The 68,330-nt window shown below is 38.3% G+C and overlaps 3 protein-coding genes and 1 long non-coding RNA gene across 5 annotated transcripts; 1 reads left to right on the forward strand and 3 right to left on the reverse strand.

The window, feature by feature from the left end:
• Positions 1-2,618: 2,618 nt before the first annotated feature.
• Positions 2,619-3,488, reverse strand: LOC126803309 (dof zinc finger protein DOF5.3-like). The gene has a single exon (XM_050531094.1). It carries the CDS (start codon positions 3,486-3,488, stop codon positions 2,619-2,621), a length of 870 nt encoding a protein of 289 aa, XP_050387051.1.
• Positions 3,489-8,619: 5,131 nt separating this feature from the next.
• LOC126786027 (uncharacterized) lies at positions 8,620-17,332 on the forward strand. 2 transcript variants are annotated; one of them, XR_007671160.1, is made up of 3 exons: positions 8,620-8,918; positions 9,419-9,482; positions 17,220-17,332. It is a non-coding gene; the product is annotated as an uncharacterized LOC126786027 (long non-coding RNA). The 2 variants fall into 2 exon arrangements; XR_007671159.1 differs by lacking the exon at positions 17,220-17,332 and adding an exon at positions 10,799-10,911.
• A 36,092-nt stretch (positions 17,333-53,424) lies between these two features.
• Positions 53,425-55,094, reverse strand: LOC126803317 (exopolygalacturonase-like). Its single transcript, XM_050531104.1, has 4 exons — positions 54,945-55,094; positions 54,554-54,865; positions 53,887-54,405; positions 53,425-53,661 (listed from the first exon to the last, which is right to left on the reverse strand). The coding sequence occupies exons 1-4, from the start codon at positions 55,092-55,094 to the stop codon at positions 53,425-53,427; spliced, it is 1,218 nt and encodes a 405-aa protein (XP_050387061.1).
• Positions 55,095-55,885: 791 nt separating this feature from the next.
• On the reverse strand, positions 55,886-59,809 carry LOC126785882 (uncharacterized). Its single transcript, XM_050511555.1, has 6 exons — positions 59,732-59,809; positions 59,112-59,445; positions 57,851-58,289; positions 57,171-57,469; positions 56,615-56,982; positions 55,886-56,362 (listed from the first exon to the last, which is right to left on the reverse strand). Exons 2-5 carry the CDS (start codon positions 59,421-59,423, stop codon positions 56,638-56,640), a joined length of 1,395 nt encoding a protein of 464 aa, XP_050367512.1. The 5' UTR covers positions 59,424-59,445; positions 59,732-59,809; the 3' UTR covers positions 55,886-56,362; positions 56,615-56,637.
• Positions 59,810-68,330: the final 8,521 nt, after the last annotated feature.

Genomic DNA, 68,330 nt, shown 5'->3' on the forward strand with positions numbered 1-68,330 from the left:
AAAAGGGTAATTTCGCCACTGTAAAAATCAAGGAAATTACCCTTCTTTTCCGGTAGTGTTTTCCTGCGATTCTCTCCATCCAAAATCAACCCAATTCAACATGCAATTACACTACGAGCATCAGAACAGGATTTCCAACAGAACCATACCAAAAACAAGAAGATTCGAGTTTAAATGATACCTCAACCAAGATCCGAAGTCGATCCCGTCGCCTCCGAGCTCCAACACCGCCGGTTCAAGCTGCTGCGACCTCCTCCTCACATCCCAGACCTTTCTGACGCTGCTGCAAGCTCCGAAGTAAACCTAGAAAACGAACTTTGTCTCTGGAATCGACGATTGGTGCGGCCAGAGTTCGATGGACATGCCGGAAGCAAAACGCAGAAACGGTAAGTCCAAGGTTCTATTTTTGTTGTCAATAGATCGAATAGCACAAGAAGAATGGGGAAGGTTTTTTTTTACCAAGAGAACTCCCCGAGGTCGTTAGAGCTCGAGGTATCACCGCCGGAGATCCGTAGCTTCAAAACTCGGACTCGCCGGAAGCGGCGTGCATGTCGATTATGTGGGTACCGTCGGGGAGAGGAGCGAGGGGTGGTCACGATGGTGGTTGTCTCGCCGTCTGGGTTGGCCGGACGGCGTCGCTAAGCGGCGGCGAAGCTCCGCATCTGTCCTCTGTTTCGGAGGGAGAGAGAACTATGAGGGAGATGAGAGAGATGTGGTGTGTGTGAGTGTATAGTTGTTAGGCATTTAAAGGTTGATCCGATGGTCCAGATCAATTCGCTCAAATGGACGGTCATAAAAACAAAAAACAAGAATTTCTTAAAATACGTTTTAAAAGAGTTAATTTCGTAAACTTGTAGGAAATTAACCGAGCGTTAGAAAAATATTCCGCGAATATTCTCACGCTCGTGACGATGCGTAGTTTAATACAAAAATATTAAACTACATTTTTTTAACATCTCGGAAAAATATCGGTTACAGTGACAATTATGCCGAAAGATGAAGAAATTTTATAGGGGTTCACATTGGCGGTGGTGCGCACGTTAACCAAGTTCAGCAAATCTACGGTATGGGTGCCCCTTCCTCAGTGTGTCCTTAGCATGTGGATATGGGCATGGGTTTGGTGCATAGCGCTTAATTGGGCTTTGTTAGCTGCTATGTAGGAGATTAAGGAGACAGGTCCTCTGGTAATTGAATCAGTCAATTGGATAAAGCGTGAAGGTTCCCCCAACGTTGCTGCTGTTGCGATCCCTGTTGAGGGGACCCCCTAGATGACGGGTAGTTTCTTTAGATCTTACTAGGTTACCTCCTCTTAGTATGATGACTCTAGCGGGATAATAAGTGAGTAGTTTCACATTTGGTTGATTTGGACATTTGGTTACTGATTCTAGTGCCTTCTCATTGATGGTTTGTAGCATTGAGTTAGATAGGTTTTCTTTATTTGGCTCGCATGATTCAATTGTTTCGAAGCCCTAGAGAGTGTTCCATTTTCATGTTACTTCCTACCTTATATATGACAAAATCGTTAATTCTTTAAAAAAGAAAAAAAAAGCTCTGGTTTGAAATTGCACAGCGGAGTTGCCAATTCAACTCACTTTTTGACCAAATTTTTCCATATATCATATCAAACTTGACCTATTTAATAAATATGTTGTGCAAGTTCATATCACGTTGGCTAGCCGTTTTATCAGATGGGTCATGGTCTCATGGATCAACCCTTTAAGCCGCCATTGACCTTTTTTTTTACTGTGCGGTACTTCATCTAGGTTTTGGGGTTGTGTTACCTGATCGTACTGCAAATGACAATCTTGTCGATCCCAACAACAAGAGTTGGGAGTTGTTTGAGTGGGTTTAAATGTAAACCCGAGATCCAGAACAACTATTACCGGCCGGAGCTCAAAATGTTTTAGTCAGTGCTTTAAGAGAGCCCTAACATGTGATAATTATGGCCGATATAATATTTTTTCAATTATAATCATGATACCCACACGACCAACTTCACTATAGTCCATACTAAATTGGACCCTTAGAGCATCACCGATGTATCATGCATTTTGGATAAAAATGAGAATTTGGTGAAAAAAATGTCTATTTTTCACTCAAACAGTTTTTTTATCGCATTCTCCAAAATAGAAAAATGGATGAAAGATAAGAGTTGATTCGAAGATTTGGCAAAAATTTGCATAACTAAATATTAAATGTTTGCATTTTCTTCAACAACTCAAACTTGGATTACAACTAATAAAAAATCTTCAATAAATATTTCAAGTCAATAATATGAAATTATGAAATATTTTGTGGTTATAATAAATAAGAAAATAGAATATTTGATTGTTGTAATAAATGCAAAAATTTGCAAAATAAAAAAGTTTTAGAGATTTTGAAATTTGTTTCTCTATTTGGAGAAAATATGGAGAAGGTATTGTAGCTTCTCTTACAAGTACATAATTATAACAACCTAATAAAACCACTTTAGTTACACGAACCCTTATGAAACTAAATTGAGTTTGCTCTCTAGTACGCTAATTAACGCCAAAAAAAAAAGGATGACTAGTTGATTTGCGATCGAATTTCTCTATATATATGAGTAATATGACGGAGCCAATACATGCCCGAAAGTTTCATTGAGGAGGGCCGGCAACAAACGAACCGGTAAGATCATCAGACCATTGAGCCGAGTTCAAAGAATTCGAAGGGCCTGCACCGCTGGTGGTACTGGTAATGTTTCCCATGGTGGGGCTCCATAGCGTTGTTTGACTAGCTGAGGCAGTAGCAACAGAAGCAGAAGCTGGAGTATGAGATTTGCTAAAAAAGCTCTTAGGCCAATCAGTCATAACACCACTTGACCTGGTTGATTGTAGCAACTGGCCGCGATGATCTTCTGATTTGTATAAAGGTGGAGGCTCCATGTTGCTCTTAAAAAGCTGGTTTTGCATTTGACGTTGGCCATAGGTTGAGATAGCATTAAAGCCATGAAGCAGTCCCAAATTGGAAGCACCATCACATCCTAATTGGCTTGAACCCCCGAGATGGCCAAAGTTTTGAGTAAATGGCATAGATGTCAAATAATCAGCGCCACCGGGATAGTCTTGAGAGCCATGCAAAGAGTTAAGGGCAGTTGATGGACCCGAATCACCCGATAACATCATCAATGACCTCTGATGGTGGTCTTGTGATTGCGGCTGAATGAGCACTGAGCGAGAGGCGGATGAGGACATGGTCTTGCCACGCTTACCTTTCCGGCAACCCCCACCAACGGGGACGTTCCGGAGGGTCCCTCCCTGGGTCCAATACCTTCTACATGCTTTACAAAAATAGCGAGGCTGGGACAAACTGTAGTTGTTGTAGTAGCAGAATTTGGAGTTAAGGGACTCGCACCTTGGACACTTCTGAGGCTCATGGTGTTGTTGTTGCCCTTGTTGTTGTTGTTGGTGGTTCACCTTCGGGTCTTGATTGTTGTGTTGTTGCGCCTGTCCTCGCTCTCCTTGCATATTTGTTTAATCTCTCCCCAAGCTCGCTCTTATCATAATTCTGACTACACAACAAGTGACCTAAGGAAATATGATGATGGTTGTGGGGTTCATGCCTTAGCAAGCAGCAGGTTATAAGGATGAGGAAATGGGAGCATTTTAGCTTATGCTTTACTCAATAGGCTCAACGTGTCTGTTACTGGCCCTTGAGAATCTGTACTACTAAAACAACCAAACCCAGTGTTTTAAAACAAAGTGTGATTGAGATATGGAACTTGTTTCTAGACACTAAATCTTGTTCATATATGAACACTAGCGCCATCTTCTCTTTCGCTTCCACCTACTCCACAACACCATAAACAAATCCAGGGGTCGTACGATCTAGTACTCATTAAGTCTGCAAATAAGGAGAGTATCCCCCTTACATACTAAGAATCCAGTTGGAGATATTTTCCAATCTATATATCCCGGTCTTGTCTTCAGAGCAATAAAGTGTCAAGAGAGTGAGAGAATTCAGAATCTAATTGATCTTGCTTTTTGATAGAGAAAAATGAGTTGTGCTTACATATAACCTAGTAAGCAGAGAGATGATCAAAAGTGACAATTATGTTAATATGTGGGAGATAATATATATAATTATGGCGATCAGATATCACTACGTTTAATTAGGGTTACTCCCATCTGTCAAAATTCCAGCTTACTAATGCATGACCATCCATTAGGAAAATTATCAGCCTCAAGACAACAATAATCATATCAGAACATCAATATGTTGATTTCTTTCTATACTTTTATTAGTATTTGCATAGATTTTGCAATAGTTTTATTATTAATTAGGTAGATTTGATATTCTTTTTTTTTGGTTTGCCATTTATGTTTTTCCATAGCTTTACTCCATTGGTATGCAAGCAAAAGCTTGTCACCTTTGTAATGGAGCTTTGACATTATAATGAAAATATAGCCGCTTTTCAGCATGCTGTATTCCCTGGCTTGAAATAGGCTAGCTTGGTCAGGGAAGTTCTTGACGTATTGAAAGTAAATAGGAAAAGAAAGCAGAGAGAAAAGAAAGAGACAGAAGAAGGGACTGGTAGAGTTGAGAGTCCTATCTTTTCTGTTTTGAAGAGAACATAGATTATATATCTTAGAGTTTGAATCTTATTCCTGTAACCTCTATGCTTTAACAAATGTCTGTTTTGATTTTAATTTTCCTTATTTTAGAAAGATGAAGGCTGAGCTGTATAATTGCGCGCATAGGTTGCTTGTTTTGGTTTTGTTTAGTCGGCCTCGATTTTTAGGTTGGCGAAAGTGAGTAAGTTTCTGGGATTCGAAAGAAACCAACAAGTTATATTAGTAAGTGTTGCTTCTGACTCTTTATGTGAGTTTGATTTGCATATCATATTGTAGCTAATCAACAGAGTGAGGCTCAGTAAAACACAAGGTCTTTCTATAGTTTCAAAATTGAGTTTCTCGTAAGTGGCAAGTTGGTGGCTGTACTTCTTTGGCAAGTTGGTGTCTGTACTTCTTTGGCAAATGTGGGCGGAAATAGAGGTCATTCAAAGTGCGGACCAGATGACTTGATTGATGTTTTGAGATGCGGTCTGGTTCTGCCCCAGCATGACAACCACGTTAATTTTCTTACAAGGGCAACAACTCGATTCATGTAGGCAGGGTGGTGAGTCGAAGGGGCGATATGTTATATATGAATTAGGCGTACATGTAAACAGTTCATCAAGTGTGTAAAAGAAAAAAAAAACAAAACGAGTTTTGTTTAACATAGTTGGTTTGGTTCATGTGTTAAATAGTGAATGAACTATGGCAAGGTCTGTGTTCATAAAAAAAAAAAAACCATGAGCTCTCCTAGGGTTTGTGAAGCGGCCGTCCTTCCTCCACGGCAACCCCCTACTCCATCTCCAATGGAGCAAAATCCTAGCACTTTCAATGGGATTTCCAAATCAGAGCATGGAGCATGCATGGCTCGAGCCCTCTCTCACTCGTTTTCTCCATATCTAGCGATGACGAGATCTGGAATTCTTACAAATTCAACTTGCAACCATGCGACTCTTTTTAAGTCCGGGTGTTTGGATCTAAGGAGTTCTTCTATGGCGAATATTGTGGAGCAATGGGACCTTGACCAGCTTGTTGGAGGTGAAGGCGGAGGCAGGTTCTAGAAGTGCTAAGAATGGCCAGTTTCCTTTGCCCTTATCGGAAGTTCGTGGGGTTCTCTTTCTTCTCCAGCGGAACCAGCGATAGGAGCAACCTATTGGCCGAGATATCTCTTCTTTTGGTGGATGACAACACATCTGTCGTTAGGATGGGTGGGAGTGGCTTTGATGGTGGTGGTTATGCGTTTGGCGTTGGAGGCTGCCATAAATGGATGATGGTTGGCGCTGCTACTGAGATTGGTGAGGTGCCCAAAGCAAATTCTTATTAGGCCGTCTGGGCTCCATTTTGGGCTTTTGACAGATCACCCAATGCTTGGGTTCCTTGGACATCTTGGGCCTTGACCCAACTTGCTATGGTTTTAGCTTTTTGGGCTATGGTTTGGGGTGGGCCTTACTGGCAACTCCTACTTTAGCTGAAAGATTGAATCCCTAATTTTCTAGAATGGGTGGAGCATATGTCTCCACCGATTAAAATGGCTTGAATGCGTTGGTGCAGTCTTAGTGATATTCTTGGTTGTTCTTTTTAATGTGCACTTTTAATTTTCATAGCATTATATGGCTCTGGTACTTCATTGCTTAGAAGGTGGGTGTAATATAAATTTGTAAGTCTAGTTTGTATTAGATTGGATGGGAATCTTATGGGGTTTCTCCAATTGTCGGCTTTTATGTACTGCTTGTTGAAATTTTATATATTATGACCAACAACTCAAAAAATAAATAACGAATGAATTGTTTAAGAACCGAACCAATTGGAAACAAGAACCGAATTTTTAACACAAACAGTTTGGCTTGGCAACAAACAAACTCCAATAGGCACTCTCAAGCCTCCATTATTGCACCCATTGCAAGCTTCAATAGAAATTAAAGTAGCCATCATGTACTGAATTAAATGCAACAAGTTTACTATTGCATAGCAAGACAACATTATCTTTTTTCTATACATATATAAAACATTGAAGTTTAATAATGTTCAAGAGCAATATTAAGTGACTTATCACTTATTTACTTGCACATCAACATTATAAATGAACTTTAATACTTAACATTTTAATAACTAAAAAGTACTATTCGGTTCATCTCGTTTTTTTAATGAACCAAAGTCGCATTGCTTTATTTCTTGTGGTGAGACATGTTTATATTAAAGAGCTATAAACTGACTGAGAAGGTGAATATATTTTTAATTGTTGAGTACGTAGGTGTGGCTATGTGTTTAGTAGATGGGGAGTAATTCTTTATGTCGGCCTTTAGGAGTGTTTTATTCTTGTATTGTTTGTTGAGCAAGCAATATATTCTAACTTCTTGATTCAAAACAAAAATGCAGTGTAACAAAAAGTTCCATGACACTATGTATCTTGTCTGTTAAATTAGCTTTTGTTCAAGTATATTTAGGCCCACGCACAGTTGATATGAGCACTTTGTGCGACGTTCTTAACATATTTTTACCTCCATTTGTACTTTGTTTTGCCCTTATTGTTGTAATATTGAGTCATTGACTTGAGTTAGGAGTCTTTGGTGGCGTTGGTTGCATTTTGGTGCTAAAAGAGGTTTAAAATGCAATAATTTTTTAGAGTCGTATTTAGAGTATGATCCCTTGTAGGACAAGGAAACTTAGTTGGATTAGAAGTCTTCATTATTCGACATTTCTGTAATATTTGTGATAAGTTGAGAATCTTATTTGCATTAGGAGTTCTTTTTGGACTAGAAAACGTACATTTTGGAAAGTCCTAATTGAAATGAAATTCTTATTCCTAATCAAACTTTCATATTCTAGTAACTTACTTGATCGAGCCAGTTCCTTGTTGTGAAATGGAAACTTTTCTAATTTAAATGCTTATCTATTACATGTATGTCCTTTTAAGACAACATTTGTCTAGATTAGGACAACTTTATTATGTTGATTATCTTGTCTTTATTATTTCCAGAATTAATGAAGAGATAATTCAACAGAGAAAAGAGAAGGAAGAGAGAAAGAAGGAGTTGGTTGAGAGATAAAAGCTTATTTGAAGAAGATATAATGCAACACAAATGGAGAGGATAATATGGAAGGATTAATGCAATTGAATTACTATGAGATAAATGAGAAGATAAAGAAGGAAATTCGTACAAAACAAATCATAATAAAGGAGGAAGAACATATGCAATTAAAGTCTAAACCTTATCAGAATCAGAAATCTGCCAGTGCACTTCATCCACCTTTGATGGACACCCCAGAAGAGCTCACAATGTGTCAGATAGTGTGTAATATATGGATAGAAAGTTACCGAAGTCTAGTTTCCAATCTAATTAGAATCACCTCAATAGCTATTTTCTATCGAGAGTTATGGCAAACATAATTCACAGAAGTCAGTCTTACCGATTTTCAAAGAAAATAAAGGAAAATATTTTGAGTGAAGGAAAATATCCTTGAGATATTCTTGGGGATATACCTTCAAATTTTCCTCTATATATAGCACATCCTAGCTACATAAAATATATCAATTCTCATTTGTAAATATAAGCCAAAACTCTGTCAAATTCTCTCCATACACACCTACAAAAATCAGCAGTCTCTCCACCACTTCATTCACCTTTCCTACCACCACCTCACGGCCCTAGCACTGAGCAGCTGTAATAACCCGAATTTTTTAGAAACTAAATGTCGAGTATTTTCAAAGTGTTAAACTTGTGAAATTAATTCAAGACGACAATTGGAGGTTTGCGACATTTCGAAACGAAAACGAAAACGTTCTCGGATCGTTTAATTAGAAAACGTAACGTTACCGCAACGTATAGATCGACTTTTATTCCGTCGCTCGGTTGCGAAAACTTCCTTCACGAAAGTCGTAGAGCTCATCGATACGAATTCGTGGACACATCATGCGTTCGAATCGGACGTCGGACGCGAAAGTTATTAACGTCGGAAGTTCGTTTCCGATTTTGGAAATAGTATAAAAGGAAGAAGAGGAGATTAAAAATCAGAAAATCAGATTTTCCTAAAAATCAGCTCGGGTACTGTTCACCCGAGCTCGGGCACTGTTCACCCGACCCAAAAACCTTCTCCGGCCGATTTCTCCACCATCCGACGTCGCCTCGTGTCGTGCCACCTATCAAACTGACGGGCTCGACGAGCTCCATCTTTTGGGCTACGCCTTGCACTCGGGCGACAACCACACACGGTGTAGCAACCGCCGGAAGTTACTGTTGTGGCGGCGCCGCCTCCTCCGGCTACCATGGCTCGAGATTCTTAGGGGGTTTTGCTTGTCTCAGTCCCAGCAACATTCCCACAAAAGGAATCGAGCCAAATCGAAGTGTAAGTACCCGAATCAAAATTTCAATTTCTAGGGTTTGTGAATAGTGCCGATTTTATGTACTTCGTTGTTTGGACTGTTTAGGCTCGGATTTAGACCTTGGTGTCAACTAGGAAGTTGTTGGAAATGTTGTTTAGGTTGTAGCGGTGAAATTTGGTGATGATTGGTGGCGGTCGGTGAACAGTAACGCCGAATGAATAGTAACTATGAATAGTAACTCCGCATGAATAGTGATCTGTAATAGTAACTGTGCATAGTGATCTGTAACAGTAACTGTGAATAGTGAACGGTAACAGTATTTTTGAACAGTGGCATGGTAAAACAGTAACTGTGAACAGTGTTTTGGTAAAACAGTAACTGTGAACAGTGGTTTGTAGGAAACAGTGATTAGTAAACATGTACAGTGTTCCGTGAACAATGTTTTATGAACAACATTTAGCTGTGCTGAACTCGTCACCTGATATTTTAAGTATCATTTTCTAAGCATTTATCGTGCTATTAGGTGACTGACGAAACGAGTGAGGAAATTACTTTCAGGGTCGTGGAAGTTGCACGCAGGAAAGAAGGTGAGTAAAATCTCACTTATTTACGAATCTACCCTTGCGGTGATTCAAGATTTTGCAAGAGTTTTTAAGATTGAATTACGACACGTATACAATATAGTGGATTACATATATATTGTATAAATGGTAATAAGTACATATATATATAGTTTGCTATATTATATACTGTTATGAATTCATTGGAATTGGTCATTTCGAATGACGAGAATTAAATATTGAGCATGTGATTTGATTTTTGTACAATATGAGGTGTGATTATTGTACGTGATTTTAACATGAGTTTGTTACAATGTTTTGTCTTCGGACGAGTTTTGTCTTCGGACGTGTTTATGAAATATGACATGTATATGATATAATAGATTATATATATATTGTATAAATGGTAAATATGTACATATATATATAGTTTGCTATATAATATACTGTTATGATTTTATCGTGATTTATGTCATTTCGATGACGAGATTTAAATATCGAGCATGTGATTTTGATTTGTACAATATGATGTGAGATTATTGTACGTGATTTTAACATTGAGATTGTTAAAATGTTGATTTTCTTCGGACATGATTTTTGGTACAATATGATGTGAGATTATCGTACGTGATTTTAACATTGAGATTGTTAAAATGTTGATTTGTTTTCGGACATGATTTTTGGTACAATATGATGTGAGATTATTGTACGTGATTTTAACATTGAGATTGTTAAAATGTTGATTTGTCTTCGAACGTGATTTGGTACAATATGATGTGAGATTATTGTACGTGTTTGGCAAGTCGGAACCTAGCCTTTGGCCGGGCGAAAGTTACGATACAGTTAGAGCTCTAGTCTGTCCGCCACAGTACTACATGGGAGGTAACGGGTGGTTATCTGCTTATGAGTACTCAGATTGTTTTGGATGTTGGGTAGCGGGTGGTTACCCAATATCACCGTAGTACTGCATGTGAGGTAACGGGTGGTTATCTGCTCATGGGTACTCAGATTGTTTTGGATGTTGGGTAGCGGGTGGCTATCCAATATCGGCGGTGTATTACGAGAAGGGTAACAGATGTGTACCAGCGTTCTTGGTACTTGTATTATAAATGCATTTGGGTAACCAGAAGGGTTACTTAATTTCTCATGAGCGCTTCTTTTCATATTTCTTTGGGACAACCAGATGGATCGTCCATTGACTCATGAGTGCATTTATATTTGTTTGATTTGTGGATGTTCGTATATATATTAATATGCGAGTTATATTTTCATTTTACTCATACGAGCTGTAAAGCTTACCGGGTTTGTGTTTACAATCCCGGTGCACCAATTCGATGGTGTAGTGGATAACTCCGCAGGTGTGGATTAGCGGGAATTGACGGACCGCTCAGAGGACTTGAAGTTATTTATCTCCAGCTTGTGTGAGGATTTTGTGCGACTATCTTGTGAGGTTGTTGTGAGGATTATACATTTCCATTGTTATAATGTTGAATTATAAATTGGTTTGTAATAATCGGTTTGACTGAGTTGTATTTTGAACTCAGAGATGATCCGCTGTGGCACTTTAAATGATTTCGATTTCATCGAGCTTGTTTGGTGTTTAACGACTTTGAAATTTTGAGTTTTTATGCTCGAAATTTTGGGGTCGTTACAGTTGGTATCAGAGCCTAAGTGTGTATTTGGCGATTATCAATATCATCCGGGAGCGATGATCCGACTGCAGGCGGGCACCCATCACATGCTCCTCGGTATTGATATGTCGTCGGGTACGCGAGAGTGTTAGGAGCCATACCTTATGGTTTGGTCTTGTGGAGAGTATTGTGACGATACTCCGATGATTCACCTTCTTCTGAAATTTCATGATTGATACTGGTTGGATCTATTTTGTCGAATTCGAGACTTCACATGTATGACTGAGTGTTAATTGTTGAATGGTGATGAATTTGGAAAATGGCCGTGGACAGGGTCGAGGACGGACGAGAGGTCGAGGCCGAGGTAGGGCTGCAGGCCGAGTCCGCAATGTGGAGAACCTTCATGAGGAGGCTGCTCCACTGGAAGGACAAGTTGATCTTGTTGCTATCGTTAGAGACGATAGTCGTGTGTTGAGGTTGATCAAGGACATGAGTGAGCTGCTAGTGCTGTCATTTCATGACGCTTGGATCATATGGTAGCGGACCATTGGATCGGAGTATTGGGACTTACTTGGTGATGATTGAGTACTCTGAGTTAGAGAAGAGGATGATAGCCACATTCATTTATTGATAGTTGGCAGTGGAGGGGTTAGGATTGATTCCTACGCCTATGGGAAACTCTTTATGTGTCACTTCGCTTTTGGAGTGTTCCTCGAGATTGGAGACAATGAAAGGCTTGTCCTATTGTGATTTGAAGTAGAGAGTTCTCTGTTTATTTGATAGTGATTCCGGACCACACTATGATGTGATCTGAGGAATAGATTGGTTGAGGCCGCAGTACGCGATGATTGATTGTTTTGACATGGTGGGTTCATTTGTAGACCCAGGAAACCCGAGTTTCGTATCTTTGACTCGAGGTGGATAATGCCATGAGAGCTTGAGTCATGGCATATGTTGAGTATGTAGATCTGAAGTAGCTATCACAGACATCATTGTGATATCAGAGTAAAGCGAGACGTTTCAGGAGATACTGTGTTATAGCCCCTATAACGAAGACGCCGTATGGATGGGACAAATGAATTCAAAGACTTAATGACTAGTGCGATCAGCTTAGAGAGGCTACAATACTCTCTGAGTTTGACATGCGATCCAGATACTGGAATGCTAACAGGTTGAGTATATAGTTTCTTATCAGGGCAGAAAACTATCAAAGAGTCTTGATAGAGAGCGTTGACCCTATATTGAGGGACGTTCAGTGTTTAAATGTTGAGGACTAGATTTTGTTATGCAACTAATCTAGAGATGTGTAGACCATATGTTGGAGGTGGTTAACGAAAATTTTCGTGACTAGCATCTCTAACGTTATTGGTAATAGAGTAGTAGGGCGTGTGATACGTACTTAGGGTGTTAATACAATTATTAAAATTGAGATTCACATTTTGTCGACGTGACATTCCAAACTTGTTTTGGTTCGGCTATAGACAATTGATGTTACGCATTGATCTTGGCTGAGTAAGAAATATAAGGTGATGGAGAAATCTCAATGTGGCGATATGAATTAATTATTTGCTAGTTGAGCATTTAAATGAGAACGCTGATCTTTCAGGATTAAATTATTTTGGTGTTGGGGATTGGAACTTCACAATGCCACAGGTCCAAATGAGACGCAATGGCGGTGAAGTAACTCTATTGAAGGTAAGGTATGAGATGACCTTAACTTAGTGGTGTTTTGACGAATTTTTCGTGACAAGCACCTTCAAACCGGTAAAGAAATGGTTGAGAATCAGATTTTCTTTTCAAGTGCAAGTGGTGTTAGTATTCGAGACTTAGATGCTCTTTTTCCCTCTATGCATCAAATTATTATTGTTGGATAAGGAGATGTTGACTCAAGTGTTCAACAAGGGATAAATTTTACGATAAGAGAGTGATCAATTATATTGCTGTTTGCATAGGAGTTATTTTGGCCGAATGCGTTGGCCATGAGAGTCATGATAAAAGTAAAGAAACAACTGTTAGAGTGGTAGTGCGGCAACAATCTTGGGTTAGTCTGGAGGAGATGGTGGACCCAATATCAGGATTCAGTTGTTGAATTGTTTACTGAATTTCTTGTATTACGACTGTGGGAAAAATCAATACTATAGATGATGCCACTGGGGCGTTGTGTGGGACCATGTGTCATACATTTGAGGTATGCATGAACCAAGGGGTATGGTATATCTCAGTTGTGGTTGTGTTTATTTTGCACTGTAATTCCACCTAATTTTCATGTTCCACTATCGGGAGATAAATATTTTCTTTACCTGTCCTGCGACTTGAAGCAGGTAGCTGTAACTTCTTTTCCGACAGTGAGCTTTGGTGAAGGTGGTAGGATGCGTGATGCATCTCTCTTGTGGTGGTGGTAGAATTTTCTACAGCCTTTTGCGTATATTAGTCGATTCTCTGGTGAACTGTTTGAGAGTAATTCTTAATCCAAGGTGGTGTTCTGTGGTGGTTGTGAACTCAATGAGTTAAGATTTCTTTATCGTGTTGCCGATACAAATATGGTACTTGAGTGGGTATCATGCACGACAACTTTTTATGGTTATAATAAGATGATCATGAAAGGGGATTATTTGTTGATTGGAAGGAATGGTAGGTTCGTTATTCTAACGATGATTTGTGGTGAAGTCATGAAGGTATTGTCGTGATAAAGCACGTTTATTTGAAAACCACTATGTGTGATGTAAGTAATAGGCATGTGTTAATCATTGATTTGACTCATGTTAGATGTTGAGAGTTTTGACCATGCTTAGTGGTAGGAGCTAACTCATGACGTGAGGATAGTCTGTCAAATCGCAAGAGAGTGGTGAACTAGACAAAAGAGGGCGTTGACGCCTCCATGCTGAAAACATCATTATGTTTCGGGAGAATGATTATATTTTGAGTAGCTCACATGCGACTATTATTGTTAGGACATGTGACAGATTGTCTGATGGAGGCAGTTTGAGGTAACGGAAGATAGGTTGAGAGCTTGTATGCTGGATTTTAAGGTAACTGTGAAATCATTTGAGATTGATTAAGTTCGCCTACAACGACAGTTACCATTCCAGCATCGGCATGGTACCCTATGAGGCACTTAAGGTAGACCATGTCGATCACCTATCTGTTGGGCCAAAGTTGGGTGTAGTGAGATTTGACAAGAAAGAAAAGTTGGCGGAGGTATGTTGGGCCTTTGAGATTCTCGAGAAGGTGGGAAAACTAGCCTTGCCTACTAGCATGTCGGACGTTCACAATGTCTTCTACATTTCCATGTAGAGGAAGTATGATCCTGATGTGTCGCATATGTGATCGATCATAACACCATTGAGGTGAAGGAAAATACCACTTTTGTTTTGAGCCGGTTTGTATTTTGAATAGATCCACAAAGAAGCTTTGGAGGAAGGAAGTGGAGCTAGTCAAGGTATTGTAGAGCCATCATAATGAAGGTGATGCATCATGGAAGCTAGGGTCGGATATGAAGACGAGATACCCACAGTTGTTTATTGAGTGAACTTGAATTTCGGGACGAAATTCCTTTTAAGGGGGATAGAATGTAATAACCCGAATTTTTTAGAAACTAAATGTCGAGTATTTTCAAAGTGTTAAACTTGTGAAATTAATTCAAGACGACAATTGGAGGTTTGCGACATTTCGAAACGAAAACGGAAACGTTCTCGGATCGTTTAATTAGAAAACGTAACGTTACCGCAACGTATAGATCGACCTTTATTCCGTCGCTCGATTGCGAAAACTTCCTTCACGAAAGTCGTAGAGCTCATCGATACGAATTCGTGGACACATCATGCGTTCGAATCGGACGTCGGACGCGAAAGTTATTAACGTCGGAAGTTCGTTTCCGATTTTGGAAATAGTATAAAAGGAAGAAGAGGAGATTAAAAATCAGAAAATCAGATTTTTCTAAAAATCAGCTCGGGTGCTGTTCACCCGAACTCGGGCACTGTTCACCCGACCCAAAAACCTTCTCCGGCCGATTTCTCCACCATCCGACGTCGCCTCGTGTCGTGCCACCTATCAAACTGACGGGCTCGACGAGCTCCATCTTTTGGGCTACGCCTTGCACTCAGGCGACAACCAGACACGGTATAGCAACCGCCGGAAGTTACTGTTGTGGCGGCGCCGCCTCCTCCGGCCACCATGGCTCGAGATTCTTGGGGGGTTTTGCTTGGTTCAGTCCCAGCAACATTCCCACAAAAGGAATCGAGCCAAATCGAAGTGTAAGTACCCGAATCAAAATTTCAATTTCTAGGGTTTGTGAATAGTGCCGATTTTATGTACTTCATTATTTGGACTGTTTAGGCTCGGATTTAGACCTTGGTGTCAACTAGGAAGTTGTTGGAAATGTTGTTTAGGTTGTGGCGGTGAAATTTGGTGATGATTGGTGGCGGTCGGTGAACAGTAACGACGAATGAATAGTAACTGTGAATAGTAACTCCGCATGAATAGTGATCTGTAACCGTAACTATGAATAGTGATCTGTAACAGTACTGTGAATAGTGAACGGTAACAGTATTTTGAACAGTGGCATGGTAAAACAGTAACTGTGAACATTGTTTTGGTAAAACAGTAACTATGAACAGTGGTTTGTAGGAAATAGTGATTAGTAAACATGAACAGTGTTCCGTGAACAATATTTTATGAACAACATTTAGCTGTGCTGAACTCGTTACCTGATATTTTAAGTATCATTTTCTAAGCATTTATCGTGATATTAGGTGACTGACGAGACGAGTGAGAAAATTACTTTCAGTGTCGTGGAAGTTGCACGCTGGAAAGAAGGTGAGTAAAATCTCACTTATTTACGAATCTACCCTTGCGGTGATTCAAGATTTTACAAGAGTTTTTAAGATTGAATTACGAGACGTATACAATATAGTGGATTACATATATATCGTATAAATGGTAATAAGTACATATATATATATAGTTTGCTATATTATATACTGTTATGAATTCATTGGAATTGGTCATTTCGAATGACGAGAATTAAATATTGAGCATGTGATTTGATTTTTGTACAATATGAGGTGTGATTATTGTACGTGATTTTAACATGAGTTTGTTACAATGTTTTGTCTTCGGACGAGTTTTGTCTTCGGACGTGTTTATGAAATATGACATGTATATGATATAATAGATTATATATATATTGTATAAATGGTAAATATGTACATATATATATAGTTTGCTATATAATATACTGTTATGATTTTATCGTGATTTATGTCATTTCGATGACGAGATTTAAATATCGAGCATGTGATTTTGATTTGTACAATATGATGTGAGATTATTGTACGTGATTTTAACATTGAGATTGTTAAAATGTTGATTTTCTTCGGACATGATTTTTGGTACAATATGATGTGAGATTATTGTACGTGATTTTAACATTGAGATTGTTAAAATGTTGATTTGTCTTCGGACATGTTTTTTGGTACAATATGATGTGAGATTATTGTACGTGATTTTAACATTGAGATTGTTAAAATGTTGATTTGTCTTCGGACGTGATTTGGTACAATATGATGTGAGATTATTGTACGTGTTTGGCAAGTCGGAACCTAGCCTTTGGCCGGGCGAAAGTTACGATACAGTTAGAGCTCTAGTCTGTCCGCCACAGTACTACATGGGAGGTAACGGGTGGTTATCTCCTCATTAGTACTCAGATTGTTTTGGATGTTGGGTAGCGGGTGGTTACCCAATATCACCGTAGTACTGCATGTGAGGTAACGGGTGGTTATCTGCTCATGGGTACTCAGATTGTTTTGGATGTTGGGTAGCGGGTGGCTATCCAATATCGGCGGTGTATTACGAGAGGGGTAACAGATGTGTACCAGCGTTCTTGGTACCCGTATTATAAATGCATTTGGGTAACCAGAAGGGTTACTTAATTTCACATGAGCGCTTATTTTCATATTTCTTTGGGACAACCAGATGGGTCGTCCATTGACTCATGAGTGCATTTATATTTGTTTGATTTGTGGATGTTCGTATATATATTAATATGCGAGTTATATTTTCATTTTACTCATACGAGCTGTAAAGCTTACCGGGTTTGTGTTTACAATCCCGGTGCACCAATTCGATGGTGTAGTGGATAACTCCGCAGGTGTGGATTAGCGGGAATTGACGGACCGCTCAGAGGACTTGAAGTTATTTATCTCCAGCTTGTGTGAGGATTTTGTGCGACTATCTTGTGAGGTTGTTGTGAGGATTATACATTTCCATTGTTATAATGTTGAATTATAAATTGGTTTGTAATAATCGGTTTGACTGAGTTGTATTTTGAACTCAGAGATGATCCGCTGTGGCACTTTAAATGATTTCGATTTCATCGAGCTTGTTTGGTGTTTAACGACTTTGAAATTTTGAGTTTTTATGCTCGAAATTTTGGGGTCGTTACAGCAGCACCGTGTGACACTCCACCATCCACGCCGAGCAGTCCTCTTTGGAGCAGAGCCAACCAAAACCACTCCAAATGTGATTCTCGCAACCTTCATCATGGTTTTGTTGATCTTTATAGTTTCATATTCGTTTGTCTATGAACGATGTGAGTTTGTGTTTATGTTTAGACTTTAGTATTGTATATTGTTAATAAATTGTCATATTTTATTTGATAATTAGAAGACAATTTACAGTCATTATGTTATAACAATTTCTTTATTTGTTATTCGATTCATGTGTTCTTCAATGCATTTATATATTTTTAGATAATTTTCAGATATGTGCAACCAAATTTAGTTTTAAATGCAGTCTTTGTGATAGTGTTTGGATGCTATTTTCATCTATCAATTTGGCACACATCGAATTATACGGTGAGAAGGTTCGGTTTATATCAATTTAAAAGATTTAAAATTCTGAAAATTTGCATGTATCTCATGGTGAGTGACGCCGCCATGTTAACATGTCTCCGATAAAGACTTTTGTGCTTATATGTTTCCTTGTTTAATTTCTACGCTGAGTGTCTTTAAACATGTTAATATAAAGTTTAGGATTTGGCACTGAGTTGGTTCTAAACACTTAAGAAGACTATAACGATTAGATAACCGCTGAGGCTCTAATTAGATCGGAACTAAAATTATGTAATTGATTGCGATTGAATAAATAATTGAAACTGAATGTGTAATTGTTATGTGTTAGGATTGTTTTAGAGAAACTTTGCAAAAGAGAAATCGATTATGTAAATAGTAGTTTAGGTTTTATTTTTACGTAATAGTTAAATAAATATTCTTTAAATCCCCCTTTATTTATTAACACTTTTAAGTCTAGAGTACCCTATCAATTACTCGGATCGAATGATCCCTGCTTATTATATACTAATGATGACATTTTATAGGATTTATTATGAGACACTTATGCATCGCATCAACAGTTGTATGTAATTAGTAGCATAGTGTCCTTCATGAAATAAATACAATGCTTTCCCTCAATTCATCATGTCCTTCATGCCAAACTTTTAGATACTTCTGGGAGAATCTATTTAGTAGCATAGTTATTTATACTCTTATAAAGAGAACTCAATCACTTTATTAACTAAAATAGGTGTAAAATCACATAAATGATCTTAGACATTATGTTAGTTTACAATTTTTAATATATGCAAAAATATTAATTTGCACCCTAAACTTGGCTATAATTGTCAGTTTGCACTCTAAACTTGCATTTGAGTCAATTAACTCCAAAACTTGGTAAAAATTACCGATTTGCACCACATCCGTTAAATTTAATGTTTTACATCTAATTTTAAGTCGCATGTCTTGTATTTGAGGGGTAATATTGTCATTATATATTTACTCATATTTAATAATGAAATAAATTAATAAAATTACTTAAGAGGAACACTTGCTACTATGTTTTTTTGTTTTTTTCGAAACATGTTATTGATTTATATATTTATTATTTTACTTGATATGGTATGTTAAAAGATATTAGAAAAATATAAATAAATACATAGAAAATTAAAAATAAATGTGTATATTTATAAATATATATATACACAACACACTATATTTGATTGGGTGGGTATGTCAAACATATAATTCGAAGTAGGGTTAAGTATGTAGAAAAAAGATGTAAATAAATAATTTGATTAAAAAAATAATCCTCCTTTTAAAGAATATTTTTATTTGTTTTTAAGAAAAATATAAATAGAAAATGACAACATTAGCCCTCATGTGACGCAAAATTGGATAGAAACAATTAAATTTAATGGATGGAAATTGACTAAAATGCAAGTTCGGGGTGCAAATTGACAATTTTAGCCACGTTTGGAATGTATTTTAGCAATTTTACCTTTAATATATAAATAATAATATAGTAAATAATAAAATATAAAATAAAATTAAAATCTGAAGATAAAGAGGGATAATCTCTCTTTCGACACATACATTATTCTTGAGCCTTTCCATAATTCCACTACAAATTTCAGGAAAAAAAATGCTTTTAGAGGAAAATTAAATAAAGTAAATGTCTCACACATACATGACATGTATTATAATTTAAGGCCCCGACAGACTACCAACTACCACGGCCTCAGTGATGTGTTAGAGTAATAAATCAATATTAATTAAGTGTACAAACTAGAAATTAATACCGCTCTACAATCTCATATGGCTGGTCTTTTCTCTTAACCTGTCGCGGATTAGTGAAATTATATGACATTTACGTGTAATCTGTTCTCCCAGGCTTGATTGAGAATTTGAGGATATGTCCACGCTTTGCAAACTCGTCTGCTTGAACTCGATCTGTAGATCGACATTTATGCATATGTAGTATTGAAAGATACAATTATCGAGCAATACTGATTAATCACCTAGATGGCCGGCTTCATGTTCTATAATGATCGATGTAGTGTGCATGGTCTTAATATACTCAAATATACGTTGGTCATGACTCATAACAGTTAATATATGTATGTATGTGTATATGTATATATATATATACATACTAACTTATATATAGTCTCATTCTAGAGTGAAATCCTGCTTTGAAATTAAATAGAGGAGTTTCTTATTTGACTATTTTTTGGGTCATTTTTTCACATCTCTACCATTCAATAGTTAATTATGTATGTGTAGATCATCCATACAAAGATTCATTTAGTTTGGTGACCATTTGAGTTTTCACAATTGTGATTTACAAGAACGGTTCTGATTAGATATATTCAGTTAGTTCATAGATTTAATAGTGTTTTGATACCTTAACGATCACTAAATTGTGTGACCTTTTATAAGGATAATTTAAACAAACAAAACTAACTATTGAATGGTAAACATGTGAAAAAGTAACCGAAAAAATTAATCAAATAAGAAATTCCGCCTTTTAATTTCAAAATGAAACTCGGCTTTGGAAATAATATATATATATATATATATATGTGTGTGTGTGTGTGTGTCATTTGTAGGATAGTCATAGAGAGAGCGGAGATGGAGATGCATCTCAAGTGGTAGCAGTCAGGAGATGCATCTCTAAGTGCCATGTTGACTGGTGCCATGTTGACTGCTGTCAATCGATCATTATCTCTCATATCCTGAGCACTTAATTTGCTGACTTTTGCATGGATGGTTCAATCTGGTTGTTGGGGGATTATCGATGCATGTTTATCTTGCCTCCCATGAATAGAAGAAACGAAAGATATACGACCATTTAGCTTCACACGCTCAATCTGATCTTGTTCTTATATTTGCTAAGTTGCTTGCAATTCAATCAGCAATATATACATATGGAGATCGATTAATTCAAATAATTCATCAGGTGCATATATTCGATCAACCTTTCTCTGTGTTATTTGATCCTTATAAGGTTGAAATGATCTCAATTCATGAATTGTATCATCAAATGACAAATATATATATAGACTTGTACAAGTAAGGACGGACCGAGGAGAGAGGAAAACAGGGGGTGGTCCGATCCAACCTGATTCAAAAGACTTCACTGATCGACCTCGATCTTCTTCAACGCAACTGAAGAAAGTTTTGATTGCAGTCTCATACTCGGACAAGGATCGGAACGCGTAAAAGGAAGGCGTATAAAACGTGCACGTTGCGATTTAAAACTGAACACTAAGGGACCAGATCGACAGGATTCATTATGTGATGTTAGGTTTTGTTTCATTTCGGGGTGTATTATATATGAAATTAGCGAGAGTTTTAAAAAAATTTATAGAATTTAAAAGTCTATGTGTATTCAATATAGACTTTTGTTTATCAACATAAGTCTAGTGTATTCAGTTGGGATTTTTAAAAGTTATTATAGAATCCATGAAAGTCTGAGAGTATTCAATCCTGAATTTTAAAAATGAATAGAATTCTGTAGGTATTCAAAATATCATTCATACTTTATAGTGTTAATTATACACACCACAATCTAAAAATTGTCTATTCTCTAGACCAAAGATTTTCATGGACTTTCTCATGAACTTTCTCATAGATTTTGTGATTGTATTTAAAGACGTTCATTCTCCACTATTTTTCTTTATTTTTTTTTTGTCTTTTCTTTAGCGATTGTTTTCCTACACCTAACATGTTTATGCCCATGTTTATTCCTATGATTCCATGATTATTTTTTCTTCGTCTTTATGTTATGTTCTTACCTTGTATCTTTACACTTATTAAAATCTCATTCTCATATGTGAACACATGTTCAATGCTAACAATAAAAACAATGACGATAAAAGAAGTACGTAAGAAGAAAGAGAAAAATAATCATATCAATATGTCATGAACACCGACTTCTTTAGTTTGAAATTTTCTGAACAATTTATTTACTTCCATTTCATAGTACCTATTTGTTGATAGATTAATTTGAAAAGTTTCTTATAAATTTTCTTAAATAATTTAGATTATCTAACGACTTTGTATTTTTGTAATAGACACAACCAATAAATTTGCTTAGAAAAAAATTATTCTGTATAAAAATTTCTAAAATGCATTAATTTACATCCAATAACACCTACGAGGAGTCAGAGAACTCATATGGTCAACCTAAATACTTAGAACGCATCCGGGAATGAAGCAAATTATCATGGAACCGTGAACTTATAGTTTAGAGACATTGTATGCATATTATTCAGTTACTATGCATTATTTTCATAACTAACAAAAAAACATAATTTCAATTTTTTATGAGTACTGAGAAATCTATGAGAGTTAATCAATATCAATTATCTAAATTTCACGAATCAATACAAATCTGTAGATATCAACTTAAAGTCTGTGGTTGAAATCAGTGATTTTAATAATTTTATAAAAATATGTGTATTTTTTAAAGAGTCCGTGAAGTTTATAAAAAGTGTCAATTAAAATAAGTCCACACAAATCTATATACAATACACCATGTTCAATTGCATTAGTTTAAATTTAACAATACGAAATTCTTGTCAAGGCATGTATGTAACAATTTAGTTATATAAACCCTAAATACGAAAGCTAGCTACTTCTTCACCATCTACATAAGTTCTTCGTGCCGGCATCTGCAACATGCGGTTCATTCCTACGAGTGACTAGCTCCTAATACACATATAAATACTCAATATATCATTGTAAATTACCAAATTTCAGGTATAAATGGTTTCAGCAAGATCGACTTTGTATAAGTGTGTTCTTTACGTACCATTATATTTGTTCACCGGTAGGCACTAAAACAAACTGATCGATATGAAATATACAGAACTAAGTGATTTTAGAAAGCATGTTGCAAAACTCATGCATGTAAATTCGAAGACAAGCTTGTAACCAGAAAAAAAATTAGAAGAAAGCTAGCTAGAATGCTATAATTAGGGCCCTAGCTAGAAACATATAAGGTACGTAACATATTGTAATCACTAATCCTTTGCATGATTTTAGAATAATTAATGTACAGTTGTACACACAAAGCTCGACGTAGCACGTGTATTGTAGGGAAAGGTACACAATATGTAGAGGAACTATCAGCTGCTTATTAAGTAGGGAACAAAGTGTAAAATATATAGGACCTACAAGCTTGACCGTTAAATCTATGTGTTTGTTTGTACTGCATTCTATCTCATCGTATCACATTTTGTTCTGTTGAGAATCACCGTCAATACCTCCGAGGAACACATTTTTGCTATGCTACTAATATAATACTTGTACTTGCTCTGCTATTCTAACCCAGTCTGGCTGAGAAAGAATTACGGGGCCTAAAACATATGTTGTTTCACGCTGGGCATACTATACTTAATTAAACCACATTACCGATAAATAAATAAATAAAAGTAAGGCCATTTCATTTTAAAATTCGATAGTTTTGGGTCCGTTATCCCGATCATGATTTTTCTACCTCCAAAGGGAAAGCGATTTGGTATGTATGCTGATTACGTGCATATTTATACATGTAATTACTACTTAATTTTTATATAATTAATCCATCCTATTTATTTTGTAAGAAATAAGCGGAATATGAAAATGGAGAGAAAATTGGGAAAAATAGGAAGACAATTCGAAGCCCCAAAAAAAGATGAGATGAAGGAATAATTGAAGAAAAGTGGAAAAATGAAAAATGTTAATGACATAATGCTGATGTCATCATGACGTCAATGACGTTTAATGGAACTTGATTAGAGAAGTAAATTTGCTCTCCACCTTTATTTTCTCACTTTCACTCCCACCCATCTACATGTATGACATGTGTCCCTTCACCATAACCACTCTAACCATAGTTAACTTAATAAAAAAAATAGTTAACTTAATAATCATTAGTTATATTATTTTCTAATTACTGTTATTATTTTCTTTTCTTTTAAATAAATTATCAAATCCTAATAACTTAACTCTTATTCTAACGAGCATGTGCTCTAGTATTATAGGTCGTTAACAAGGTACGAATCTCCGTCAATATTCATTACTTGAATATTTAACAAGCTAGCTTGACTTGAATATTTGTTGGTGAAGCCAACTTGGCATACTGTTGGACGGTTATTCTCACAATATTCGTCGATCACCTTTTACTTGTTAATAAGAGGTACGTTTTTTTATTTTCCTTTTTCTTTTTGATACCTTGGATTTTCTTTGTTGACATGTGGCAATTCCCTCTTCTCTCCCTTCAGTTCACACTCGAGTAGGGGTGGACTCGGTTCCATCGGTTCAGTTTAAGAGCATTAACTGAAAACTGAAAATCGGTTTTGTATTTCTCAAAACGGAAACCGAAAAAAATATATATTAACCACGATTTCGGTTAACCTACAATTCGGTTCGGTTCGGTTTCGGTTATATAACCTATCATTTGTAATAATTTTTCACACTTGACTTAATACAAAAGTTAAAATCAAAGTAAATTAGTAAGCTACAAGTTTAGTACTTCAAATTAGTAAATAAGTAAACTAGATTGCAATAAGTTAGAAACAACAAATAAAATCAACAAAGTTACGATAGAGTATTAACCAAAACGTAATATTTAATGAGTTAAAGACTGTGAGCAATTAAGTTAGACATTTCAAGACCATAATCATGTAAAATCATGTATATGGTATGTAACTCTTAATCAATAAAAACATGACATACACCTATTACTATATTAAATATAATAATTAAATACATATATGTCGATTCAGTTCGGTTCGGTTTGATCGGTTTTTTACACAGACAAACCGCAAACCGAAATCGAACTATTCAATTTGATATTAAAACCGTAACTGATAGATTGATTTTGTCGGTTTCAGTTTTTCAGTGTCGGTTCGGTACGATTTTGGTCGGTTTTCGGTTTTTCGGTGTCTAAAAGTCCACCCCTACACTCAGCCTTTCTGCCCTTTTAAGTTTTAATTGAAAGAAACCCTTAACTCTCTTTGACATCTCACAACCGCCGCACAACAAATTAGGAGCAGCCCAAGGGGCTACTCTCTCTCCCATCTCTCACCACCAACCTCGTCATCTTCTCATTTTCATAGTTTACATAATTTAGTTTTTTGGGAATTGAATTACTCACTTAAAGCTTCAAGGGATTCATCAACAAGAGCATTACATCTTCAGTTGGGTAGTTGGGTGAAGAGTGTATTTAGCTCATACTAGCCTCATAGCTAGAAGTGTCCAAATTAACTCCCTCCTCTCTTCCTTATATACCTATCTAATGCTATTGGTGATGTATATGTTTATGGGTAGTGAGTAGTTACTTTTGGGAGCTAGCCACGGTTCTAACTCTAGCTCGGTTTTGATGTAATGAACTTAATTCTGAGCAATATATATCATATTTTCAAATAAGTGCACTCTAATTACTATGCTTATTGATTCTTGATGCATGAATTTAGGGAATTGACGACTCTCTTTGTCGTGTGTTAAGATTTATGATGTGTGAAGCAATTATTGGTTCTTTTGTACACTAGCTGGAATACCTGAAATTTCTAATCTCGATTATCGACACATTAGAAATAATTAATCGACATTTAGCTTAAATGTCCAGTATGTAGTTTAATACGTCATTATGAAACTACATGTCGCCACGAGCTCAGAAGTGTTTCCGAAATATTTTCCTGACGCTCGGTTTTGTTTATACGAATTTCTAAAGTTGTGTTTTATTTTAAAAATAAATTTCTATTTTTGGGTTTGGTTTACAGGCTTTGTAAAAAGCCTCATTTATTTTTTTGACCCGAGCCCAAGCCCTGGGCCCAAATTCTCTCTTCTTCCTCTGCCTACATCACTTTCTCCTTCTTCTTTTTGCGACAACACAGTCGCTCTTTCTCTCTCTTTGTTCTGCGTCTTCCATTAAACAACACCATCTTCTCCTCCTTCCAGTGCCGCCATTCGGCAAGAGCTTTGACATGCAACCTCACCATTGAACTCGGCTCTCCTTCCTCTTTTTTTTCATACCTTTCGATCATACAAGCACCTTTGTTTTCAAATAGATCGAATCAGAGGCAGTGAGATACCTTCATTGACTTTCCGGCGAGCTCATCACCTCCGGCGGGTTCTTCGGTCTTCTCTTGGTAATCTATGCCATTATCTTGTAAACCCAATCCATTTCTATCTTTGGTTTCATTAAGTTGAAGCTAATACAATCTCTCCTTTTTCTGCATCCAATACCGCTGCTGTGCCCCGCCTTCGAACTTCTTTTTTCTGGCGATTCCAAGAGCATCGGTGTGCCGTAAACATCTAATTGGTAAGTCCAATCTTCCGTCATCATCTGCAATTCAATTTTCCACCTTTGAGTATTTGAAATTGGGACATGACCCTCTCTTTTCTCTCTGTCTCATTCTGCCACAACCCTAATACCTCCATCGGTTCTTATTCCTCATCTTTCATTGATGAGATGACCTTGGTGAAGACATTTGAGACAATAACAACGAATATGGGTGAAGGCAGTAGCTCATACACTTGATCAAAAACCTTGCAGACCTCCGGTTTAGTTGCCTGGAGATGCAGAGGTAGAAACCCAACATCTATCACTTCATTGTGTGTTTCGGTACTTGTTGAGTACTTGTGAAGTTGTGAAATTGTTGTTGTTGTTTTGGAATTGATCGGAGAAGGAAATTGCTGCTAGATTGTTGATCGGAGTAGATTAGGATAAATTTGGGGGGTTTTACTATTTTATTTTTATCCCTTTTACTGTTTTACTGTCCATATGGAATTTCAAAAATACCCCTGGCAGAAATTATTGTTTTACTATTAACAATTTTACTATTTGTTAAATGACTTTAACGGTTTAACTTTTACCTACGATAACTTAGTGAAAACCAAATTTTAACTAAAAATGCGACAAATGAACGTAACTTTTAGTTATGACTAATGTTAGTTTCGATTCTCGCCCAGTTCAAGAATTGAGAACTATTTCACTTAGAAATGTGTCGGTAAAATAAGTAAGTCGTCGATATGATTCTAAGTAACTTTTATATCTATAAAGTATGCTTAGTATAAATCAACTATTGAAGTTGGATTATTTTCAGATTTTCTGAGAATTGGTCAATATGGTCAAACCAGGAAAGACTTGGTCAACGGAAAGTCAAATATTGACTTTCCTAGTCAAACTAGGAAAAGGATTGAGTCAACTTATCTTCGATAGTTGAATTGAAATTGACTCTTTATATGATTCATAAATTCAAAGTTGATGCTACGAGATCGAGCAGTGGAGCAGCAGCAGCAGCTACTTCTATTGATGTGGATAACGGCTGGGATTCTGCACGTCATTCCAGCTAGGGGAACTAACCCTCCTATGTTGTATTTGGCCAAATATAAATGCATAGTCTAGTCTTCGGTTGAATGATTTTATAATGCATTAAATATTGTGAAAATCGGAGACTAGACACGATTTTTGAGGTATGGTAAATAGTGAATCCCTCGCTTGTATTGATTTGAGAGTGATGGGATCCTAGCATTTTAGGTGATCCTACTGTGTCGTTGACTGTAAGATTCTGGAGGGGCAATGCCCTAATTATTGGATCCACGATTATATTTATTGTTACTAAGTGCATTCTAATAAATGGACACTCTCACTACTCTGTTGTTATAACAGACATGTAGTTGGCATTGACTATTTAGTCGCTAGGATCGGTCAAGCATTGCTTGTAGTTGAAGTTTTCTTACCCTACCCTTGGTGCGCCGAAAATGTTTTAGCATGATTATTTCCTAAACTTGCATTGTTTTTAATTAAATGGTTTTCTTTGCGCTAATTTACCCTCAAATGTTTTATAAAACATATCCTTACCCAATTTTGATTTTCAACCCTCATAGGCGGGCTGGCCCCTATTGGGCAAGTGAGGACAACGCTCACCCCTACTTTAGTTCCCTTGCATGTCTAATTGTTACTTTTGGAGCTAGGAGCCTCATTCGAGAGTTAACAAGCATATTCTCTTTCATGCATTTCATTTTTTATGTTTATTAACAATGTTTTCGAGTAAAGTTTTCCGAGGTTGATTCTTTGTTTTGTAGCCACTTTCATTTTGTGTTAAAATTGGGTTGTCTACTGTTTAGCATTTGGGCTGGTGGCTTCAACGCTACCTTCCGTATTTTTATTTTGTAAACTTTGAAAATGTGTAGGATTCGCAGAAATGTTTAGAGTTGTCTTTGTGTTGTTATAAACTTGTTGGAAAAATTCTTTTGCAGGTTTGGTATGGTGAATGTATAAATGGTACCATGTCGTTTGTTCGTTCACCATTTACCATATTTTAAGTCTGTTTAGTTCCAAAATCCCTCAATATATTATTCATATTCCTTTCCGGGATGTGACACTAGCATTATGTAATTAGTGTGGTGTGTCAAGTAGTTATATGATCAAGAATTAGTGATTACTTAAGTTTATATTTCTTGTATTCTTCGCCTTTAATCTTATTATCGTGGCCCTAACATGACATGATAGTTAGAGTTAGAGAGTTCATTCTTGCGTTAATCGGAAGAGTGGATACCAGATAGGAGAAATTACCTTAGTGGCTTTGACTGGCATTGGCTATGAAACTAAGTAGCCATGACATTCTAGGCGGTAAACTATTGCATGCTTAAATCCCTAATGTCTAGAACTCTTCACATTTTGTAACGACCCTAAAATTTCGAGCATAAAAACTCAAAATTTCATGTCGTTAAACACCAAAACAATCTCAACGAATCGAAATCATTTTAAATGCACAGCGGATCATCACTGAGTTCTTAATACAACTCAGAAAACCAATTATTACAAACCAAATTTATAATTCAGCAATTACATAAAATGGGAATGTAATAATCCTCACAATCTCTCACAAAACTCATACCAAATCCTCACACAAGTTGGGGATAAATAACTTCAAGTCCTCTGAGCGGTCCATCAATTCCCGCTAATCCACACCTGCGGAGTTATCCACTACACCATCGAATTGGTGCACCGAGATTGTACACACAAACCCGGTAAGCTTTACAGCTCGTATGAGTAAAATGAAAATATAACTCGCATAACAATATATACGAAAATCCACAAATCAAACAAATATAAATGCACTCATGAGTCAATGGACGGCCCATCTGGTTGTCCCAAAAATATGAAATGAAGCGCTCATGAGAAATTAAGCAACCCTTCTGGTTACCCAAATGCATTTATAATACGGGTACTAAAGAACGCTGGTACACATCTGTTACCCCTCTCGTAGTACACCGCCAATATTGGGCAACCACCCGCTACCCAACATCCAAAAATATGAGTACTCATGAGCAGATAACCACCCGTTACCTCACATGCAGTACTCCGACAGACAGACTAGAGCTCTAACTGTATCGTAACTTTCGCCCGGCCAAAGACTAGGTTCCGACTTGCCAAACACGTACAATAATCTCACATCATATTGTACAAAAATCAAGTCTGAAGACAAATCAACATTTTAACAATCTCCATGTTAAAATTCACGTACAATAATCTCACATCATATTGTACAAAAATCAAGTCCGAAGACAAATCAACATTTTAACAATCTCCATGTTAAAATTCACGTACAATAATCTCACATCATATTGTACAAAAATCAAGTCCGAAGACAAATCAACATTTTAACAATCTCCATGTTAAAATTCACGTACAATAATCTCACATCATATTGTACAAATCAAAATCACATGCTCGATAATATCTTGTCATCGAAATGACATCATCACAATAAAATCATAACAGTACATTATATAGCAAACTATATATATATGTACTTATTTACCATTTATACAATATATATATAATCAATTATATCATATTCATGTCATAATTCATAAACACGTCCGAAGACAAAACGTTTAACAAAACACATATTAAAATCACGTACAATAATCACCTCATATTGTACAAATTAATTCACATGCTCGTCATATAATTCTCGTCATCGAAATGACCAATTCCAATGAATTCATAACAGTATATAATATAGCAAACTATATATATAAGTACTTATTTACCATTTATACAAATATATATATTCCACTATATCATATACATGTCGTATTTCAACATTTAAAACTCTTGCAAAAATCTTGAATTCACCGCAAGGGTAGATTCGTAAATATGTGAGATTTTACTCACCTTATCGACTCGAGCGTAATTCCGCAATTTCCGAAGATAATTCATTTCCTTGATTTATCGTTCTCCTTGAAAAGAATTTAGAAACGTTTCGTAAACCTTTAAATGCCGAAACAGTAATAATCGGTTACTGTTAAGCAATTTTCAGTTTTACGAATTTACTGTTCACTGAGTACTATTCACTGTGTACTATTCACGTATTTAATATTCATGTATTACTGTACAAAACACATCCAATACGTATCTCTGTACGAGTGCATACTGTTTACCTATTTCTATACATATAAATACTATTCAAATATACGTACTGTCTCAGTAAATAATAATTACTGAATTACCCTTCCAAAATTACTTTTTACCTTTACCAAAAGTAATTTACATTTACCGTACGTAATTAAAATTTATATTTACCGTACGTAAATAAAATTTACATTTACCGTACGTAAAATCACCTTTTTACATTTACCGTACGTAAAAATAAATTACAAAATTACCCTTCGGAAACACTGTTCACGCGCTCCCTCCGGCAGGCCGCGGGTGGCCGAGCCTAAGGCCGGTGCGTAGCACGCCAGCGCCGCCCCAAAACCATCCTCCTTTCTTCCCCTCTCCTCCCTATGGCCTCACACCGCCTCCTACTCCCTCCACGCACTCCCACGCGCCACCTAGAGCGGCGGTAACCCTTCTCCTTCATTCCACCTCCGATCTCCCACATCTCCACTCCAAATCATCCAAAAATTCACACAAACATCGCAACAATCAAGCTATACTAATTCCTCACCTCAATTGAAGCTTGAGCAGTCGAATTCGTCGCCGATCGTGTCGATTCCTTGCGGAGGTGTGTCGCCGCGTCCCCCCCTTTGTTCGTAGATGGTGCAGGGCTTGAGGGTTGATGGAGGTGCACCTGCGTTGTGATGCAGAGAACGGAGGAGGGCGTGAATGGCGGCGGGTGTGGTGCAGAGAACGAAGGAGCTCGATGTCGATCCACGGCGATGAAGGGAGGCGCGTCTTGCCCCGGAGAGGATGCAGTCGAGCTTGTGATGGAGTGGCGACCGGCGGTGAGAAGCACGGAGCCGGAGCTCGTCCGATCGTGGAGGGGAAGTTTTTGAAGGAGGGAGTGAGGGTTTCGGAGAGAGAGAAGAGAGGGAGGCGGAGAGAGTGAGGAGAGAGAGGGATTTCCACAAATGGAAACCCTAATCAGAAAAAGTTCGTTATATACTCGTTCCCAAAATCGGAAACTAACTTCTGACGTTAATAACTTCCCCGTCCGACGTCCGATTAGAACGTGTCACATGCTCACGAACTCGTATCGACGAGCTCTACAACTTTCGTGATGGAAGTTTTCGCAACCGAGCGACGGAATAAAAGTCGATATATACGTTGCGGAAACGTAACGTTTTTCTAATTAAACGTTCCGAGAACGTTTCCGTTTCTTGTTTCATAACGTCGCAACCAATCACATTCATTCTAATTAAAATTTAATAGATTTCCAATCAAACCAAATATTGTTTGAAAATTAGGGTTATTACACCTTTAATTCATGTTTTAGTAGCCTTAATAAGATACTAGTCCATGAATTAAAGAGCCCACATTTGCCTTAGTCGGAAATGTGAATACCCTTAAGGAAATTCAGCTTAGTGGCCTTGATCGACATTAAGTACGAGATTTGGTACTAACATATATATATATATATATATATATATACATGGCCATTTTAGTGAGGGATCCCTTTTTTTGGTTTAAAAAATGGATAGGTCACTTGACCAATTTCTCAATTATATTTTCACATCTCCACTATTCAACTTTTAGAGTCTAATGTGGATCACCTCTGTAAAATTTTAGCAAAAATTGAGATGTTTAAGACATTCAAAACTAGAAATTAAACTTATAAACATGAACTGTTCAGGTTTGACAGATTTGGTGCGTCAATTGCTTTAACCAAGTTTAATATCTTAACAATTACAATTTTGGCTGAAATTATACAGAGATGATCTATACATTAGACTCTAAAATTTGAATAGTGGAGATGTAAAAATGTAATCGAGAAGTTGGTCAAGTGACATATCCCTTTAAAATACAAAAAAAAATGATCCCTTAGTGGAAGGACCCATTTGTACTTAATTAGAATTTAGGCGAAATGAAATAATGAAATATATATCGTTCTAAAAAATAACAATATTAAAAACAATAATCGGCCCAGATGATGATGATAAGGGTAAGAGAACGAAAGATATACACATCAGGGCATTGTTGCCTAAATGATAAAATGAGACGTTTGGTGCTTGGTTTTAAGTCTACTAGGTGTTGTCAATTGAGGTTTTTGTCTGCTAGTTTTCTCACCAAAAGAAATTAGGTATTAGCTAGCATTTCGTTTTGGTATTTGAGGCTTTAGTCAATTTTCTATTAACTTGTGCCTAGTTGTAGGCAGTGTTCTAAATATCGGATATATCGGCCGATATATCGGCGATATATCGGCGATATTTAGAAAACGATACGATATCGCCATATCGGTTGACTATATCGGTCAATGGTCAAATATCGGTCAAACCCCGATATATCGGTCAAATATCGGTCAAACTCCGATATATCGGTCAAACTTTGATTTTTTTAATTATTTTCTCAATTTTTGTTTAATTTTTTAATATTTATTTCCTCTTTTTTTTTTGAAAAACTTATTTTTTTTTTCATTTTTTCATATATATTTTTACTTTATATATTTTAAATATATATGATGAATTTTAAGTCTAAATAATCATTCTTAAATGCCTATTTTTATTATTAGATGTCGTTCGTGTACTTTAATTGTCATTAAATCAAGTATTTATTTTTTTTAGTTTACTTAGTACCGTTTTTTTAGTTTATTTGATACATATTAAAGTATAATTTTATAAATTTTATTGAAAATAAGCAAATATGATAAAACCGATATATCCCCGATAAAACCGATATATCCTCCGATATATCGTTTTACCTCTCGACCGATACGATACCAAAAACGATATTTAGAACATTGGTTGTAGGGCATTCGTCTAGATAACTTTCTGTCATCATATTTTGGCAGTTGTTCTCTATATTGATTTACTTTTTACCCACCACTGTTAATGTTATATACCGTCAAATACACTGTTAATATTATATACCGTCAAATACACTGTTAATATTATATAATTATATTTTGGTACTCCTCCTCTTCTCATTCTAATCACCTCTTTGAGTTAAACTTGTATCCTACTCTCTCTCTCTTTCTCTTCTTTTCAATATTTTCTAAAGCCATAATCAGTTTCTTTTATTTCTCTCTTACTCTCTTTCACCTACAACCCAGTAATCATAGACCCAATAATTTAAGGCTTCTTACTTCCTCTTTTTCCTCCGCTGTCGCCGAGAGTGCTTCACTTTGATACCGGGCTCCATCCCCAGTTCGATGAATCAATGACAACCATGTAAGTCTTGAACTCTAGACTTCTTGATTGTTGAGAGTTGCAACTCATTTGACACTACCCGATCGGAAAATTTAGAAAGTAATCAATTTGCCCTAAATTTCACTCTTGCTTTGAAGTTTCAACTCGAATATGTGATCGGGGGCATGCCGGCATGGTAGACGTCCTAGAGGAGATGGGTTTGTGATTGGACTAATAGTGGAGAGTGGAGACGATCACTAGGTGTAGTCTGAGCCAACATATCACTTTTTCAAAACATATCCTTTGTCAGACCAATTTTCCCTTCGATGTATGACGACAAGAATAAAATCTAACGGTGCAACTGACAGTGTGTATATGACTTGGGTTGGAATCTTAATTTCAGACACATTATGATATTTTGAATAGTAAACACACTTTGATTATGAGTGACCTATATCTCATGTACTCTTATCAAAATTTTCACTTTGATTTAAGGTGTCTTCTGTATTGTTGTCTTTGCAATATATATACTCCTGATTCAGAAAACAATATTGAAAGCAATTATTGTATCCATGATCAATCTTTACATGTCAAATTTACACGCGTAAGCCTTGATCGAGCTAAACGGGATTAATTTCCTTTGATTATCTTCATGCAGTTTCAGAAGCAGCTTTGCCTTCATTTCCTGCCAAAATCAAGTACTTGTCTATCCTTGTAAGATTTGTACATTCAAACCGCAAAACAGTACCAAGCTCCCTTTGGACGTGGTTCGCTACATCGAACCTTGACGTCGATTTATCACCACACGAGGTCGACACTTCCGATGATGACAGCTTCACCAGCAACTGAATGGTCACTATGCCAGAAAATGCATTATACCATAGTACTTAAACAACATTTGAGAAATTTATTGTTATTTCAATTTTCTAAACAACACATAGAAAATTACATGTTGTTTTATAGGGATTATAAAAATTGATATTTCATACTTTTCATCCATACAACACTTACTGTTGTAAGTGAAAATAAGATAATTCACTCAGCTGAAGACCAAGAAAGGATTTTGACTTCAGACAATACTAAAGTTCAATTAAAGTTGCAATAAATTAGGTTTGACCATTGCATCAATATTTTGATTTCCCTCTCTTGAAATAGCCAACATCGTAATTTTCCCTCTTAAACGTATTATGAACGTTAAACTACACACATATGTTGTCCAGTTAAGGGAGGCAAAATTTCACTTAAAATTTTACATATTAGACAACATATCAATGTTGTTTATGCATGATACTAAATATTTTTTCATTTTCACTTGGAGATTTGAATTTCAATTTTGGCTCCAACAATTCTCTCTTATATTTTAGAGGAGTGTAGGGGTTTACTAATCTAATCTAAACATGATACTACAAATTTATGTTGTGTGATGTATTAAAAACGATTTTTATTTTTAATTAAAAGAAAACGGATTTTTAATTCACTAATACCCTGCGTTGTTCAGCCTCCCATCTCTTTCCTTACTTTTTAGTTTCAGCAAACTCAAAAAACACTAGACAATGAGAAAGAGAGAAAATCCAGAACCCATTCCTCAATATCCCCGTCGCTTCGAAACCCGCCTGCACCGTCGTCTACCCTAGCTTTTGCAAGATCAAGCTCCACAACCTCCTCCTCCAAACCGCCGTCGTCCCCTGCCACCACCTGCCGCAGACCCAAACCATCGACACCAACACCGGCCACGGAGTACTCGCTGCTACTTTCCACTTCAATAAGTCCGATCTGGACCGGGTCGCATCCAAGTCCATCTTCTTCGGCTCCATTTGTGGAGTAAGCTCTAGGAGGCAGCCTGTCTTCACCTACAAATTCAGCTTCCAAACCACCGGCGGTGATCGAACCCAGAGATCCAGGTAGCTAGCCAACAAAGTTTCAGATACGAACAAGTTTGTATCTCCCAATTCACTAAAAATCTATTTCGAGATTGTAAGTTCTCCTTTGGCTGTCACTGTTTTGACTCTCACAATACTAACCCAATTTTCTATTATTGTCGGGTTTGTTTAATTATTTTTGGAATTAGATTTCCACGAGTTGACTGCTACCTTCGATCAGGTCTTTTCAATTATTTTTGGAATTAGATTTCCACGAGTTGGCTGCTACCTTCGATCAGGTCTTTTTTTTTTTTCAAATTTCAATTCTTCTGCTTGCCTTACTTGATTATTCATTCAGCTTGGGCTGGGCTTCGAAACCAATCCTGCTATTTCTTTGTGAATGTGCTCTATCACTTAATTTGGGGAGGAATGAGCAATTTGAGATCCAAGTTCTTGGAGGTTTATTTTGTTTTGAAATCTGAGCTCATCAATGACCCTGCTTTCGAATTCACCGATGTTTCTCGTCAATGATTCGAGCGAGTATGGCTACCTCTCCCTCTCTTTCTCTCTGAATAAAATGTGTTATTTTTTTCGTTTTTCTACTGCTACTGATGCATAGAGTTTGGTTTCATTAAGTTCTATGTTTTTTGTGGAAGTTTATGTGATTCAGTTTCAGGCTGTTTGCTTTTGGATTAATGTTTCAATATGCATGGCTAGTATGAAAGATCGAGTCTTTGCTTTTGTGATATTGTTACACATAGTTTTGGTTTCTGAGTTGTTTTGTTATGTGGAATTGAGGATATAATTTGATTATGTACAAACGTGTTATAGTAATTTTGGTTACTGGAATAAAAGTTCTTATGAGCTCACTTTGTTTTAGATTCAACTGGCAATGTGCATGGATCGAAAGATAGATCCAATGTATTCATGTTACTGTTACATCGAGTTTGGGCTTTTGATTTTGTTATGTTAAAGTTCATCTGAATCTGACCAAATCTTAAATTTCTTGATATTTCTGGGTTGAAAGAAATTTAATGGGGTTATCACATTCATTTAGATTGGTTAGTGTCATATGAATTTTTATAAGAATGTTTGAATCAGAGAAAATTGTTGTAATTCTTATTTGGGCTGTTCATACTTGATGAACTGAATTAACATTAATTAGTTTGGATTGTATGCAAGGATTCTTCTAAATCTATGCAATATTGGGAATCTGAAGGTATGTGTTCATACTATTGCTGTAAGTTTTCTTTACCTATATTGAAGTTATCATCATAATTATGGTATGTGTTTCTATGTGTCTTCTGTGGATAGGGTTGCTATTCATAAGAGTATGCTGATTGCATGGAAATTCCTGTATGTCAATTCAAGTTTTTGTTATGTTCATACTTCTCTTTTAGACACAATCTTTATCATACTTCACAATTATGCATCAAGTATATTGAGCTATTACTGGTCAACTGGGCAATGACAGTATACTTTGGAGTGCTATCATTTTTTTTTTTCCATTTTGAAATTATACTACATTGGTAGTAATGGGTTTATGAGATCTTAGATTATACAAAACGGTTAGGACATTATGTTGACTATAGGTATTTGGCTAAATATATGAAACATCTATAGTTGGTAGCTTATTCCACTAAATGTTTTTATGTCATATACTATTCCTCTCTCCTTGTAGCTTTATCAATTTGATAACAGTAAGTATATTCATGTATATTAATAGATGACTTGTATTTCTATGAAAGGTTAAAATGGACAGGATTGTGTGGAATGTAGAAGAAATTAGAACTTATAGTTGTTGTTGCTGTTGGACAAAGGCTGGCTCCTGTCCAGGTACCCCTCTTCCCTAAGATGTTTTTTTTAGAACTCCATATAGTATTTGTATAATCTAGAGGCATATGATTTGAGATGTGCTCTGTGTTTGAAATATTGAATACTAGCAGTTGTACATGTACTTTCTACTTTGGAACTATGCATAGACCATATACATTTTTTTCTGCTTCTGTATGCAAAAATCTCATGGTTCTATTCATTACCCAAAAGGTCCTTTGCAGATACTTAATTATAATTTGATCTCTTCTTATATTATTTAATTCCTTCTTTGAATAGTATACTATTTAACATAATTTTGATTCTCATCGGAATACTTATTATTGTAACTCATATTTATTGCAAAAATCTTCACCACTATGACACTGAGGTTGTATATTCAAAATGCTACACAACCACTCAATAAAGTAGGGTAAGGCTGCATATATCTGAAACTCCCCAGGTCTGGCAGTGGTGCGAGAGTTGTAATAGAATGTCATTTTCTCTGTAGTAATTTACTATTAGAGTAGTAATTTACTGTTAGAGTTGATATATGTATGTTCTAATTTTGGTTTCAGATAATATATCCACATATTATATGCTTGTGTATAATCTATATCATTGTGGAACGCTACTATAAATTCGCAATACTTTTAGTGTCTTTCAATGTGAAGTAAATGTAATCTTCATAACGTCATTAAGAATTTTCATCAACAAAAAATTAATGCATTTGTTTGCTTGAAAATGTTTTGCATATCGAGATACATTATATGTTGGCCGTGTAGCTGAAGAAGTTCTGAAAAGGGTAGTCGCAGCCACTGGTGGCACTGTGCAGACTGTAGACATCCATCATGATGGTGGTGCCGTCGTTGGAGATGGTAACATTGTACTTTGTAGTTGATTAGATTATCTACGTTAGGGGCGATATGTGCTTTGAAATATGTATGTATTTTGATTTGGTATTGAACAACTAGAGAACCAATTATAAATTTATGAATTTCAAATTTTCAGTTTACCATTTGAACAGTGAATGAGTGTCATTTGATGTAGCAAATAACAAGCAGCACATAACTAGCAACTGTTATTTGAGCTGAATTTAAACAATGGTGACCAATAAGTAACTATTGTTGTTTTGCAAATCATACCACATATAGAGAAGCATAGAGAAAAATAATTATTAACTGATAACAAATCAAACAACATGTATTTGTTGCCTTAGGTTCAACATATTTATTTACATACACTCAACATATTTATTTACATACACATCATACAACATATAATTATAATGTAACTGGAATTCACATTACATATAACTATTATTAAACTATCTATGAAACAACATATATTATTCATATGTTTATTAAATATAAGATGAAACAACATATACGTGTAATTATAGTTAAGATTAGTCTACATTTAAATGTTATATCATTGAAAATCTGGAAATGGTAATATAACATCACACAACAGAGGACTTTTTTTTTAATTTTGTTTAATAGCATTATAAAATAACATAGTATATATGTTGTATAATGTGCAAAGAGACAACATCAAAGTAGACGACACATATGGATACTATCAGACAACAGGTATCCACTGTTGTCTGATACAGTTTCTGGCATAGTGGGTGTATAACGGTGAAGGATTTAGCAAGAAGAAGACCAGATCTAGAGACTTGAGACCACTGGCCGTCATACCATGAAACATGCTAACATCGGTGTCAACGGCAACTGGAACAATTTTGTTACTAATTTCTGAGAATACGGGGCTGAACCTCAGTAGGTAGGATTCACGACATGTGGTTCTTTATGGGAAAACCACCAAGTCCCCTTGATTCAACAACTTCTCCATCATCTCCTATTGCTCTAGTCACCGGACCGGTGGCTGGAGATCTGAAAGACCCAGCTGGCAGAAATGCCGATCCGGCAACTCCTCTGCTTGCTTGGGTATCGCCATTAATGCCACCCACGATGGCTTGCCTTCACAGATGGATACAATATACTAGCACACATTCCCACATCGAAGGAATGGTCAGACACATTCCCTAGTGCACCTATAAATAGGCGGCAAAAACCACTTAAAAGAAGTAACGTATTTTTAAGTCCTTAACTCTCGAACTCATTCCGTTCTGGATATTAACTTAAGATTCGGAGGGTCGAAGGCCGGCGCACCACTGACCCTTTGACTTTGACCTGTGTGTAGGTCCGACTGAGCACATACACCGGAATATAAGGCTACAAGAAACTCAATCCCCCAGATTTAGCTCCCGTAACATTAGGCGCTAGAATGAGGGTCCTCGTCAGCAACCTTTTCAGCTATACACAATAGTGACTTTGAACGTGTCGGAAAATCAGTCGTCCCCTCCTCGTGAGACGAACACAACACTTTCGCTGAGATTGTTCCCCGACCCGCAACGTGGGGCTGGAAGTTTATTCCCCGTATCCCAGACCACGGCTGGGGGGTTGTCCCAGTTGCCCTTCACGGATCCCCAAGCCGTGCTGGAATTGGCACTCCAAGACTACAAGCGACTTCAAGCTGAGATGGAGTTGAAAAGCCAAGCCACGCGCGCGGCCTTGGCATGCTCGGTAGCACTGGAGAAGAACAACAGCTCCTTCGAACTTCCCTCGAGGGCCGCATAAGTGCTGAAAAAGCACTCGAACCGGCGCGACAGCGGTTCCGCACCCTAGACACATGGGCGCTGATCGCAACAGAGACGACGCCGACTCCACAGCGGTCGGGGCCACATTCCAAGACAATGCTAGTCACCAAGCCTCTAATCAACGAGCTATTTGAGGGGCCCCACCGGAGCCGCAATATATAGACCTGGAAATCGGAAATCAGGACGTGGACCGGGATGACCCAGTAGTTCAAGTGGCTCCCCACGCAGGATCTCCAAACTCAGTTGTTGTTGCGCATGAGCGATACGTTGGAGTGCCTCTCTTCTAGGGTCAATGGGATTGAGGCAAAAGGTACTCCGCGTCCACTACACGGGGGATATGGTGGTCGAGCAGGCCCATTTACCCAGCTGGTGCATGTGGAGCGACGCCCCCCCCCCCCCCGAGGGATAAAGTGCTCAAGGTTACGAAGTACAATGGGTGCTCAGACCCAAACACTCATTTGGAGAATTTCTAATCCGCCTTGGCCAACACGCGATACACAGACGCACAATCGTGCCATGCCTTACAGGAGACGCTTAATGATGAGGCCTTGGGCTGGTTCCTCAGTCTACCCTCAAACTCGGTGGATGGCTTCGAAGAGCTTACGAGCAAATTCCTCAATCGTTTCATCTTACAGGCCAATGCCCACAAAAGAAACGATGAGAAACTCTAGAATTTTGTGTCCTAATGGCAGACTGGCACAGCTCGGTATCATGACTGGATTATGATCTCACCATGGCGGCAATCCGATAAGCGCTCAGGTTGAGGATCTCCTCCACAAGATTAATGAGACTCCCCTCAAGACCTATGAAGAGTTGATAGAAATGGCCACATGGTGGACGGAAGCTGAATACCGAAATTACGGCAACCCCAACGGGGCAGGCATGTCCTCGCAGACCACCACCTGAGAGGGTGGACGATGGTCCGCATGGGACAGATTAGATCAACCTCATGCCGCCAAGCACTATGCTCGGGATGGGGGAGAAGGGACCGACGCCGGGATCGCCCGGGGAGATGAGGTCGGACCGACCCGTATCCCGTCCTAGGTTGTGACGCAGCAGGGCATAGGCAGTAGGGGGCTCCCCAGAATGAGGTCTTCACAAACCTCACCTTGCTTTATGCCGAATTATATGAGCGTCATAAGAACTTACTACCACCGCCCCCCAAGTGCCAGTACGACAAGAGGCCGATGAAGCAAACCAGGAAATACTGTGCCTACCATGACGACTCGAGCCACGATACATACGTCTATTATACATTGAAGTATGCTGTCGAGGAGCTAGTTAGAACGGGTAGGTTGGATTGATACAAGTCACCAGTGACAAACGCCAATGTCATACAAATCCATGGCGAGATAGCAACTTTGCACGGCGGAGCAATCCGGGCCCTGCCTCAAAAATCGGTAAAGAGGCAACATATTTTGGAATCTACGAGCTTAGTCAAGGTGTCAAAGCCGCACAGGCTACCTGGGACACTATCCAATCTGCAAAGGGGAGGCACCCAGCTGGACCTCCCAAACTGACTCGTTGCTGATAATTGCGCCAGTCGACCACTACTCATGTCGAAAGGTGATGGTGGACACCGGGGCGACTGTGAGTGTTATGTTCGCCGACTGTTATCGCAAGCTCAAGGAAGACGGGGCCAAACTCTACTGCATTCATGACCCATTGGTCAGTTTCTCCGGGGTGATTGTGCAACCCCTTGGCTCAGACCACATGACCCTGACACTCGGTTCCGAGGAGAAGCAAACGAGAATCACCACCCAGTTTCTAATAGTGGATTATCCGTCCTCCTACAACGCCATCCTGGGCCGGGATGTGCTATGAGGTCTACAGTGTATAATTACCAGCCACATGCTTAGGCTGAAGGTGCCAACCCCGGGTGGCATCCTGACAATCAGAGGAGATGATTAGATACGCTTCAGAACCACGTCGACCTCATCTCTGCGGAATGAAGACCATATGAAATGCTACCAATAACTCCGGGGCCATTCTTCCATTTGCTCTAGACTCAACACAAAAAAATATATCACCTGGGGCCCAAAACAAGAGACGGTTGTTCTCCGACTCAAGGAACACCTAGGGTCAGTCCCGGTATTCTCAACCCCAATACTTTGGGAAATCTTATTCCTATACTTGGCAGATTCTCGGACGGCCGTAAGCTCCGCTGTAATATCCCAAAAATTAATAATTATTTTCTAATTATTGTTCGGAGATCTCTCCCCGATCTCCCCCTCCTTTTGAAAAACTTCCCCGACGATCTCCTCCCCTGCGCCGCCGTGACTCTCACCGCCTAGCCTAGAAGCGTCGTACGACCATCCGCAGTCAACCCCGAACTCGACACGCCACCCCACGCCGCATCGGAGCTCAACCGGCAACACAAAGAATCGGTAGAAACCGCCGCCGTTCAAGGTGCTCCTCCGGCGACTCTCCAATGCTTCCAAGGCTCAAATTAGGTAAGGTTTCGATTGATTTGGTTGTTGAGATGCTTTGTGGTTGAATTTGTGGAGTTTTGAAGAGAATCAGAGGAGGAGGGGTGAACAGTGATTTTGCAAACAATAATTTTTGTAAAATTTTTTTTACATACGGTGAATGTAAAAAAATAATAATTTACATACAGTAAATGTAAATTTATTTTACGTACGGTGAATGTAAAATTATTACGTACAGTAATTGTAAAAATAATTTCTGAAGGGTAAATCAGTAATTATTATTTACTGAGACAGTATTTACGATTGAATAGTACATGGATGTACAGGAATACGTATATAATATGTACTCATACAGGAATACGTAAATAATATGTACTCGTACGCGAATACGTAATTAATATGTATTTGTATAGTAATACATGAATAGTAATTACGTGAACAGTAATTTCGTAAAAACCAGAAATTGCTGAACAGTCAAAACATTATTACTGTTTTGGCATTTAAGGTTTTACGTAACGCTTCTAAATTCACTTCTGATCTATTCTAGGTGATCGACACAACAAGTAAAGGATTCACTTTCGGAATCGTGGAAATTACGCTCAGGATTATGAGGTGAGTAATAATCTCACAGTGATGAATCTACCCTTGCGGAGATTCATAATTATGTTTAATTAAAAAGAATGAACTATGATATGTATATGATATAGTGGATTGTGTATGTGTATAATTGATAAAATAGGTACATATATATGGTTTGCTATATTATATAATGTCATAATTTCCATTTGCGAATAAGTTCATTATAGCGTTGATATTTATTCATTTGGTCATGTCACTTTGATTTGTACAATATCATGCGATGATTGTTTGTACGTGGTTTTAACTTGAGTTATGTTAAAACGTTTTGTGGTCTGTGGCCCTGTCTTCGGACGTGTTGGCATGTCGGAACCTAGCCTTGGCCAGGCGACAGTTACGATACAGTTAGAGCTCTAGTCTGTCTGCCGGGGTACTAACATAAGGGGTAACAGAGGTGTACCAGCGCTCATGCGTACCCGTATTATAAATACATTTGGGTAAACATAGGGGTTGCCCAATTTCTCATGAGTGTATATATTTTCAGTTAATATTAGACAACCAGATGGGTCGTCCAATGACTCATGAGTGCATTTATGATTGATGTTTTATGTATTTTCGTATATATTTTTATGCGAGCTATATTGTTTTACTCATACGAGCTGTAAAGCTTACCGAGTTTGTGTTTACAATCCCGGTGCACCTATTCGATGGTGTAGGGGATAATTCCGCAGGTGTGGATTTGCGGAATTGACGGACAACACTAAAGACTTTAAAGTTGTTTATTTTATCTTGTGGTGAGAATTGTGAGGATTTTTACATTTCCATTTGATATAATGCATGAATTATAAATTTGGTTTGTAATAATCAATATAACTGAGTTGTACTATGAACTCAGAAATGATCCGCTGTGACTTTAATATGATTTCGATTTATTGAGATTGTTTTAGAGTTTTTCATGTCTTCCAAATTTGAGTTTCATACTTGAAATTTCGGGGTCGTGACAGTACGAGGGAGAAAACTGAAGTGTTCGAGTGATTTATACTCAGAAATGTTACCGTAAGGGATCAAGAGTTGACGTTTTATCCATTAGGAATCTCAGAAAACTTCAGTCATGAAAGTCGTAGAGTTCGTCAATACGAGTTCGTAGACGCGCGGCACGCTTTAATCGGATGTCGTATGTGAAAGTTGTTAGCAACAGAAGTTTGGTTTTTGATTTTGGGATGAGTATAAAAGGAAAGATAGGAGATTAAAAATCAGAAAATCATTTTTTTTTTCAAAATCAGTTTGGTTACTGTTCATGCGATTTTTCTCTCTTTGTTGCCGAATCTTTCTCCGGCCATATCTCCGTCGTCCGGCGACGGAATTGAGTGAGACCAGTGGCATTGAAACCGTCTCTTCATCTCCTACTGATCTGGGTTAGTGTTTGGGAGAGATTCGAGCTGTTTGAAGCCCAGAAATCAAGAAACAATACGATTGTTCCGTTTGAAGAAGTGATGAGAACTCCCTCCTCCGGCAACCAATGAAGGTGGTTCTTCTTCAGTTTTGAAGCTTGTAGGATTTATGTCTTCCCTGTAAAATAGTTTTATCTCTTTCGAAATACACAAGGAGAATCAACGATTTCTTTTTAGATTGTGGTGGTAACTAGAAAGTTGTTAGAAATGTTGTTTAGATTGTGATAGAAAATTTTGGTAATCATCGGTGGTCACCGGAATGGTGGCGGCACATGAACAGTGTTTCATAAACAGTGTTTTGTTAATAGTGTTCAGCTGTAATGAATCGTCACCTAAGATTTTACGTCTCGTTTTCTAAGCACTTTGTCATGCTATTAGGTGACCGACGAAACGAGTGATGGAATCGCTCTCAGTGTCGTGGAAGTTGCACGCAGAAAATAAGGTGAATAAACCTCATAATGATTATCATGATCGAAGTAGTGTAATAATTATTGAATTTAGTACGAGTTGTTAACATAGTCGTTGCATCACTAGCTTATAAACATTGTTCTAAAAATATGTTTTGGTTTAAATTACGTGAACTTGATCATCTACGGTTCATGGGTAAGTGAAACGCTATTTTAATAAATGATTTTTAATGGTTTTAGTGATTATGGACTATGGTGAATGTGAGTAAATCTCACAAGTTTACCCTTGGCTGTGACTTATATGTTTGAATTATTAAAAAGAGTGAACTGTGACATTTATATAATATAGAGGGTTGTGCAGGTGTACGAAAATGGTATATACGATACATATATATGGGTTAATGTATTATAATGTTACGGTTTCTATTTAAATTATGAGATGGTAATGTTCTTAATTAATTTTGGCGGATGAGACCCGAAGGGAGATAACGTACCTTCCGGTATAATGGATTATTGGGGTGACTATATAAATATTGTTGTGCAACAGTCGCTTGGTTGTAGTACAATAACATGTGTAGATTGTTATATTTTACGTGGTTTTAACATTGACTCTTCTCAAAACGTTTTCTGGTCTTCGGACGTTGTTGGCATTAATCGGAACCAAGCCTTGGTCAGGTGTCGGTTACGATTCAGTTAGAGCTTTAGTCTGTCTGCCGGTGTACTGCATGAGGGGTATTAGATGGGTTGCCTGGGTCTCATAAGAACCCATGTGTTGAGTGATATAGCGTAACATATGGGTTGCCCAGTGTCTGTCGATGTACTGCATAAAGGGTAATATATGGGTACCTGGGTCTCATGAGTACCCATGTTTTAAATGATTTTGGGTAACTAGATGGGTTGCCTAGTGTCTATCGGTGTGCTGCATGAGGGGTAATATATGAGTTGTCCGGGTCTCATGAGTACCCATGTTTTCAAATGATTTTGTGAAACAAATGGGTTGCCTAGTGTCTCATGATTACACATATTTTTAAATGATATTGGGTAACAGATGGGTTGCCCATTATCACATGAGTACGTTTTGCTTTAAATGTTATCTGTCATATTTCATTTTTATGCAATGTATGTTATACTTTTGGTTTACACAAATGGCTGAAAAGCTTACCGGGTTTGTGTTTACTATCCCGGTGCACAAATTCGATGGTGTAGGGGATTGTTCTATAGGTGGAGATTAGCATATTCGGAGGGCTTACTCTGAAGATTTCTCTATTCTGTTTGTGGTGAGTATTGAGTGAATTTTACATTTCCATTGGTTATAATACTGAGGTATAAACTGGTTATGTATTATTCAAGTAGACTGAGTTGTGTTATGGACTAAGTTTCGATACACTGTTATTATAAGATGATTTCAATATATTTGAGATTGTTTTAGAGTTTTCATGGCTTCGAATTCGAATTTTTATCATTCGAAATTTCGGGGTTGTGACATCCGCCCTGGTCCAATTGGAGGAAACCAAATAGCTCTTGGTGTATTACAGCGGGAAGGGTCCAAATGGGGCCGAAACCCGGTACTCGGAGATCGAAAAACTCGTCTTGGCGCTAATCACCACCGCCTGACGCCTCTTACAGTACTTCCAGACCCACACTATCCATGTGTTGATCAATCAGCCCTTATGCTATGTACTTCAAAATCCATAAACGTCGGGGCGCTTGCTGAAGTGGGCAGTCGAACTCGGGGAATTTGATATTCAATTCAGGCCTCGGAAAGCGCTGAAAGGACAGGCCGCAGCCGATTTCATCACCGAGTTTATCCCGGCAGATGACACCACACACCCCGACGCAACGGTAGCCGCACCGGTGCCGGTGTGGAAACTATTTGTCAATGGTTCCGCCGTAAGAACTACAGCAGCGCAGGTATGGTCATCTTTGACCCAGAGGGAAACAAGTACCCCTATGCTCTCTGGTTCTGGTTCGACGCCTCCAACAACACAGCCGAGTATGAGGCACTAAACGCCAGAATCCAGTTGTGCCGAGAATTGGAGGCCACCAACGTCCAGATTTACAGCGACTCCTAATTGCTGGTCAACCAGATTGAAGGGAATTATTAGTCCAACCTCCCCCGGCACACCTCATACCAGAATTTGGTTGGGTCACTACTCCGGAAGTTTGACCACTTTGAGATCAAACAGATCGCCCGAGCTAAAAATGCTAAAGCAGATGCGCTCGCCCGTCTAGCTTCCTCCGACCCGGAGGTGGTGACGCCTGGTGTACATGTGGACACCCTAGAACAACCAAGCATCGCCCTGCCCTATTCAGAGATTTTCGCCATCGAACATGCTTCCCCACCTTCGTGGATGGACTCTTTTATCGCCAACTTAACAACCGGTCAGTTTTCGCCAAATTAAACTGAAACGAAGCGCCTGCGCCATAAGGCCGCCCCCTACATGGTTCGCAATGGTAAATTTTTGGCCCCGAAGGCGGGCCGACAAGTGTTAAACCAGTTGCATGGCAGGGTATGCGGCAACCACGCTAGAGCGCGGAACCTAGCCTTTAAAGCCATCCAAACCGGATATTATTGTCTCATGATGGAGGCTGACGCCAACGCTATCGTTGGAGCATGTGTACAATGCCACCAGTACGCCAACTACATTGGTCGCCCATCTGTCCCGCTCTCCGTTATGGTCTCCCTGATCCCGTTCGCAGAGTGGGGACTTGACTTGGTTGGGGAACTGCCGGTCGCCCCAAGGCAATTCAGGTATGTCATTATGGGGGTAGACTACCACAACAAGTGGATAGAGGCGGAACCATTAGCGAAACTCACCACGGACCGGTTGATGAACTTCTTATGGCGTTGTGTCTACTGTCGGTTCGGTGTTTCTGAAGCTTTTGTCACAGACAATGGCACCTAGTTCGGGTAATGACAAATTCCGAGCGTTTGCCCATGAGAATGACACAGACTAAGGGACAGGTCGAGCCCATCAATAAACACATTAAGCAGAACCTAAAGAAGCGCCTCAACGAGACCACCAGACTTTGGGCTTAGAAACTCTCGGAGGTGTTGTGGGCGCTCCGGACGACCCCAACAACAGCAACATGACAATCTCCTTTCCTCCTCATCTTTGGCACTGAAGCCGTAATCCTGGTCGAGATCGAGGTTCCCTCCGAGCGGGTCTAAAGCTACGACCTTGATACGAACGCCGCCAGCCTCTAACTTAACATGGACCTACTAGAGGAACGCCGTGACAACGCCCACCTGCGCAACATCAATGGAAAGCAATGCATCGCCCGACCCTACAACAAAAAGATCAATCCCCGACCCCTGGCGGTCGGCGATTGGGTGATGAAAGAGTTAGGGCCTTAACCGGTATGTTTACACCCTAAGTGGGAGGGTCCCATAGAGATAATCGAAGAGGCCGGACCGGCCACATTCTATCTCCAAGACACATCCAGACGCAAGTTAATAGATACGGCATGAAGGTAGCCGATAGCCTATTTTGTTAAAAAAAAATAGAGGTTCAAATGTAGATTATATATGGAGGTTTGAAATAATAGAACCACTCTTAATTAATTATATTTCAAAAGTTGATAGAAAAAGGGATAGCATTATTCAGTAGCGAACGGCTGGCTATAGCCATGCGGACACTTAACTACTATTAAAGTGTAATTAAATTAAATAGTACTCATTGAAAAACTGTTTTGAACTCGATCGCTATATATTAATTAGATCCATGAAGTCTAAGAAATTGCGGTGTTGATTTAACACAACTATATAATCGAGGAGAGACATGCTTGGTTGAAACAAGGATCACAAATATGTATTATCATCAGTTCCCGGCCAACTAAATGACTAGATAATAATCTAGCTAGGCATATCTAACAAATAAGCATGAGATTTGCTCTTCACACTTGAACAAACGATTATGGACTCGGACTTCCATAATTAAAAGACTCAACTAGATAGCTTGCAGTAGAAGAAATTAAAGGGTATTGATTTTGATCAAAACACCTACCATGAATTAAAGCTCAAGTCATTGTACGATTGTTAATCATAGAGCTTAAAAAGATCTTGATACCAAGACCATGCATGCCACCTAATAAGTAATAACTGTATCTGTCATAATTAAACAGCTAAACTCTAATAAGCAAAGGGTTGAAACTAAAGTCGAGCTCACGATGTTGCACCCGTGCATGTGAGCATTACAAGCATATCCAAACCCTACTTGTCATATATATAGAGAAAAAGAATCACTCCATACGTACTCTTTAACTATTTATCGCGAAATAGCACCTAAACCTACTAAGTTAATGGCATGCCTGTTAAGGACATGTCGAACTAAGAGATTAAAAAGAAAATGACGACAAGTTATGGTATGAAGGGACAGAAGGGTTTAAATTAACCTTAGAATTTCATCGAACAATGCTCTTCTAATTATCTTAACTATAGAAATTAAACCTCCGTAGTTTGTACTGTACCTGAACAAGCATCAGACCAATTAAATTGTATCATATCGGTTTAATTAATTATAAGTGATAATAAATTAAGGATTAGTTTAATAAAAATTATCTAATTCAATTCAATTATATCTACTAATAAATTTATCAAATATTATATATTTTTCGAATTATAATTATAATTTTATCAAGTACATTAATTGTTCAATCTATAGTCTTATAATAATGTATACATTATTATTATGCCCCATTGTTCAATATATTATACTTATCAATCTACTACGTACATTATTCCATATTATGAATTACCAAAACTCTGTTTAAGTATCCTAAAAAAAAAACTATGTTTAAGTAAACAAGATTATCACTGAGCTACTCAAAGGAAGAGTCTATGTTGCACGAACACGCGAAAATGGTCACGTGTCGCGTGTCAGACACGGACACGCGTATTGTACACGCGCAAATACGCTCGGACACGCGTGTCTGATTTTGGACACGCGGTGAACACGTGAGTGTTCGAGTTGGACACGTGCGTGTCTGGACTGGACATGAAAATAATAAGGACACACAGGGGTATAATTGAGATTTAACATAAAAACAAAAAAAAACATAAACATTAGGTCATCTAGCCTTCACAGCCGCGTTCGTTTTCCACGATCTTCATCAAAGACGCAGAGGAAAGGGGGCGGGGTTGCCATTACCGAGGTGCTCACCTCTTTTCTGAGCCGAGTTGCTTCCCCATTTTCCACGATCTTCATCAAGGACACGCCGAATTGCTTCCCGTTTTCCACGATCTTCATCTAGTCTTCTTCTTCTGTTTGGTATGTTCCTTTTCTCTTCTTCTCTTTTTTGTTTCCTTTTGGGTGTTTGTTAAGCATATTGTGTTGTTTGATCCTCAGGATCATGAGTGGAAGATCAACTCCTATTAGTTCCATCGCCGGGTCTGTTAATGCCGGGTCTGCTAATGTCGGGTCTGCTAATGCCGGTTCTAGTATTGGAGGGTCTGGAGGTGTATAAATAAGAGTTGCTGCATACAAGTGTAGTGTATCTTAAAAACTTCGTAGCTTAGTTCGTTTAGAGAGGCATCTTTGTCTAATGTTGCAGGGGTGTTATTCTTGAGAGGTCTAGTTGTGGTGAGCATCTTGCGTGTATAAAGCAAGGGTGGTGCTGGGGTGATGTGCTATTATAACAATCTTTTAATATTTGAGAAACATGAGGGTCTTTGATGATGTAAAGAGAGAGGTAGTTGAGTGTCTACTTGATGGAATATTATTGGTGTTTCCTTCCCCCTAAGGAGCATTTTGTTTCCTCCCTTTTATTGGATGGGAATGTAGTGGTGGTGTAATGGCCTGTTAAGTTTCCCAGTCATATGTATCTTCTTTGTGCAGCAGCCGAGATGGTTCTTGTTTTTTTTTCCCTCAAGTGTTTCTGTGTCAGGTTTATAAAATTGAGATAATGCATTTATGAACTTTTTTTCTAGTCCCTAATTTTAGACAAAAATGGGATGTGCTTAGGCAACACATCTTATTTTCTAGTACTGATTTGCTTCTGCATTGAATATCAATTTTCTTAATTTCATGGAAAGTCAATGGTGATGGATTTTTATTGCTATATCAACCTGTTTAGTCATTTATCATGTTCTTGATTGGAAATTTTCAGGTCCAACCCCAGATGTGGATGTTGTCCTATCAATTTGTTTGCAAAGTGACATACCAACACCACAGCCTGCAAAGTCAGGGACTGCCCCTATGCAATTTCCATCAGGACCTGCACCTTCTATGAGTGACCTTTCTGTTTCAAGCAAGTCTTATCCCATCCCAAGTGGGTCATCTTTTAAGCCAGCCAGGGGGAAGCGGAAAATTATAGACAGTACGTGTTTCCTCTTCACTGTCATGATATATAAGTTCAAAATAGAATGCATTATTTTTAGATATGAGTATTTTGTAATACCATAAAGTTCTGGTGAACACTGTAAACAGACTTTAGTACTTTTGGCCATTCATTAGTGAAGTTGAGCTAAACGTTCAGCTATTTCACAACCAAGGTAGCACTAAAATGTGGGATGTTGGAGGTGATGAGTTTGATTCATTGGAGGACACTAATGTTGGAAGACTTGAGATTGCCGAACTTTCACTTGATAAACCACAATTGGAGGCGGTTTTGTTTGGTGATGATGATGATGATATTGAAGTGGGAGTCATTGAAGAAGATGGTATTGGTGGAGATGAGTGAAATCTAGTTCTCTTCTTTTTATTTATCATGTGTTTTGATTATGAAATTTTGTTTGAATGTGGATTGACTAAGTTTTAATTTTAGAAACTATATTTTTAATATAAAATTTAATTAACGTGTCCACCACGTGTCCAAGTCGGACACTTGAGATTTGACGTGTCCGCATATCGTATCCTGTTGAATACGGACACATTGTCCGTATCCGTGCAACATAGGGAATAGGCTTATCACTGAGTGAGTGGAGAAGAGCGGTGGGGTGGAGGGAAAAGTGCCTGAGCAATGCTGGGAAGGAGCTTCTGATTAAGGCTGTATTGCAGGCTATCCCTAACTACGTAATGGAATGTTTTGAGCTCCTGGTTCAAATGTGCCAGGCTTTACAGAGAGCTATGTCTCGTTTCTAGTGGGGGTCCAAGGAGGGAGAGAAGAAAATTCATTATATGGGCTTAAGGGACATGGCTATGTTTAATAAGGCTCTTCTTGCAAAGCAAGGTTGGCGATTGATTCAACGGCCTCACTCTCTTGTTTCTCGGCTTCTTATAGCTCGTTACTTTCCTCAATGCTCGTATTTTGACTGGTAGAGAGGTGTTGGATTTGGGAACTCGGTTTGTAGTAGGGGATGGGAGCTAGGATTATCTTCGTTTGGAATGACCGGTGGCTTCCCAGACCTCATACTTTCAAGCCTTTCTCTGCTCCGATGAAGGGCTCGGAGGAGTTTATGGTTAGTGACCTAATTGATCCTGAGGGTGGGGAATAGTTGCACCCTCTTGTGTATGAACTCTTCACTGAGATGGAAGCGGATCTGATTGTTAGCATTCCTCTGTCCTCGCGGCGCAGTCAAGATCATGTTACATTGCACTTCGATAAGAAAGGTATGTACAATGTGAAAAGTGGTTACCACCTCCTTCGTAATTGGAAATTCAATTTGCAGCAAGGATCCTCCTCAGGCAGCACGGCTGGTCAGTATTGGGGTAAGTTGTGGAAGCTTAGTGTGCCGCCGAAGGTCAAAACTTTTGTTTGGATGATGTGCCGTGACATTTTACCTACGAGGTGTCTATTGAAACAAAGGAGGGTTGACCAACGAAGTAGAAGACCTGTTGGATATTGGCATGGTTATTGAAGATTGCAGGTATTTTATGCAAGGCTTTAATTTCATTCTTATTCGGCATGTGTTTAGAGAAGCAAATGAAGTAGCTCATAGATTAGCTACTCTTGCTAGTAGTTCTAGAATAGATGATATTTGGATTGATGATACACCGTACCGGATGTTATTCTTGATGTTCTTGATGAGGATGGGTGTACGACATTACGAGGTTTAGGCACTATGTTCCGCTCGGTGTCCAATTCCAATACTATTAATAATATTTGTGACACCTAGCTTCTGCTTCCCTGAAAAAAAAAGATCTATAGTAATTTTCACAAAACATTATACGATAAACGAGGACTTCTCATCTCAAAAGTGTATATAAATTAACATACGCAATGACGAATCAAATGCTTAAATTAAGTATTATTTGATAAATAAACATAATTTAGCTAAGATATATGTACCTAATCACTCAAACTCCTCCAAAGAATAGGAAGAAACAAGCGGTTCCTAGTTTGATTTACTTGGATGCTCCAGAATGCCCAATTGTACGTTAAAGGTAAAGACAAAATTTAAAGCTTTTATCTTTTGAATAGTGCATGTACTGCTCGTGTCAATTCCCGCTACGCTTGTACTGTGTCGAGGATTTCCCTAAGCCTTGACAATTCCAAGATAGACTGATAATTGATCCTTGCAGCTGCTAGAGCTTTCCTACATATTTTCACAAAGATATACAGAAACGTAAGCGAAGTACTAAACTCACTTAATTTGACATTATGCACATAGAGACATGATTACACGCCCAAAAGTTTACATCAAACACAAGCCGCAAAGATACTATACTATAGTGCTATACTATACATCTGGAAGCACAGAGTATGAGTTTTATGTCCTCTAGGGAGCAAAATACTTCTATTTTAAATGAAATAACGGAGACAAACTCTTAGTCCCCCCCCCCCCCCCCCCCTTCTCTATCAAGGCTTGGTAGCACAAGCAAGAGTATCTGCCACTCCAGTGATTGTAGGCTTCACATTAGAGCACTGAGATGTAATCGATCCTTCATTTCCATTGTACTGGAGATCAATGTCACTCATCTCCACTTTTTCACAGGGTAAGCCCTTAGCGCATGCAATCTTCACGGCCAGTGGAGTGGAAGACGTCCCTCTAATGTTTTTGAAGCTCACATTGCTGATCTTGATTTTAGAAGGAGCCTTCAAACCAGAAACACTACTAATCAGATGCACATAATCTTAAGAAATTATGAGAAAATTAGTTTAGGATGAGGATTTTGATTATGTATTTAACTAATAGAGTTCTTTTAATTTTAAGTAAGAAAAAAAAAAGATCGATTCGCTGATTATCTAGCTACTAGCTAGCTAGTATTATAATGTTCGGCATATAATTAGGCCATGATGATATTCGCACAGGATATGTACCTGTTTATTGCACAGATTCCATGGGCAGTATTCTTGATCTATGAGGATTGGGTTGCCAACATTATCCATGATGATATTCTCAAAGTGAATATCTGATGCCGTGCTAGCTGAAGGAGAATTAGGCCATGTCTTGATTCTAACACCATTAGTCGTATTGCTGAGGGTACAATTGCTAATATGGATTCCACTAACAGGATCTTCTTTCTGGTACTTTCCAAGACTTCCTATGCTTATTCCATGGCCTGGTCCGCAAGTCACATTAGTTACTGTTAGTTGCTTGGTACCATCACCAATTGAAATGCAATCGTCTCCGGTTGCGATGTTCGAATCAGTAATGTTAACCCCCATCGAGCGGCCGATATGTATTCCATCTGTGTTGGCGCTATCTCCAGGTGCAGAGACTGTGAAATGTTGGAACGTAAGCTGCTCGCACCCTATTATGTTGACATGGAAGTTCTTGCTATTAAGTGAAACTACATCCTTGACTAATGAGTTACTCACAGAGTAGAACCTCATATTCTGCACATTCAGAAAACAATATTACAGCATATAATTAAGAGAGGTCAGCTAATAAGCTTATATATATGCATATTGAACTAACTACAATACATTCTCTTGGAAAGTGGCAAGTAAGAAATTAGCAATGTCGGATATATATAAAGCTTACAATGGCCATAGATGAACACTTAAGGTTCTTGTGGCAAGTATTGGCTTTCCAAGCTTTTTCTCCTTGGCCATCAAAGGTTCCACCACCGGATAGTGTGAAGTTGTTGAGGTATGCAAATTCAATCCAAGTATCAGGTTTCGATAGTTGATTCCCATCTCGTGGCGCCTGTAATATGCCTTGGATTTGAAGCTCAATAGGAGCCTTGCAGGGACCTTTGAAACTTGCTTCTTTAAGTTTGTATGTCCCATTTGGAACAATAACTCTACTTGTTGATGTTGATGCACAAGCATCACTCCACGCATTTGCTAAAGCCTAAACAACAAGAAAAATCAAACTAAACAACTCGATAATAGTAGAAGTTTGGTACATACGTAATCTTTTATTTAATTACCTCAGAAATATCAGAATCTGGCTTGGCACCATATTTCGCACAGGTCACGTCGAAGTCGCCGGTAGTTAAAAGCTCTCTAGATGTTCTTGCATTTGTCGAAGATAAAAACACAAGTAATGCCAACGTACTCAAGAGAAGTTGAAAACCCATGCTGATGCTCTCACCAAGTGTATTCTTCTTATATTTTATCAAATGATGATGAAACTCCTCCCTGATATTGAAATCATTTTATAATCTAGCTGGGAAGCTTACCACCATTGGATTATCCAACCACAAATTCTTCTCGATCTAAGCCTTAAGAAGTTATAATGTTGTTCAACCTATATCCTATTATTGGTCATCACCAAATAATGCGTGATAATTAGACACTTCATCACAGATTGGTAAAATTATATAGTTACAAACTAGTTTTCTTTCTCACAAAAAAACAAAAAGAGGTTACAGACTAGTTTTGGATAGTTACAAACTAGATGGTCGTTGGGATTTGGCTTTAGGGTTTTAGTAAAACCGAAACCTACGATCAGCCGACCACCCCAAACAGCCACCATAGTGGCTACTAGAACTCAAGAAAAACTATCACAATTTACAATTACACTAAGGTTTCACATTATATGCCCTATTTCTGAGAGGGCAACGACCTCACATGCTAACAATGGCTGCACATTCAACTAACTTCACCAACATATTCGACACAAAAACTTGTCTGTGACTACTGTTTCAGTTGAGCATATATGAGCGAGTAGGGAGTTTCAAGCTCATATATACAATTTCACGTAAATGACTTCTGGAAACGCATCACAGAAACACAAACAATTTAGAAAAGCATACTGATATCTCAGTTTTGGGTCTAATGTGTTCGCTAAGATGAACTTTTAATGCTTCAACAGTTGATGGAAAATTTCTGAAAATGCAACTTAAGACCATCCGTATCACCAAAGATATTCAACAATATCCATATGACAATTCAAAACTCTTGCTGAACATGTTTGTACACGGAAACGACCCAGTTGGCAATGGTAAACATCTATTAGTTTTAACAAGTAAAAGAAAACAAGTTGAACAGGAAGGACTGCAAGAGCTTATCAGCACCCACCCGGGTGCCTTCCAAGTTCAAATCAGGCAGAGTATTATTTGCCTATTTGGCAGCAAGACAATGTAGACATTCTCAAACTCCACTCAAGGTCCATCTATGTAAACCATAACTGAAACAAATAAATACAGGACAACCCCAGTAGAAATTATGTCCCACTTCTTTACAAGAGTGCTGAACAGAACTTAAGTCATTGAATTGCAGCATATGATAGAATAAACGACCTCACAACAGCCTCCTGATCCCTCCTCAATTCAATTGTAACCAACATACTTACCTAGATTTGGTGCTCCACTGTGAATACAGCTACATCACTCAGACCTCAACCCTGAAAAATGTTCGCACCGAAATTTAAGCTACTAGCTAAATAAGCAATCAGTAATCTCCTAGACCCAACATCTGCATTCCATACCAAGCGCAAAAAAAACCCAAATATTTACAAGTTCCTACAACCAAGAAACCATCATATCTGGTGTCACTTGGATGAACCTAAATAGGATGGAATAGTGTGCAATAATACCACCCCGGAAGGTATCTATTCTTATCCTTCCAACTTGCTCGAAGGAAGAAAACTACTCACCACAAGAAATCGCTGATTAGCATTCAATATCGATTGTAACCTCTCCCATAATCTTGATGTCTCTGACGCTGGAACTCACCAAAATTGTCATGTGGTCTTGAAGGATATTTGTCCACGGTGTGCGGGTACCTGCTCCTCGAATCCGTTGCTAAACTAGCCCCGGAATAATGAGGATTAGCTGTCGGGCTGTCATATTCAGCATAATTGTGTGATTTGTAACCACCAAAACCTGAAGTGGGCATTTGCTGATGAGCCTGTTGTTGGCGCCTCTGGGCATCAAGCTGAAGAAAATTTTCAAATTGTTTTGCATGCATGCCTCTCAAGGTAGCCAGTTTCTTCATGTAGTTCTCTCGCATTTCCCTAGTGGCCTTTTACCGTGTATAACGAAAAGTCAGACATTAAATTTGTAGAGTTCACTTGTGAGAAATAGGCATGGTAAAAATTTGTATCAGTTAACTGGTCTATACAGATATAGGAATGTTGAATACATGTACCATCAGTTCATACATCAATACAATTAGAAGTTTATTTTTTGAGAGTTAAAGGTAATCCATACCTCACGATGTTTGTAATTTTCTTCATCCTCTTCTTTGTCACGAATTCTTCCAAGCTCCATCGCCTCTCTTTTGTACTCCAATTCTAATTCTTCTAATGTCTGTGGGACGGTTGGGTAATCAAACTGACGACCAGATTGCACATCAGATCCCTTTTTATCAGATTCCCACCCGTCATTTCTATAAGTACCCATGCTCTGATTATGACCATCATATGAATTATATGAGTTGCCCATGTAAGGGGCCCGTGCTGGAGAAATTGAATCACTTGGATGACCTCGAGCTCCATCATTACCATAAGCTTCATGAAATGAAGAGGATGTTAAGCACTCGATTCAAGATGCTAACACAGATGGCAGCTTTAATTCAACATACTATCTTATATTCACAGAAAGACCATCTGAGGTAAATTTCTGGATGTGCTTTCAGTAAGGATTTTATGTCCGAGACAACCCCAACAATTCAGACCAAAGCATGAGTTACTTCAGAACTGTATACACAATGGTTGAAGATAAGAACTTACCTCTTGCTGCAAACAAATGATAAGAAACAAGCTGATTCTTTCATAAATGGGAAATTTTTACACGTAGCAGGTAGAAAATTCTATAGGAACCTAACAAGCTACCAACATGAGTTAGCAGCTTCCTATACACACCGTAAGCATATTCTATGCTGGCCCTACCTTGTGGAGAACCCCTGGAAAACTTTTGTATATCCTGACGAATACGGTCTTCAACAAACTTCTCCTGCCTATGAAACCTTGGTTGAAAGTTTGATCCATTCCGAGGACCAGAATTAGACCTCTGGGATTCAGAGCGGTGTAACCGTGAACCAACAGGGCTTCGCTCAGGTGACCTTGATCTAGTCACTTGAGAACTACCCCTTTGTTCACCTTCCTCTCTAATTTTGTGTACTGCATCCACCCCTTTCCTTAATATCAACCTATCTTTGCCACTGACAATGATAAATTTCTCATCCATCTTAATATTGCAGCCATTATCCTTTTCAATCTTGTTTATCACTTTCTCTGTGAAAAGCGCTCTTATATGCTTTTCTCTAGCAGGTACCCTTTCAAAGAAATCTTGAGCCTTGCGATTTGCTCCAAGAGTAGATGGACAACCCTAGAGAATGCAAAAGTAATTGACATTTTATCACCAACAAAATGAAATTCTACTGTTTACCATCTATAAAACCATATTTAGCAATAGACAAAATTTATCAAGTATGAAGAGCTATGAGGATCTTTTAGTTTTCTGGCCTTGTATTTATTTCTAACAAGAGTATAGCTCCGCGGTGCAACTATTCCAGTTTTGTTTGACATAAAATTATGTCATTCATTTTGGTGAAAGTATTTAACAGATCAAATAGTTAGCATGAAGCAATGCAGAGTGTAGCCATAAATCAAAATGGCCAACTAACCAGAGCCTAAAAAGCATCAATTAAACCATCAACAAATAATGCTCATTTTTGTACGTCGAGCACAACCAATAGAGATATACGTTTTCTGTAATTGAGAGAAAACTAAAATGGCTTTCCAGCCTATACGGTTATCAGGTGGTTGTGTGCGGATGCAGTTGCAGGCATTACCATCCTCTTATGAAATAATAAAAATTTAAAGTCAGAAAATGAGGTCACTCAGAACAAATTAGGATCAACTTTTGTGTTTATAGAAACATTAGAAAGCTATACGCACTATTAATGCTAAGCAACCAAAAGCAGACTGCAACACTAGATTCGCAAGCCAATTATCAATTTATTTCCAGGTCACTTTATATATACACATATCATTAACATCATGAATAACAGATAACCTCATATTTTCCTAAACAACAGTAAGGCAAAATGCACGTGCCTCTGAATGTGTGAATGTATAACAATAGCAACGAGATCGCAAAAGATCAAAAAAAGAAGAGAAAAATAAAGCGAACCAATGCCAATTTTACCTGAGTAAAGTGCCCTGATTCTCCGCAAATTTTGCAAATCAGTTCCTCCTCCTTTCTCTTCTTCCAATTCCTCTCGGTAGCTTTCGACTTCGCCTCCCAGACCTTAGCTTCCCGGCTTGTAAAATCAGTCGGGACAGCATTCGGGTCCCTAGCTTCCTCTTCCTCATCAGACCCAGCAAGCGACCTCTTATTCGGCTTTGCTGTATCTTGTGTGTTCCTGTTTCTGGCATTGAACCCAGGAGGGCCAGTGTACTCCTTGTACAGCTCACTAAAATCATCGTCGATATCGGGGTCGGGTCTAGTTGTTTCCATCCAACTCCAGATTACAAAAACCCTATTCATTCAAAAAAGCACATACCAAAACCTTAATCAAAACACTACCACCGTGTTATTGGATACAACAGAATGACAACATAGCTTAAACACAGATTCAGTAACACCGGCTGATGCGATTGAGCTCATTTGGAAACCTAAACAGTTTGATAAATTTCTAAGCAAATAACATTCATAAAAGGGTGGAAAAATCTTAGGCAGATTAGAACGGGGAGAATAGTAATTAATAGAAGGATTGAATAAAGAAGAAGCGGAGAGAGAGAGAGAGAGAGAGAGAGAGAGTTTACCTTGCAGGTAGAAGAGAATCGAGGCGCACTGAAACTAGGGCTTTTGGTTGTTTGTTTCATTTAGCAGGGGAAATCTGCAGGGGGAGTTTTTCTTTTTTTATTTGTTTGTTTGGTCACGCCCCTAATTTGAATCCAACCCGCCCCTGAGATTTGAGCTTATTGAGATCCGACCCCTTCTATTTTAGTTTATTAGACCAGCACCCAACTCTCAATGTTGCCGATTTTTTTCAAATAATTTCCATATCTTTTTGAAATGTGGTGTTACACGTGGAATTAAATATGATTTGCAGCCTCTTTAGTTGAAACATTCATCAATCCATCAATACTTATTTGTGGCGGATTTAAAATTCATAACTCAGGGAGACTTGAACTTTTTTCTTCAACGACCAAAGTGAGAAAAATAGCAATTTATTCATAATTATTATAAGTTTAGTCGATTGTAAAGAGAATTTTTTGGAATTGATCAAAGAGCTTAATCAAAATTAATGCCTAATGAAAATAAAATAAATTAATTATAAGTTGAAAAAATCAAGGAAAATTGGAAGTATGGAAAAATAGACGCAAAAAATTACATCGATCTTGAACAAGCTTGATATTAACAAAACTTCAAAACTAAACATACAAAACTACACCATATGAACATATGACATATACTTAGCTAATTATTTCTCAAATTCTTAGAGAGACTTGAATCCCCCACAAACCCCTTAGATCCACGCTTGGTACATAATAAGGTAATTCTACATATATGAGCCCAGATGTGTTTTTTTTTTTAACAAAGACTTTTTTCTTGAAAAAGTTTATTACACTTCAATTACAGGCTGACGTTGTCTTTTGATCAACCCCTACATCCCTGTACTAAATTCTTGAAATGATATATTGATCAACATGCCCTTTTCCTAATAACCCCCTCCTTTCCTTTTTGAAATGATATATTGGAATAGTCTCTAGATTAGGAGAATCTCGTATCACCAACTGCTCAAGAGAGACGGAGATTTGAAGATCAATTTCTCTACTTTGACATCCCTGGATTTCCAATCGACGAAGGGATGTGAAGCGACAGAGTAAATTTGGAAGAGTCTCTACATTACTCACAGTCAATTCTCGGAGGGTTGTGTTGGGACCTGCAATTGGACTGGAGGTTACCCGCGGGCACTCTGTTATGGTCAAAACAGTAAGAGAGGTGCAACAGCTTAGTCCACTCGGTAGGATCGATAATTCAGGACACTGGTTAAGCACCAGTCGAGTAAGTGATGGGATTGCAATGGACTTTATCTTTTCACACCTCTTGATGTACAATTCCGCAAGTGATGTGTAGTATTGTAGCCCATTAGGTAAACTGGAGATCAGAGGACAGTCTTCAACTTGCAGTTGGCGTAGAGATGGGAGACCAAGGGTTAGAATTGGCATGAACTTTATCTTCGGGCAGCTCTTTATTTTTAATCGCTGAAGAGATATGCAGTGTTGTAGCCCGTCAGAGAGACTGGATAATTGGCACAATTACTGATCTTCAATTCTTCAAGAGATGGGAGACCACCTTCCTCAGGGATTGGAATGGACTCTAGACTCCAGCAATCTCTTACTTCCAAAATATTGAGAGAAAGTGTGTTTAATAGCCCAAAATCAGGTATACACCTCAGCTTAGGACATGTCTTGCTTGATAATTGATATACAGCCACGGAAGAGATGCATAGCGCTGTGATCGGGGAGGAATAATTCCAGTTAACTCCGGACAACCATCTATAGATTCTGATTGTTTTCTAACAAGCTTTCCGGCAAACAAGCAAATCCATTTACATTCCGTACTGATAAATAAGTGAGAGTGGTCAGACTGTTGCTGAGAATACTTGCTAATGGGATGCCTCCGCATATGAATACATGAATATGCAACTTTTTTAGAGATGAAAAATGTCCGAGAACACTTCGCAGTTGATTGCAATGGCTCAGGGTCAACTCCTTAAGGCAAGGAAACACCGTCACTCTTTCTGTTGGCAGTTCCTTCCATTCCATAAGGTTACTCTTTCAATGCAGGAAACAAAACCTTCCAGTTGAATTATATTGCTTGTATTCCTTGCTATATTCATACACAGATTAATCTTATATATCGCCTAATTAACACAAATTACTCCTGTGATTCACGCCAACACTCCCCCTCAAGTTGATGCATACATATCAACCATACTCAACTTCCTAAGTGAATCATAAAATACTTTTTTAGACACTCATTTTGTGAGCATATCGGCAAGTTGCTCTTCCGTGGGAACAAAATGAAAACTAATGATCTTCGCGTCTAGCTTCTCTTTTATAAAGTGATGATCAACCTCCACATGTTTTGTACAATTATGTTGCACAGAATTATGTGAAATATCAATAGCTGTCTTGTTGTCACAGTACAGCTGCATATCACACTTAGGCTTAATACCCAAATCTTGTAACAAATTTCTAAGCCATAATAATTCGCACACTCCATGAGCTATACCTCTGTATTCTGCTTCAGCACTAGATCGAGCTACCACATTTTATTTCTTACTCTTCCATGTAACAAGATTACCCCCAACAAAGGTAAAGTACCCTGATGTAGATCTCTGATATGTACTATTTCCAGCCCAGTCTGCATCTGTGAAGCCACAAATTTCAAGGATATTATTGTGATTAGAGGACATTACTCATTTCCCTAGAGCTGACTTCAGTACCTCAAAATCCTTACAACAACATTCATGTGGTCCTCACTGGGATTATGCATGAATTGGCTCATTACACTTACTGCATATGCAACATCTGGTCTTGTATGTGATAGATAAATCAGGCGTCCAACTAGCCTCTGATAACGAGGTTTTTCAGTAGAGAATTGATCTGGATATTCTGCTAACCGATGGTTCTACTCAATAGGAGTATCAATGGGAGTGCAGTCCAACACACATGTCTCTCTTAGTAGATCAAGGATGTACTTCTCTGACACATATCGATACCATCACTTCCCCGGGCTACTTCAATACCTAAGAAGTACTTGAGTGTACCTAGGTCATTCATCTCAAACTTTGTGGCAAGTTGTTTCTATATTCTATCCACCTCAATAGTATCATTCCCAGTAACTACCATATCATCAATATATATAATTAGAGTTGTTACCTTCCCTTGTTGATGTTTGAGAAATAACGTGTGGTCTGAATTACTCTGTCTCTAGCTAATTTTCCTCATGAATTTTGAATATCTTCCAAACCAAGCACGAGGTGACTGTTTACGACCATACAAAGACTTTCTCAATCTGCATACAGTTACTTGGAGAATCGGCCAGATATCCAGACGGAAGATCCATGTATACTTCCTCTGTTAGTTCTTCATGAATGAATGCATTTTTAACATCAAACTACCTAAGTGACCAGTTTAAGCTAGCAGCAAAAGAGAGCAATACTCAGATAGTGTTTATCTTTGCAACATGTGCAAATGTCTCATCATAGTCTATGTCATATGTCTGGGTGAACCCCTTTGCTACTAGGCGTGCTTTATACCGGCTCACTGACCCATCTGGATTATGCTTCACTGTAAACACCCAACGACATCCTACAGTTTTCTTGCCATGTGGTGGAGATACAAGCTCCCAAGTATTGTTCTTTTGTAATGCTTCCATCTCTTCCTCCATTGTTTTCCTTCATTTTGGATCTCCCAATGCATCTTGCATTTTGTTAGGTACTGATACAGTAGATATTTGATTCACAAATGACTCATATGACTTAGATAATCTTTTGGTAGATATAAAATTTGCCACAAGATACTTAGCTTTAGTCTGAAGGGTAGGTTCATTTTTTTTTGTTGGTTGACCCCGAGTAGACCTATTTGGCAAGACATATTGTCTACTATTAGCCCCAATAGAATGACTAAACTCTGATGAGTGATCTTCTGTACCAGGAGAGCATTGGTCAAGTGTATAAACATGAGGGGCAGTTGTGTTGTCAGCTTCTGGTAAATGAATCTCTGGAGTGACGACACTAAAATCATCCGGTGGTGCATGTGTAGCTGACACATTGGTAATCTCAACAAAACCTGTCACCATATCGACTAGCTGACTTGTCTCCCCCTCTCCATGATACAGCTCTTCAAAATATGAATTCTCCCTATGAAGAGCAGCATCAGAAGAGATAAAATAACTCATGTCCTCAAAAAAGGTAACATCCATAGTGACATATTACTTCCGGGTAGGAGGATGATAGCACCAGTACCCTTTCTGATGTTCTCTGTACCCAACAAACACACATTTAACTACTCGGGCATCCAACTTAAACCACTGATGTTGTGGAAGATGAACAAAAGCAACACAACCGAAAACACGGGCAGAAAGATTATGAAAATAGGGTAATGAGACATGAGATGCAAGTACCTCATAGGGAACATTCCCCTGAAGGACACGAGATGGAAGACGATTAATGAGGTGGGCGGAAGTAATGACAGCATCACCCCAAAGGTATTTAGGCATATGGGCACTAAAAAGAATACACCGAGCCATATCAAGTAAATGACGATTTTTTCTTTCAAAAACCCCATTTTTCTTAGGTGTGTAAGGACATGTTGTTTGATAAACAATTTCGTATGTGTTAAAGAACTCCTGAAAGACATGATTCACATATTCCCCCCCCCCCAAATTATCAGAACGAATGACTAGAATGGTGGCATTATATTGTGTTTGGACAGAGGTATGGAAAGCACGAAAAGCTGGAAAAACCTCATCTTTATTTTTAAGAAGAAAAATCCATGAAAGACGTGTGCAATCATCAATAAATGACACAAATACCGCATTCTTGAAAATGAATTAATACTTTTAGCGTCAGTGTTCAAATGAGGAACATATATCAAATGATGAGATAAAGCAGGTACATAGAGCACATTGTGAAGCTCTATGGTGGGAGTAATACGAACGGACCATATCCCTAACACGTGGAAGGCCTCACAATTAGTATTAGTAACATAGGGTACGGGTGGAGGGGACAATACGGGAAAATAAGATTTGTCATAAGTCATATGATCAGATGCACCAGGATCAATAATTCATGTATCAAAACTGACAAAGTTAGAAATATTAAAAGCCATACCAATTTGACCATGACCAGCGATGGAGGCTGTAGGTGCTCCTCTTGCGGTATGATGATCATGTCTAACCACACCATAGATATCTGGTTACGGAACTAATTGAATAACTGCTTTTACCTAGGGACGATAATTAGGTCGCTTAGGCCTAAGGTGTGGATACAATTTCCAATAGGTCGCATGAGCATGGTTAGTATCATGGCAATAAGAGCAAAGAGGGCGGAGCTGATTTTCAAACCCTGGTGGTGGTCCTTGTCGATGAAGTGGAGCGGAAGTTGCTTGCGGAAGGGGTGATGCCGGAGATCTAGCATGCACAAGATCTGCCCTATGTTGTCTCCTCTGCTCTCCGGTGGTCTCTCTGCCTGGCACGTCCGACGTCGCACTCTCCTCAACTCCGATGATGCCCATTCCTCTCGGCGAGTTTTTCAGCTCTTTCAGCGAATTTCCGCCCCGGCCCTTATTCGACCCGACCTGGCCCGAATTCGACCCGCCCAGTCTGACCCGAATTCTGTGGTCGTGGTTGTCAGTGTAGGTTCACCGATAGTGTAGGTGCACCAAGACAGGTTCAAATCCATTTTTTCTTTTGTGTTTCCGCTGCATCAATCCTGATTTTTTTAATTTTCAATGGGTTCTGGAGACGACACAGAGAGTTCTCAGATCAATAATGTTTCGCAATTTGAAGTATCTGTCAAGAATTCTGAAAGTGGTTCTTTTGGGGGCGCCAAACTAAATGTGACCAATTTCTGTAAATGGAAGAGAATTATGGCCGCTCATCTTCGAGGCATGCACAAGATGGGGCATGTAACAAGAGTAACTACGGCTCCTAGTGAAGATGATATTGTTGCCTATACTAAGTGGGACGACGGTGATGGTCTTGTCATGTCAGTCTTGTAGAAAGCTATGAATGATGAGATCGTTGATCTGTTAGAGGCATGTACCACTACACATGCAATATGACAAACACTGGAATGCTTATATACTAATGACTTTGATTTCATACAGGTTCATGACTTAATGTGCACAGTTTTAGCGATGCAACATGATGGGCAACCGGTGGCGCAATATTTCACTAAACTGAAAAATATTTGGGCTGAGATTGATATGAAACGTCCTTGCATGATCAAGAATCAGGAGGATATTGTTTGGTACCAAAAAGGGAAGGAGCTTGAGCGAGGTCATCATTTCCGAAAAGGTCTTGATGCAAAGCATAACAGTGCGAAAAGAGAATTGCTCAGAAAGATCGAACCCCCTAGCCTAATCACCGCTTTAACATATATCCGTAAGGATGAGTCTCAGCAAGAGAGTCTTCATCAGGCACAAGTTGTAGTTTCCATCTTTACTGTTCATGCTAGATCTCCAGCACCATCCCTTCCGCTAGCCACTTCGGCTCCACTTCATTAGCAAGGCCCACCACCAGGCTTCGGGAATTAACCCCGCCCTCCTTACACTTATTGTCATGATACTAACCATGCTCGTGCGACCTGTTGGAAGTTGTATCCACACCTTAGGCCTAATTATCGTCCCAAGGCGAAAACATCTATTCAATTCATCCAGGAACCAGATATCTATGGTGTGGTTGGACATGATCATCATACAGCAGGAGGAGCAACACCTACCGCATCCATAGCTGGTCGTGGTAAAATTGGTTTGGCTTTACATATTTCTAACTTTGTTGGTTTTGATACATGAATTATTGATTCTGGTGCGTCTGATCATATGACTTATGACAAATCTTATTTTACCATATTGTCTCCTCCACCAGTACCCTATGTTACTAATGCTAATGGTGAGGCATTCCCCGTGTTAGGAAAATGGTCAGTTTGTATTACTCCCACAATAGAGCTTCACAATGTGCTATATGTACATGCTTTATCTCATCATTTGATATATGTCCCACAATTGAACACTGACGCTAAGTGTTATGTGACATTTTTGATATCTGTCTCATTACCCTCTTTTCATACTCTTCATGCCCGTATTTTCGGTTGTATTGCTTTTGTCATTCTTCCACAACATCAGAGGTCTAAGTTGGATGCACGGGTAATTAAATGTGTGTTTGTTGGATATGGAGGACATCAAAAAGGGTACCGGTGCTATCATCCACCTACCAGGAAGTATTATGTCACTATGGATGTTACTTTTTTTAGGACATGAGCTATTTTACCTCTTCTGATATTGCTCTTCAGAGTGATAATTCATATTTTGAAGAGCTGTATCATGGAGAGGGGGGAGACAAGTGAGCCAGTACATATGGTGATAGGTTCCGTTGAGATTATCAATGTGTCAGCTACACAGGCACCACCAGATGATTCCGGTGTAGTCACTCTAGAGATTCAGGAACCAAAAGATGACAATACAACTGCCCCTCATGTCTCTCGTATTGTTGTTTATCCACATAACCAATGCTCTCCTGGTACAAAAGATCACTCATATGAGGTTAGTCATTCTATTAAGACTAATACTAGAGAGGCTAATAGTAGACAATATGCCTTGCCAAATAGGTCTATTCGGGATCAGCCAACAAAAAAATATGAACCTACCCTTCAGCTAAAGCAAAGTATCATGTGACAAATTTTATATCTACCAAAAGATTGTCTAAGTCATATGAGATATTTGTGAATCAAATATCTACTGTATCAATACCTAACAAAATGTAGGATGTATTGGGAGATCCAAAATGGAGGACAACAATAGAGGAAGAGATTGAAGCATTACAAAAGAATAATACTTGGGAGCTTGTATCTTCACCACATGGCAAGAAGGTTGTGGGATGTTCTTGGGTGTTTACAGTAAAGCATAATCCAAATGGGTCAGTGAGCCGGTATAAAGCACGCCTAGTAGCAAAGGGGTTCACCCAGACATATGACATAGACTATGATGAGACATTTGTACATGTTGTAAAGATAAACACTATTCAGGTATTGCTCTCTTTTGCTACTAGTTTAAACTAGCCAATTAGATAGTTTTATGTTAAGAATGCATTCCTTCATGGAGAACTAACAGAGGAAGTGTACATGGATCTTCCGCATGGATATGTGGCCGCTTCTCAAAATAACTTTGTATGCAAATTGAGAAAGTCTTTGTATGGTCTTAAACAGTCACCTCGTGCTTGGTTTGGAAGATTCTCACAATTCATGAGGAAAATTGGTTACAGACAGAGTAATTTAAACCACACGTTATTTCTCAAACATAAACAAGAGAAGGTAACGACCCTAATTATATATGTTGATGATATGATAGTTACTGGGAATGATACTGTTGATGTGGATAGATTACAGAAACAGCTAGCTACAGAGTTTTAGGTACACTCAAGTACTTCTTGGGCCTTGAGGTAGCCCGGGGAAGTGACGGTATCTATATGTATCAGAGGAAGTACATTCTTGATCTACTAACAGAGACATGTATGTTGGATTGCACTCCCATTGATACTCTTATTGAGCAGAACTATCGATTAGCAGAGTATCTAGATCAAGTGCCTATTGAAAAGCCTTGTTATCAGACACTAGTTTGACGCCTAATT

Source organism: Argentina anserina, chromosome 1 (assembly GCF_933775445.1).
Source record: "Argentina anserina chromosome 1, drPotAnse1.1, whole genome shotgun sequence".
NCBI classification, from domain to species: Eukaryota; Viridiplantae; Streptophyta; class Magnoliopsida; order Rosales; family Rosaceae; genus Argentina; species Argentina anserina.

Coding starts and splice junctions, on each gene's coding strand:
- LOC126803309 (XM_050531094.1), bottom strand. CDS start 3,488: ATGCAAGGAGAGCGAGGACAGGCGCAACAACACAACAATCAAGACCCG.
- LOC126803317 (XM_050531104.1), bottom strand. CDS start 55,094: ATGGGTTTTCAACTTCTCTTGAGTACGTTGGCATTACTTGTGTTTTTA. Junction 54,866..54,944: donor CAGATTCTGATATTTCTGAG/GTAATTAAATAA, acceptor CTTGTTGTTTAG/GCTTTAGCAAATGCGTGGAG. Junction 54,406..54,553: donor AGTGTTCATCTATGGCCATT/GTAAGCTTTATA, acceptor CTGAATGTGCAG/AATATGAGGTTCTACTCTGT.
- LOC126785882 (XM_050511555.1), bottom strand. CDS start 59,423: ATGGAAACAACTAGACCCGACCCCGATATCGACGATGATTTTAGTGAG. Junction 58,290..59,111: donor AATCAGGGCACTTTACTCAG/GTAAAATTGGCA, acceptor TGCATTCTCTAG/GGTTGTCCATCTACTCTTGG. Junction 57,470..57,850: donor TTCCAGGGGTTCTCCACAAG/GTAGGGCCAGCA, acceptor CATTTCATGAAG/CTTATGGTAATGATGGAGCT.